This window comes from Macaca fascicularis, chromosome X (genome assembly GCF_037993035.2).
Source record: "Macaca fascicularis isolate 582-1 chromosome X, T2T-MFA8v1.1".
NCBI classification, from domain to species: Eukaryota; Metazoa; Chordata; class Mammalia; order Primates; family Cercopithecidae; genus Macaca; species Macaca fascicularis.
The window spans coordinates 78,371,511-78,433,999 of NC_088395.1; the positions used below are offsets into that span (position 1 = coordinate 78,371,511).

The 62,489-nt window shown below is 47.0% G+C and overlaps 2 protein-coding genes and 1 long non-coding RNA gene across 5 annotated transcripts; 1 reads left to right on the forward strand and 2 right to left on the reverse strand.

The window, feature by feature from the left end:
- Positions 1 to 14,978: 14,978 nt before the first annotated feature.
- On the reverse strand, positions 14,979 to 18,916 carry LOC102125231 (uncharacterized protein CXorf49-like). Its single transcript, XM_005593932.5, has 6 exons — positions 17,538 to 18,916; positions 16,804 to 16,960; positions 16,184 to 16,260; positions 15,855 to 15,900; positions 15,259 to 15,300; positions 14,979 to 15,152 (listed from the first exon to the last, which is right to left on the reverse strand). Exons 1-5 carry the CDS (start codon positions 18,759 to 18,761, stop codon positions 15,260 to 15,262), a joined length of 1,545 nt encoding a protein of 514 aa, XP_005593989.3. The 5' UTR covers positions 18,762 to 18,916; the 3' UTR covers positions 14,979 to 15,152; position 15,259.
- A 629-nt stretch (positions 18,917 to 19,545) lies between these two features.
- Positions 19,546 to 23,547, forward strand: LOC102125617 (uncharacterized protein CXorf49-like). 2 transcript variants are annotated; one of them, XM_005593933.5, is made up of 6 exons: positions 19,546 to 21,034; positions 21,571 to 21,727; positions 22,272 to 22,351; positions 22,629 to 22,674; positions 23,227 to 23,268; positions 23,375 to 23,547. In XM_005593933.5, the coding sequence occupies exons 1-5, from the start codon at positions 19,805 to 19,807 to the stop codon at positions 23,265 to 23,267; spliced, it is 1,554 nt and encodes a 517-aa protein (XP_005593990.3). In that variant the 5' UTR covers positions 19,546 to 19,804; the 3' UTR covers position 23,268; positions 23,375 to 23,547. The 2 variants fall into 2 exon arrangements, with proteins under 2 accessions (XP_005593990.3, XP_045239544.2); XM_045383609.3 differs by lacking the exon at positions 23,227 to 23,268 and having other exon boundaries at positions 19,656 to 21,034.
- Positions 23,548 to 42,464: 18,917 nt separating this feature from the next.
- Positions 42,465 to 50,322, reverse strand: LOC141409408 (uncharacterized). 2 transcript variants are annotated; one of them, XR_012429962.1, is made up of 3 exons: positions 49,960 to 50,322; positions 48,096 to 48,434; positions 42,465 to 45,244 (listed from the first exon to the last, which is right to left on the reverse strand). It is a non-coding gene; the product is annotated as an uncharacterized lncRNA (long non-coding RNA). The 2 variants fall into 2 exon arrangements; XR_012429961.1 differs by lacking the exon at positions 49,960 to 50,322 and having other exon boundaries at positions 48,096 to 48,645.
- Positions 50,323 to 62,489: the final 12,167 nt, after the last annotated feature.

Genomic DNA, 62,489 nt, shown 5'->3' on the forward strand with positions numbered 1-62,489 from the left:
GCTTATGTGGACTAACACATTTTAAAAATGTATGCGCAGAAGAGATAAACAGTTCAGTAAATATAAATGAGATATTTCAATAAAAACAAAATAAAAATTCCAAATTATAAGAAAAAATAATCTAACTATTGACCCAGTTACACTACTCTAGGGAATTTAACCTCAAGAAATTGTTTAAAAGAAGAAAAATTCTCTATGTACAAAGAAATTTGATCACAGCAATATAATTTATAAAAGCAAAAAACCTGGTAACAACTTCAGTATTCAACAATGATAAGAGCTACTAATATTTGTTGAAACTTTAATATATTCCTGGTCCTCTATATACAGTATGTCATTTGATAATCATCATGGCTACCTGAGATAGATAGTGATAGGGTTTGGCTCTGTGTCCCCTCCCAAATCTCATCTTGAATTACAATCCCTATAATCCCCATAAGCCAAGGGCAAAACCTGGTGGGAGGTGATTGGATCATGGGGGCGGTTTCCCCCATGCTGTTCTCATGGTAGTGAGTGAGTTCCCGTGAGATCTGATGGTTTTATGTGTCTGACAGTTCCTCCTTCACACACTTGCTCCACCTGCCGCCATGTAAAACATGCCTGTTCCCCTTTCACCATAATTGTGAGTTTCCTGAGGCTTCCCCAGCCATGCAGAACTGTGAGTCAGCTAAGCATCTTTTCTTTATAAATTATCCAGTCTTGCAGTTCTTTATAGCCATGTTAGAATGGACTAATACAGATACTAATCTTATCCCCATTTTATTTTTATTTTTTTGAGATGAAGTCTCGCTCTGTTGCCCAGGCTGGAGTGCAGTGGCATGATCTCAGCTCACTGCAACCTCTGCCTCCTGAGTTCAAGGGATTCTCGTGCCTCAGCCTCCCGAGTAGCTGGGATTACAGACGTGTGTCACCACACCTGGCTAATTTTTATATTTTCAGTAGAGACAGGGTTCTACCATGTTGGCCAGGCTGGTCTCGAACATCTGACCTCAGCTGATCCTGTCGCCTCAGCCTCCCAAAGTGCTGGGATAACAAGCGTGAACCACTGCACCCAGCTCTTATCCCCATTTTATATACAAGGCACAGATACGTTATAACTTGCTCAAGGTCACAGAGGTAATAAGTAGGTGGTAGAATCAGGACTTAAACTGATATGGGTTTATATAGATCCAGACTTGTGCTATGCAACTGATAGAAAACACAGTATGTTGCAATAATAAATATGCTGCCCAATTCTGAGCAGAATAAAGGGAGAATATATTTGTATATATGCTATAATCACAATTATGTAAAATACGTGTATGAAAGGTTCAAAACTTAAGAAGTCTACAAAATATCTAGAGACACATTGCTGCAGAACATGAATGCCCAAGCTTGGTATCTGGGGATGAGTGGATCTAGTGACTGAACCTTTTCTGGGTTGTGGGACTGGTATTAGTCAGCTCAGGCTGCCATAACAAAATGCCACAGGCTGGGTGGCTCAAACGAAGGAAATCTTTCTCAAATTCTGGAGGCTGGAAGTCCAAGATCAAGGTGCCAGCAATTAAGTGCCTGGTGACAGTCTTCTTTCTGGCTTGCAGACAGTCACCTTCTCACTATGTCCTTAAAGGGGTGGTGGAGAGAGAGACAGAGAGAGAGAGAGAGAGAGAGAGAGAGAGAGAGAGAGAGAGAGACAGAGCACTCTGGTGTCTCTTCTTCTTCTAAGGGCACCAGTCCTATTGGATTAGGCCTCACCCTCATTTAACCCTAGTTACCTCCCTAAGGGCCCTGTCTCCAAATACAGTTGCATCAGAGGTTGATATTTAGACATATGAATTTTGGGGAAACACAGTTCTGCCCATAATAGGAACTCTTTGAGAATGAGATGACAGCTCTATACACTCTCCCTAGGAGACTGTAAGCACCACTTCCCACAACTCTGCACACAATTTCAGAAAGTTCATGGACCTCAGGTTGAGAAGCACTGTTCCAGGCCACCTTTCTGTTTTCACAGATGGAGAAATGGAGGTTCTGTAAGGGGAAGTGCTTTTCAGCAGGTTAGGAGAGAGCCTTTTGATTCCTCGTCTAGCGCTTGTCCTACCTTACTCTACCATCTGTTGTGCCCGTACAGAACTGTACAATACCAAGAGACAACCATCCTGGGTGACCCCAGGTCCTGTGGATGGAGTAAAGGCAACAGCTGCTTCTTCACCCAAGATACTCTCATGGGCTAATCTGGCTCTAGTTGTAACTGACAGCAAATGGGATAGATTGTAGCGCTTAGAACTAGTCAAGAGGTTGGGAAGAAGCTGCACCAACTTCGATATCAATCCACATGAGGCCTGAGTATGAGGAGATAGAGTGGCTTCTGCCCTGCTGAAGGACAAAATGGAGACTGAGGAGGTGCAGCCTTGAACTATCTGGTGGCCTCAACATGGCACTGCCCCTCCAGCTCTTAGATTCCTCACTCGCATACTGACCATGAGTTGGCCTGTTAAATTTCTCCAAGAGTTCTTCTAGTTCCAATATTCTGTACTTCTATGATCTTAGAGCAAGAACTATGGAGAAAAAAAATCAGTTGAGGTGTTTGGGTCCTAGAATTATTTGCAAAATAATTTTCCCCTCAAATTTCTTCTAATGGTATGATAGAATTAGCAATAAAGAAAATGTAGTTTAAAGGGATGAAAAAGACTGGGTGTGCTGCCTCGCAGCTGGAATTCCAGCACTTTGGAAGGCTGAGGCAGGAGGATGGCTTGAGCCCAGGAGTTCGAGACTGGAGTGAGCTATGAGCATGCCACTGCACTCCAGCCTGGGTGAGAGGGTGGGACCCTGTCTCAAAAAAAAAAAAAAAAAAAAAAAAAAAATGTAGTTGGAAAAGATGAAAAATCCCTAATGAGAATCTGAGAAGACTCTTTACTTAAGTAGTAAAGTAAAGTTTCAACGTAAGTGGTTCCTTGATTTCTGCTTCTCACTCAACCTTAAGTAAGTCCTTACAGTTGCTGGACTTGTAAATAATGGAATCAGGGAATGGAGTGGTACTTATCATGGAAATTGCTATTTATCTCTAGGCAGAGGGGTGGCTCCCAGATAACCAGTAATAGTTTTTTCTTTTTTTCTTTTTTTTTTTTTGGAGACAGGGTCTCACTTTGTCATCCAGTCTGGAGCGCAGTGGTGAGTGGTGATTTTGGCTCACTGCCAGGCTCTACCTTCCAGGCTCAAGCGATCCTTCCATCTCAGCCCCACAAGTGGCTGGGACTACAGGCATGTGCCACCACACCTGTCTAATTTTTTGTATTTTTCCTAGAGACAGGGTTTTACCATGTTGAACAGGCTGGTCTTGAACTCCTGAGCTCAAGAGATCTGCCCCCCTTGGCCTCCCAGACAGGCATGAGCCACTGAGCCTGGCTCCAGGGAATAATTTTTATTTCATTTCATGAATTGATGAAATAAATAATCACAGCATTCTTCCTACTTGACCCTATTGATGCCATAAACCAGTGTGGAGCCTTCACTCAAGCCACCCTGGGGGAGTACAAGGCTAGAAACAAAAGCCGGGGAAACTCATCCTGGGATGGAGGTTGACTTTTTAGGAAAGTGCCTCTGGCTTTATTCACAACAAACAATAAGGCCCCAAAGGGCTGTGCGCTCCAGCCTGCTATCTCTCTGTCTGTCAGGGCCCTGTGCTTTGTCTAGCACATCAGTGGTCTTAGTTGGGCCTGAGGAGAAGAAACAGGAAGAAAAGAGTTGCTGGGGAAAGCAGCTGGCAAGGTTGGCGTTAAGATGGAAGTGCCAAACAGGCAAAGGAGCCCATCAGAAGGATTGCCAACGCTGCTTCCACTTTAATTTGGCACAAATGGCCCTTTAAATCCCAGCAGCTAACAGTAGAGAAGAGAAGCTCAAAAGGCATGAAATCACTAGCTGCCTCCACTTGCATCCCAACAAACGGCTTAAAACGGCACTGCCCTCACCTGGTCAAATTGATGTATTACATTGAAGGCACATGTGTTTAGATTTTGTTTTTTTGGTCTTTTGCTCCAGTTCGTGGTCCTCCACCTCTGAGAATAGGTGGATGGGGAGGTGACAAATCTCCCCTGAGAAATTGTACCAAGTGCATGAGATTCCAGCACAAAGTCACAAATTGTGAATGAAAACTTGCCACCCAAATATAAAATATTTACCAAAACATCGAAATTAATATCACAATTATGTAAGCATCATTCCTATGATGTTTAGTGAAATCTATGAGAATTTGAAAATAAAACTCTTATTATCAATAAATGGATATTACTACTCTCAAAGAGATCTGCTATAAATAGAGAAAATAATTTGGTTATCCTTCTGGTTATAAAATACTTAACTGTTTAATGCAATGTTACTTCTCTTAGCACTATTTTTTCTCCGCTTATGGTGGTAGGCAACGCACAGAAAGGAAACATCACGATCTATGTGCATAGTTTAATAAATAATTATCAAGTGCACCCGTATGGGAACTCCACTAGGCAGTCGCCCGGTAGTGACTCTGTGTGGTGGCTCTGACCCTACATTTCCCTTCTGTGCTGCCCTAGCAAAGGTTCTCCGCAAGGACTCCCCTCTGCAGCAAACTTTTGTCTGAACATCCAGATATTTCCATACATCTTCTGAAATCTAGGCAGAGGTTCCCAAACCTCAATTCTTGACTTCTGTGCAGTCACAGGCTCAATACCTCAGGGAAGCTGCCAAGGCTTGGGGCTTCTACCTTCTGAAGCCACAGCCCGAGCTCTACATAGGCCCCTTTCAGCCATGGCTGGAGGGCTGGGCACCAGGTTCCTAGGCTGCACACTGCATGGGGACCCTGGGCTCAGCCCACAAAACCACTTTTTCCTCCTGGGCCTCTGGGCCTGTGATGGGAGAGGCTGCCTTGAAGTTCTCTGACATGGCCTGGAGACATTTTCCCCAGGGTCTTGGGGATCAACATTAGTCTCCTTGCTCTTTATGCAAATTTCTGCAGCTGGCTTGAATTTCTCCTAAAAAAAAAATGGGTTTTTCTTTTCTACCTTATTGTCAGACTGCAAAGCTTCTGAACTTTTATGCTGTTTCCCTTTTATTTATTTATTTATTATTCTTTCTTTCTTTATTTATATTATACTTTAAGTTCTAGGGTACATGTGCACAACATGCAAGTTTGTCACATATGTATACATGTGCCATGTTGGTGTGCTGCATCCATTAACTTGTCATTTACATTAGGTCTATCTCCTAATGCTATCCCTCCCTCCTCCCCCTACCCCATGACAGGCCCTGGTGTGTGATGTTCTCCACCCTGTGTCCAAGTGTTCTCATTGTTCGATTCCCACCTATGAGTGAGAACATGTGGTGTTTGGTTTTCTGTCCTTGTGACAGTTTGCTCAGAATGATGGTTTCCAGCTTCATCCATGTCCCTACAAAGGACATGAACTCATCCTTTGTTACAGCTGCATAGTATTCCATGGTGTATATGTGCCACATTTTCTTAATCCAGTCTATCATTGATGGACATTTGGGTTGGTTCCAAGTATTTGCTATTGTGAATAGTGCCGCAATAAACATATGTGTGCATGTGTCTTTATAGCAGCATGATTTATAATCCTTTGGGTATATACCCAGTAATGGGATGGCTGGGTCAAATGGTATTTCTAGTTCTAGATCCTTGAGGAATCGCCACACTGTCTTCCACAATGGTTGAACTAGTTTACACTCCCACCAACAGTGTAAAATTGTTCCTATTTCTCCACGTCCTCTCCAACACCTGTTGTTTTCTGGCTTTTTAATGATTGCCATTCTAACTGGTGTGAGATGCTATCTCATTGTGGTTTTGATTTGCATTTCTCTGATGGCTAGTGATGATGAGCATTTTTTCATGTGTCTGTTGGCTGCATAAATGTCTTCTTTTGAGAAGTGTCCGTTCATATCCTTTGCCCACTTTTTGATGGGGTTGTTTGATTTTTTCTTGTAAATTTGTTTGAGTTCTTTGTAGGTTCTGGATATTAGCCCTTTGTCAGATGGGTAGATTGTAAAAATTTTCTCCCATTCTGTAGGTTGCCTGTTCACTCTGATGGTAGTTTCTTTTGCTGCGCAGAAGCTCTTTTGTTTAATTAGATCCCATTTGTCAATTTTGGCTTTTGTTGCCATTGCTTTTGGTGTTTTAGACATGAAGTCCTTGCCCATGCCTATGTCCTGAATGGTATTGCCTATGTTTTCTTCTAGGGTTTTTTTGGTTTTAGGTCTAACATTTAAGTCTTTAATCCATCTTGAATTATTTTTGTATAAAGTGTAAGGAAGGGATCCAGTTTCAGCTTTCTACATATGGCTAGCCAGTTTTCCCAGCACCATTTATTAAATAGGGAATCCTTTCCCCATTTCTTGTTTTTGTCAGGTTTGTCAAAGACCAGATGGTTGTAGATGTGTGGTGTTATTTCTGAGGGCTCTGTTCTGTTCCATTGGTCTATATCTCTATTTTGGTACTAGTACCTTGCTGTTTTGGTTACTGTAGCCTTGTAGTATAGTTTGAAGTCAGGTAGCATGATGCCTCCAGCTTTGTTCTTTTGGCTTAGGATTGTCTTGGCAATGCGGGCTCTGTTTTGGTTCCATATGAACTTTAAAGTAGTTTTTTCAAATTCTGTGAAGAAAGTCATTGGTAGCTTGATGGGGATAGCATTGAATCTATAAATTACCTTGGGCAGTATGGCCATTTTCACTATATTGATTCTTCCTATCCATGAGCATGGAATGTTCTTCCATTTGTTTGCATCCTCTTTCATTTTGTTGAGCAGTGGTTTGTAGTTCTCCTTGAAGAGGTCCTTCTCCTTGTAAGTTGGATTCCTAGGTATTTTATTCTCTTTCAAGCAATTGTGAATGGGAGTTCACTCGTGATTTGGCTCTATGTTTGTCTGTTATTGGTGTATAGGAATGCTTGTGATTTTTGCACATTGATTTTGTATCCTGAGACTTTGCTGAAGTTGCTTATCAGCTTATGGAGATTTTGGACTGAGACGATGGGGTTTTCTAAATATACAATCATGTCATCTGCAAACAGGGACAGTTTGACTTCTTCTTTTCCTAATTGAATACCCTTTATTTATTTATCCTGCCTGATTGCCCTGGCCAGAACTTCCAACACTATATTGAATAGGAGTGATGAGAGAGGGCGTCCCTGTCTTGTGCCAGTTTTCAAAGGGAATGCTTCAAGTTGCTGTTTCCCTTTTAAAACTCAATGCTTTTAACAGCACACAAGTCACATGTTGAATGCTTTGCTGCTTAGAAATTTCTTCCACCAGATACCCTAAATCATCTCTCTCAAGTTCAAAGTTCCACAAATCTCTAGGGCAGGGGCAAAATGCCACCAGTCTCTTTGCTGAAACACAACAAGAGTCACCTTTACTCTAGTTCCCAACAAGTTCCTCATCTCCATCTGAGACCACCTCAGCCTGGACCTTATTATCCATATCACTATCAGCATTTTGGGCAAAGCCATTCAACAAGTCTCTAGGAAGTTCCAAATGTTCCCACATTTTCCTGTCTTATTCTGAGGCCTTGAAATTGTTCCACCCTCTGGCTGTTACCCAGTTTCAAAGTTGCTCCGATGTTTTTGGGTATCTTTTCAACAATGCCCCACTCTGCTGGTACCAATTTACTGTATTAGACAGTTTTCACACTGTTGATAAAGACATACCCGAGACTGGGAAGAAAAAGGTTTAATTGGACACAGTTCCACGTGGCTGGGGGGGCCTCAGAATCATGGCAGGAGGCAAAAAGTGCTTCTTATGTGGTGGTGGTAAGAGAAAATTAGGAAGAAGCAAAAGCAGAAACTCCTGATAAACCCATCAGATCTTGTGAAACGTATTCATTATCACGAGAATAGCACTGGAAAGGCTGGCCCCCATGATTCAATTACCTTCCCCTGGGTCCCTCCCACAACACGTAGGAATTCTGAGAGATACAATTCAAGTTGAGATTTGAGTGGGGACACAACCAAACCATATAAAATAGAATAGCAGACAGTTAATGAGAAAAAGTTTGAAAAACAAGAGCAACATAAGACCAAGGAAAGTAGAAGGAAATAAGGTAAAAGCAGAAATCAGTGAAAGGGAAAACAAGCATAAGGATCACAAAACCAGAAGTTGGGTGTTTGGAAGAAGAATGAAATTGTTAAAACTGTTGTGAGACTGGTCAGGAAAACAAGGGAGAAGGGCACCGCTATCAGGAAAGAAAAGGGAGAAATAAGCACAAATGATGTTACATCCATTCTCGTGTTGCTGTAAATAAATACCCAAGACCAAGTCATTTATAAAGAAAAGAGTTCATGGTTCTGTAGGCTGTACAGGAAGTGTAGTGGCTTCTGCTTCTGGGAGGACCCAGGAAGCTTGCAATCGTGGTGGAAGGTGAAACAGGAGCAGGTACATGTTACATGATAAGAGCAGGAGCAAGAGAGAGCAGCAGGAGGTGTCACACACTTTTAAATGACCAGACTCATGAAAACTCACTTGCGACTGCGAGGACGGTACCAAGTGGATGCTGCTAAACCATTCCTGAAAAATCCAGCCCCATGACCCAGTCACCTCCGACCAGGCCCCACCTCCAACATTAGAAGTTACAGTTTGACACAAGACTTGGTGGGGACACAGATCCAAATCATATCATATGCAGACATCCAAAAGACAGAAAGAGGATATTGTGGGGGAACTGCATATTCATACAGTGCCCATGCAGTAACAGCACATAGCTAATTAAATACAAAGAGAAGATGGCACCTTCACAATGGAGTAATCCGGAACAGCACTCTGACCACATGGTCAAGATGAACATTGCCAGTCATAAGAGAAGCCTACATGGAGAATCTGCCGATGTCATGCACCGAGAAGGACAGCACGTCTGCTATGCAATAGTCTTGCCAAAAATGTTAAACTTACCTGAGTTTAATCACAAGGAAGACATTTGACAAACCTAAGTTCAAGGGCTTCCTGACAACAGCTGCAGTGATTTAAAGCACACTTTAAACATTGCTTTAAAGCACACTTTAAAGGCCACTGAAGAGACTTGACAGGCCGGGAACCATGGCTCACGCCTGTAATCTCAACACTTTGGGAGACCTAGGTGGGTGGATGGCTTGAGCTCAGGAGTTCCAAACCAGCCTGGGCAACACGGTGAAACCCCGTCTCTACAAAAAGTATTTTAAAAATTAGCTAAACATGGTGGCGTGTGCCTGTAGTCCAAGCTACTCAGGAGGTCCAAGCTTAAGCTTGGAGGATGGCTTGAGCCTGGAGGTCGAGGCTGCAGTGAGCCGGGTTCGCGGCATTGCCTACCAGCCTGGGCGACAGAGGGAGACCCTGTCTCAAAAGAGACTTGACTCCTTTTTTTTTTTTTTTTTTTTTTTTTTTTTTTTTTTTGAGACGGAGTCTGGCTCTGTCGTCCAGGCTGGAGTGCAGTGGCCGGATCTCAGCTCACTGCAAGCTCCGCCTCCCGGGTTTACGCCATTCTCCTGCCTCAGCCTCCCGAGTAGCTGGGACTGCAGGCGCCCGCCACCTCGCCCGGCTAGTTTTTGTATTTTTTAGTAGAGACAGGGTTTCACCGTGTTAGCCAGGATGGTCTCGATCTCCTGACCTCGTGATTCGCCCGTCTCGGCCTCCCAAAGTGCTGGGATTACAGGCTTGAGCCACCGCGCCCGGCCGAGACTTGACTACTTAATGCAAAGTATGATGTTTGGTTGGAAAGAGAATTTTGTTAGAAAGCAACCATGAGGGACACTATGGGACCATGGGGAAAATCGAAAATGTTTCATGTGATTCTACAGTAGAAAATTGTGTGATTTCAATGTTACATTTCCTGAGTGTCATGATGGCATTAAGGTTTTGTGGGAGACCATGCCTCCTTGTAGGTGATACATGCTGCAGTATTTAGGGATAATGGATCTAACTGATTCAAATGGGTCTCAAACGATTCCACAAAGCATTGAAAAATAGAAGCATGCACACATGCTCAGAGAAAGACGGGAGTGCAGGATGGAGGGAGGGATGAAGCAAATGTGAGAAAATGGTAACAACTGGAGGATCCAGTAGAAGAATACACGTATGGGTGCTCCTTGGGCTTTCTGTGCAACTCTCCCATGGCTCCCTAATTTTAACAAATGCAATCTGGGATGAAGGGGGATATTCTGGACCATTTTATTCCAGTCAGTTTGAAAACAAAGCAAAAGGTAACCAGTCGCTAGGAAACAAAACCCGCCAAGACTGACACAAGAAGGCATAGCCAACCTGAACCGTTCCAGAATCGTTACAGAAAGATAGCAGTAGTCACATGCTTTCCACTAAAAAACTCCAGGATTCCGCACCACATCCTGACAAACATCCTAAGAATACATATCTTCCATTTGACACAAACTCCTGCAGAAAATTGAAAGGGAGGGGCCGGGCGTGGTGGCTCACGCCTGTAATCCGAGCACTTTGGGAGGCTGAGGCGGGTGGATCACGAGGTCGGGTGATCGAGACCATCCTGGCTAACAGGGTGAAATCCCGTCTCTACTAAAAATACAAAAAAAAAAAAAAAAAAAGAAAGAAAAAATTAGCTGGATGTGGTGGCAGGCGCCTGTAGTCACAGCTACTTGGGAGGCTGAGGCAGGAGAATGGCGTGAACCTGGGAGGCAGAGCTTGCAGTGAGCCAAGATCGTGCCACTGCAGCACTCCAGCCTGGGCAACAGAGTGAGACTACGTCTCAAAAAAAAAAAAAAAAAAAAAAAGGAGGAACAATCCTCCACTCACTGTATGAGCTTGGCATAACCTCGATACCAAATCCTGCAAGGACACCTAGAGAAATATTGCAGATCAATCACAGGCTCATGACATAGAAGTAAAAATCGGAACCAGAATCTTAGCACACGGAAGCGTACAGGATATGAAAAGGAAAATACCTAATATGGCATGACTAATATCGGCTTCATCCCAGAAATACAAACTTAATTTCCCTTCAGAAAATACAGTGGTACAATTCTCCACATTAACAGATTCAGGGAGAGAAACATGCTCTTCGTAGTCACAAAAGGTATTGAGTAAATATCATTATCCATTCGAGATGTATTGCTGACATTATTTTTTTCCTAAAAAGTTAGGACTATTGGGCTATAACTTACTTAGAGGTCTATGAGATCTTGCAAATGCATATGGCTGTAAAAACACCAGCACAATATATATAGATACAGAGCATCGGCATCCCCCCCAGGTTCCCTCACGCCCTCTTGTAGTGAACTCCTCGTCTTAACCCTCAGACCCTGGCAACTACCAATCTGTTTTCTGTTCCTAGAATTTTGCCTCTTCCAGAATGTCATATAAGTGGAATCACACAGTATGTAGCATGCGTATTTGGCTTCCTTCAGAGAAAGACACTCAGAGCCCAATTCTCTAAAGGTGCAATGTACAGTTTCATGACCTGGGTAGTAGTTACCTGGCTTGATCACCTTATAACTGTCAAATGGCTGGCTTCTGAGTTATCCCCGTGTGTGTGTGTGCGCGTGCGTGTATGTGTGTGAGAGAGAGAGTGTATGTGTGTGTGTGTATTATGTTTCAAACATATAATTTTACATTTAACTGCCTCTAACTTTTATATGTTGGTGAGGGTTATTAAATGGCAATTATTAATACTTAAAGGAAAGTGAGTGATTATTGGAAAAGTCAGCAGAGTGATTTCCTCTGGGGTGTGCAAAGCGGGGGGGTAGTGATCGGGATGGGGCAAACAGGAGGGTTCCAAAACCCTGCTAACGTTCCGTTCCTTGCTCTGCATGGTAGTGACCTGGACTTCAACACTGCACAACCACATGGGCGCCGTTCACGCTGGATCATGAGAACGGGGCACCCTGGGATCCCACAGATAGAGTTTGCACGGCCACCCTGGCAGCCACAGCCTACGCAGCCGTACCTGGCAAACACTGGTGTTGGCCTCATCCTTTGAGGAAAAGGATAATGACAAAATGTGTGGGGAAAAGGAGGAGTTCTTGGCCTGGAGGCTGAGGACAGATGTGCATGAGGTTGTCCGAGTTCACCCAGGAGTGTGTTCCAGGCGGGCTAAAGTTCATGGCTGTTACTCACCATGACCACTATGATCCTATGACTGCCATCTCACATCCCCGTGTGCGGTGCCCTGGGCCTCCGCCACACCCTGGAAGGCCACCCATGGGCACTGTGGCTGGCGGGCGTGCTAGGAGACTTGCACACCTTCGGCCCTAGCTGGAGTCTGAAGAGGAGACGCTCTTTTCTGCCAACAGAGTAAGAGGTCTCATATGGAAATGTACCTGTGGCAGCTCTGGCACCGGGTGTAGGTGGGATTCTGCTCAGGGCTCCGACACCGTGGCTGCATTAAGGGCAGGCACACGCAGCTCACCAGACCTCCGGAGCCCCTCTGAGCTGAGTGGCAGGACAAGGAGGGAGGGGATCTAAGTCTCTCCAGGCTGGACCCCACAATCCTCTTGGTGGGAAAGGAGGCTTGAGGGAAAAGCAAAAGGGGATCACTGAATGAGTGGAGGTGCTCGACCTCCTCCTCTCCACTGGGGCCCAGATGGATTCCTCTAATCCAAGGAGCCTCATATTCTGCACTTATTTCCCCGAGAAGAGGAAGGCTCCGCCCGACCATGGCCTGGAGTGTACATGTTACAGCTCCATTATTGTGCTGGAAGTGGTCTGACTATGGAACCGAGGTGGTGTGCTGAGAGGCGGGACTGGCAAATCCAGCCACCAGGGGATGGGTTCATGCCTTCCGTGACTCTGTCCACGGGCTTCTCCCCTTCCACACCGTGTCGACCATGGCCCATTCCCCCCGGGGCAGTGACTGGGGCTGGAGTTCTTCCCCCACCAGAACCTGCCTAGATGTCTCCAGTGGCAAAAACCCAAGCTGGAGAGTCCCTGACACATGTCTTCCCCCAGACACCAGTCTACTGTGTTGTCTCTGCAAGAAAAAACCACCTGTGTCAGGGCCAAAGCCTTGGCCTGAGGAATGAAGCCAACTCTCTCAGGCAAGGGGTTCGATGTCAATGGAGTATGTCCCCGCCACTGTGGGTAAACAGAGATGTAAACAGCCCGTGATTGGCCCTTCACGTGAGTGATGGTCTCACCCCGTCCCAGCAGTGAGACACAGTGAGAGTATGTGGGAAGGCGGGTACCGAGCCTGACCAGCTGTCCCAGGGTAGTCCCTCTTTCCGGCTTTCCACCTGCACTGTTCCACCTGCCTGTGTCTCCCTTACCTCAAGTCATGGCACCTTCCCATGGGAGCTCCCTGCTTCCTAGATGAAACATCAACCAGCGACTCTGAGGCATTATCACTGCACCCACACACGGGAGTGCTGATACATCCCATTCATCCCGTGGAGGATCGGGATCCTACTGTGGCACCTCCAGCATTCTGAGAGCCTGACACCCATTGCTGTGTTTGGGGACGTCCCACTTGTCCCACTCTGCACCCTCCTAGGTGTTAGAATTGAACACCACCTCTTGTCAAAGGTAGATCCCAGCCCTGCTTTTACACATTTGATCCTTCATGGATCCTTTATCACTGCCTCCACTCTGTGAATCAGCCCTTTCTTGCTCAAGGGAGAGCACCCCCAATTAATTTGATTCCCAAGCGGGTGCATGCAGGGGCATGCTCATGCAGGCACGCGTGCGCGCGCGTGCACGTGCGCGCGCACACACACACACACACACACACACACACACACAAACCTTGAATGGTATCTGCATTTCGATTGTCTTTGTCTATTCAACACCCAGTCTCTTGGCGATGGGAGCAGGGAGAACCTACACACACCTCCTCACTGGAATCAGAATCTGTGCCCGAATCTGGGGCCCACCCAGTCCAGGATTCGGGCTGAAGGTAGTGGGCGATCCCAACTGTCAGGGAGGATGAAGGCAGAATAGGGAGCTCAAGGAAATCTTGTGTGACCTCGAGAGGCAGTCTGGAAGACTGAGCAGGGACATGGAAATATCACATGAATAAAAACCTGCGAACTTGGGGGTGGTGAAATGATATTTCACGGGGACCATCCAAGAACAGCCAGACCTAGCATCGACACTTGCCCTGGAAAGCAGCGGCCATTTTCAAATCAAGGGTATGGAGCTGACTGGCTGCTGAAGGGACTGTTGGCTGCCTATAGGATGCCAAGGATGTGGAAGCCGCCTTCCGTGTATCTCCCGGCCCGCAGTTACTACCTGGTTGGCCCGCAGGCACCAGAACAGATCCAGTGTCCCCATCTCCAACCAAGAGTCTACCCTGCCCTTTTCTTCCGCACTCCATGTATCTTCTCTTTGGCTCAGCTTCCCACCAGGATGTGGCTTCTGCCTCCACCTGGCTACTAAAACTAAGGAGGAGACCTGACTGGATTTGGTAACTGAGGTTCAAAGGTGAGGGCTAAGAGGAACCGAGGATGCCACGCAGGTTACTGGCCCAGATGACTTGACTGTGTGCGTGGTGGCACCGGAGGGACATAATAGCTCCAGAAAGAGGACTGGGCTCTGTCGTGTTCCTCAACAGCATGGAAATAACCGTGCAGGAAAGGCCATCCACGTGAAGCCACTGGGAGAGCAAGGATGCTCGTGATGGAAAGGATGGTGACAGGGCAGAACCGGGACAGTGAATCGCAAGAGGAAAGGTGAGAGACAGGGGTTCGGGAAGGAGGCTGTCAGTTCCTGCTGAAGGAGAGGGAGAATAGCACTGAAGAAGGGGACCTGCGAGACTCCAAAGTAGGAGGAGAAAAGGAAGGAACATGAGCAGGGTGTGTAGGAGAAAGGCAGGAAATGCTGCTGTGGCTGGGCAGGGCCCCCACAGCACCTAGACCCAGGCACTATGGTGACTGCAGGGCTGCTGCTCAGAGGCCGGCCCAGGCGACCTGCAGGGAGAAGCCCCACCACAGAGCGTCAGTGGAACTGTTCTTCCAGCTCCAGGGAACGGAGCAACACCTGGCACACCCCAACACTCCCAACAATCACAGAGAGGGTAGACCAGAGACCACAGAATATGAGAACGACTTTATTTCAAACTGCTTTCAACTACGTTGGGAAGGGGGCAAACGCAGTGGAAGAGAGGAAGCCCTGGCTGAAGAGGATACGGAGGGAACCCGCTTGGCTGCAACTCTGGAGCTCCAAAGTTGGCAGCTGTTTATCTTGTAGGAATATGCTGGCTCCAACCTGTGAAACAGAGCAGGCTCAGGGACGGGCCCCCAGCCAGGGCCAGCCCACAGCCCTCCTAAGCTACCGGGACTGTGGGAAGGGGCATGGTGTGTGCAACACTCACTTCAAAGGTCCTGGAACTTGTCAGTGAAGGACTTCATGGCCGCTGAAACAGAGAGGCAGAACCGGGCACTCCAGACCCAGGGAAACAGAAACCCACCCCCTGCCCCCGTGGGGAATCACCTAGCCCTGCAACCAGAAACCCCTCCAGCCTTGGTACTGACTCACCCACCCGTCACCTGAATTAAATGTGGAAATGCCTTTTAAGGAGGAAAGTGGTTCTCAGGTGTTGGGCCATCCCAGTACTGTTCAGAACGTGTTCCAAAGACAGATAAGCCAGCCAGCAAGCAAAAACCGTATAAGCCATACCAGGCAGCAGTTAAAGGGAAAACACATGAGGTGTCTCTAACTGTTGTAAGAGAAGGAGAGTTCTGGGACTCGTGGACAAAGTATACACAGAGTTCAGATGACACATTGCTGTCTGTGCACACCCCTAGCTGAAAAGGCACAGAAGGCTCCAGGGCCATGCCTGCTTGGTTCTCTTCCTCAAAGGAAAGTCAGTCCCAGTGATGCCACCTGTACCTGCAGTCCACCCCCATCCCCGGCACCTGCAGAAAGACACCGCTGTCCATCCCTGCCCCAGCCAGGGCTCCATCATACCTAGTTGGTCTCTAAGGTCCTCAACTTCCCTCTGCAGCCGGATGCACTAGCCCAGGAGACACCGGAGAAAGAGAAATGGTTAGTCAATTCTGGCCTTCTCTCTCCCTGTCCTCCCTCTTTCCCCCAGCCCTGACAGCCCCCACAGCCTGCAGCCCAGTGGCGAGGTGGGTTGGCATGAATCCCTCGATGTAAAAGAGGCATCCTCTCTCTGTGGGGTGCAGAAGGTGGTGATGGGGCGGGGCGGGGGGACACAGATATCAGTTTAACCTGGACACGGATCCCACCATCTAGTGTGGACCTGGATTTCTAGGAACCACACAAAGCATTACCCGAGGACAGCCCTGGGCTCCTGGGGGCTGCTGCTGCCTTTCTGGTCTTGGGGGATGGACAAGTGGCTGCTGGTCACCTGAAAGAGAACACAAATTCCAGCTTCCAAGCTTCCCAGTGAGGTGGAAAAGGCCTAGAAGAGTCTAAAGTGAAGCACCATCACCCTCTGCTGGCAACACGTTGTCCCTGCTCTGCCCAGCAACTCCAACCATCCCTCTGGGACTGTCTTCCCTGTTCCCCATTGTGAGCCCATCTGCACCTATGGCCCCCTAGCGTTGTGACTCCAGGTTGGATGCCAGCAGTGGGGCAGCCACAGCCAGGCCCTGGGAGGGCCAGTGTGGCTGAGCAGGACTTAACAGAAAAGGGCTCAATACCGCTGAAAGTCTCCTTCCAGAGTTGGAGTTTGGGGCACTGCTCCAAATCGCCCCCCACCACACAAACCCCACTCATAGAGGAGGATGTGACTTAAAGCCAGCCCCGTCGACACCCCATTTCCCGTGGGGCACCTGCCTGGGTGGGCAGGGAAGAATGGGAACAAGACTTAGCCCCCAGAAGCGACAGAGCCAGAGGTTTCCCTCCCGATCCCTCTCTCCTCCACCCCTATCAAACCCGCAAGACTCACCAGAGGGTGCATGGCGTCTGGGCAGGAGGCCTCCCAGGCTGTAGGCAGAGGGCTCTGAAGTTCCTGGAACTTGGGGAGCTCTGATGTTGGGGTTGCGACTGCTGAGTTCTCCACGATGCTCGGATAGGCGAGGCAGCCCTGGCCTGTGTGTGGGAAGCTAAAACAGAAATTTCTGAGTCGGGCTGGCGGTGGGGGCAGGTGGTGAGTACATGTGGGAAGGGGTTGTGGTAAGGTGGAGACTCTGGAGCCTAATCTCATTAGCACTTTCTCCCTCAGTCAGCCCCATGCCAGGAGGCAGAGCCCAGCCAGGGAAAACACTGGGGATACTGAGATAGCCCGGGCTCCCTTCCAGGTGGCTCGGGCAACAGCTAAGTAAGGAGGAGTCAGGAAGTTGATGAGCCTAGATGCCCCAGGTTTGTGGCCCACACTTTAGGGGATCACCCCAACCTCACCAGCTGCTGGCCCTGCCTTCCATCCCAGCTCCTCTCTGGGGGAGGAGGCAGGACCCCTGCAGAGTGTCCGGAGGTATGTCCGTCACACACCATTAACGTGTGCCCCTACAACAAAGACCCTTATTGGGCATTCTAGTATCCCTGGGCTCCCAATGACAACCCTCGAGCAAGGGATAGAGGGGGCATGGCTAAACAGGTGTGTGCTGGAAGAGAGGAGGTATGGTGGGAGACAGAGGAGGAAGAAGATAAAGAGGGAGAGGAGAGTGAGAAGGGCCTACTCACTTGGGTCCTTGGGACCTCATCTCTATTTGGGTCATTATCTTCTCTGGCCGCAACCTGGGACTCCCTGGTCTTCCTTCCTGCAGGTTTCTTCCCAGGGCTGCTGTGCTTAGGCTTTTGTCGTTTCTTGGAGATCCCCTGGGGCCGCACACCAGACAAGGGCTGGGAGGTGGCCGGCTCCGGGGGAGCGGCTGAGAGTCTCTCTCCACAGGCAGGAAAGGATCTCCCCAGGGCCAGCTGAGAGGCACCCCCTTGGGACTTCTTCTCCTGGGCCATCTTCCTCCTTGAAGGGCCCCGGGGCACGGCCCCTGCAGTGGCAGCTCCTGAGCAGCTGGGCCTGGCCTCCACCTTTCCCCAGGCCCTGCTCTGCATTTTCTTTCCGGGAGAGTCCTCCAGCTCTCCCACAGCCGGCCTCTCCATGACTGGAGTGAGTCCGCGGGGAGCAGAGGTCAGGAAACGGCCTGGCACGGGCAGGTAACTCTCCTTGCAGTGGAAGCTTGAGTGTCTGGATGTGTCTGCTGCCTTCTTGCGGCTGCCGGACTTGGCTTGGCTTCCTTCTTTGTGGCGAATGCCCACCCTCATCAGTGGTAAGTCACTGGTCTCATCGGAGGAATCAGAGTCGTGGGTAGACATCCTGGCGGGGCCTTTTGCAGAAGGCTGCTGGGGATCCACTTGGACGCTCAATCTGCTCTTCGAGCCCCTTTCTGGGTTCTTCCAGGCCCGGCCTGACCCAGGACCACAGAGGTGGAGACGACCGGCAGAGGCCTGCTGCCATTCTCCAGGGCTGGGGCCCAGCGCGCCACTCCCACTGGGATCGACCTCCGGGTCCACCCGGTTTTCAGCGGACCCTTCAGTAGCGGCGCCTTCAGGGAACGGGTGTCTCTGGACGCTGGGCGGCGGCATGATGGTGGCTGGCTCATCAGCCAGGTAGAAAGAGTAGTCCACACCATCCCCTTGGTCATCGACGGGGGTGCCAGGCCGGCCTTCCCGGCCCCAGAGCACCACCCTTCCCTGCTCTATCAATTCGCTCTCAGGCTCGAAGCTGAAGCCCTCAGGATCTGTGAACCTGCTCTGGCCCTTGCCGCTGCGCGGTGCCCCCAAATCGAGGCCTCGGCCACGGCCGTGGCCCTGTGGGGCTCCGGGGCTGACCGTGCGGGTGCCAGCCTGCTCGCCACCCTCCAGGTCAAAACCAGCCCCCCAAACGGACACTTCGTCGGGAGAGCTCATGGCGCCAGTTCAGGCAGCCTGGCCTATGGGGAGACGGTCGTGCTGGTAATGGCGGGAGAGGAGAGCCAAGCCCAGCCAAGCGGGCCACGGGACAGGAACAGCGACGCCTTCGGGACCCTGCTGCCCTCACAGCAGGCGGAAGTACTAAGTGTCCCAGACAGCGCGTGGCTTCCGCGCGCCTTCGACCCAGGTGTCGAGCCTTCTCATTGGTCCCCCCTCCACCAACCAGCGCACCCTTTGTTGGGCGAAGCCTCTGGGCTTTAACCAATCGGGACACAGGCTCTTTGTTTGCCCCGACACCCGTCTTTCGCGTGGATGCGCTGTGGTCGGGTCTTGGGGCCGGGGTGCACTGGAGCTCTCAATCCATCTCTTTCTTGCTGTTTTGCTCCCTCCCTACTTTTTAATGATTGCTCCTCTGTGTGCCTGGTGCTTCTCGTGCATCAGGACATTTATTCTCCCAAGCTTATGAGCTGGGGGCAGCTCTCCCCTTCACCTCCGCCTTACAATGGAACACTGGGGCTCAGAGATGTGACTGTCATTGGAAAGTAGGTGCCTGGCCAGAGGCAGCAGGACAGGAAGAAAGAGGTGGATCGAGAGCTCCAGTGGGCCCTGGCCCCAAGACCCGACCCAAGTACACCCACCCAGTCAAATGACGGGCGTTGGGGCAATCCAAGAGTCTGCTTCCTGATTGGGTAAAGCCCGGAAGCCTCGTCCAACAAGGGGCGCGCTGGTTGGTGATGGGCAGACCAATGAGAAGGCGTGGAACAATGAGAAGGCAGGACGCAGGCCTTGAGGGAGCCCGTAAGCCTCGCGCTGTCAGTGACGTCTCGTGAGCCGACTGTGGTGAGGGTGGCGGTGTCCCAAAGGCCTCACTGTTCCTGTGGCCCCAGAACACCACCCTTTGCTGCTCTTTCAGTTCGCTCTCAGGCTCAAAGCTGAGAGTGTCCCCCTCGGCTGGGCTTGGCTGGGCTCAGCTCTCCTCTCCCACTGTTACCAGGACAACCGTCTCCCCACAGCCTGGGCTGTCTGGACTGGCGGACGCCATGAGCTCCACAGATGAAGTGTCCGTTTGCGGGGCTGGTTTCGGCCCGGAGGGTGGCAAGCAGGCCGGGGCCCACGCCGCCAGCCCCGGAGCCCCACAGGGCCACGGCCACGGCCGAGGCCTCGATTTGAGGGGGCAGCGCAGTGGTGAGGGCAAGGGGGAGAGCGGGTTCACAGATCCTGAGGGCTTCAGTTTCGAGCCTGAGAGCGAATTGATAGAGCAGGGAAGGGTGGTGCTCTGGGGCCGAGAAGGCCGGCCTGGCACCCCGGTCGACGACCAAGGGGACGGTGTGGACTACTCTTTCTACCTGGCTGATGAGTCAGCCACCATCATGCCGCCGTCCAGCGTCCAGGGACACCCGTCCCTAGAAGGCGCCGCTGCCAAAGGGTCCACTGACATCTGGGCGGACCTGGAGGTTGGTCCCAGTGGGAGAGGCGCGCTGAACCCCTGCCCTGGAGAATGGCAGCAGTCCTCCGGTGGCCCTCTCCACCTCAGTGTTCCTGGGCCAGGACCGGCCTGGGAGAACCCAGAAAGGGGCTTGAAGAGCAGATTGAGCGTCCAAGTGGATCCCCAGCAGCCCTCTGCGGAAGGCCCCGCCGGGCTGAATAGTGACGACTCTGATTCCACAGATGAGAGCAGCGACTTACCGGTGATTAGGGTGATCATTAGCACCAAAGAAGGAAGCCAGGCCAAGCCCGGAAGCCCCAAGAAGCCAGCAGACACTTGCAGACGCCCCAGTTTCCACCGCAGGGAGAGTTACCTTCAGGTTCAGGGACCTCTCCTGACCTCTCCTCCCCGCAGACTCACCCCAGTAGTAGAGAGGCCGGCCGTGGGAGAGCTGGATGCGCCTTCCTTGAAGAAAATGCAGAGCATGGTGTGGGGAAAGGTGGGGGTCAGGCCCAGCTGCTCAGGAGCTGCCGTTAGAGGGCCCCTACCCCGGGGCCCTCTGGGAAGGAAGGTGACCCAGGAGAAGAAATCCCTAGAGGGTGCGCCAAAACCGGCCCTGCGGGGAGCCTTTCCTGCCTGGGGGCAGAGACTTTCAGTAGTTCCACCTGATCCAGCCAGCTTCCCGCCAGTCTCTGGTGTGGGGCTCCTGGGGAAGTCCACGAGACCCAAGGAGCCCAAGCACAGCAGCCCTGGGAAGAAACCTGCAGGAAGGAAAACCAGGGAGTCCCAGGCTGCGGCCAGAGAAGATAATGACCAAAATAGAGATGACGTCCCAAGGGCCCAAGTGAGTAGGTTCTCTTCGCTGCACTCCTCTTTCTTCTCCTCTCTCTCCTCCTCTTTCTCTTCTGTCTCCCCCCACCCACCTCTCTTCCAGCACACACCTGTTTACCCATTCCCCCTCTATCCCTTGCTCGAGGGTTGTCATCGGGAGCCCAGGGACACTAGGATGCCCGATTGGAGTCCACCTCATAGGGGCACACATTAAAGGGAGCACTTTGTTTGTGCCAGGCCTGGCTCTGGACACTCTGCAGTTGTTCTGCCTCCTCTCCGAGAGAGGAGCTGGGATGGAAGGCAGGGCTGGCAGCTGGTTTGGATTGCGGGACTCCTTAATGTGTGGGGCGCAAAGCTTGGGCGTGTAGACTCATCAACTTCCCAATTCCTCCTTCCCTAGCTGTTAAGCAAGCCTTCCTGTCTTGGGGCTGACTGAGGGAGAAAGTGCTAATGAGATTACTCTGGAGTCTCCACCTTAACACAGCCCCTCCCCATGTGTACTCACCATCCACCCCCACTGCCAGCCCGACTCAGAAATTTCTGTTTTAGCTTCCCACACAGAAGCCAGAGCTGATTTCCCTGTCCGTGCGTCGTGGAGAATACAGCAGTGGTGACCCCAACGTCAGAGCTCCCCAAGTACTAGGAACCTCACAGCCCTCGGCCTTTACCTTGAGACGCATGGTGCCCAGATGCCATGCACCCTCCGGTGAGTCTTGCGGGTTTGATAGGGGTGGAGGGGAGAGGGGTCGGGAGAGAAACCTCTGTCTCTGTCGCTTATGGGGGCTTAGCCGTGCTCCCAGGCTTCCCTACCCACCCAGGCAGGTGTCCCACGGGAAATGGGGTGTTGATGGGGCTGGCTTTAGGTCACATCGTCCTCTCTGAGTGGGGTTTGTGTGGTGGGGGGCGATTTGGAGCAGTGCCCCAAACTCCAACTCTGGAAGAAGACTTTTGGTGGTACGGAGCCCTTTTCTGTTAAGTCCTGCTCAGCCACACTGGCCCGCCCAGGGCCTGACTGTGGCTGCCCCGCTGCTGGCGTCCAACCTGGGAGTCACAACGCTAGGGGGCCAAGGGTGCACATGGGCTCATACAGGAGAACAGGGAAGACAGTCCCAGAGGGATGGTTGGAGTTGCTGGGCAGAGCAGGGGCAATGTGTTGCCAGCAGAGGGTGATGGTGCTTCACTTTAGACCCTGCTAGGTCTCTTCCACCTCCCTAGGAGGCTTGGAAGCTGGATTTTGTGTTTTCTTTCAGGTGACCAGCAGCCACTTGTCCATCCCCCAAGACCAGAAAGGCAGCAGCAGCAGCCCCCGGGAGCCCAGGGCTGTCCTCGGGTAATGCTGTGTGTGACTCTTAGAAATCAAGGTCCATGCTAGATGGTGGGATACATGTCCAGGTTAAACTGATTTAGGTGTCCCCCCAGTCCCCTCTGCCTACCATAACCCATGCAGAGTGGGTGCCTCTTTTCCATTGAGGGTTTTGTGCCAATACACCTCACCACTGGGCTGCAGGCTATGGGGGCTGTAAGGACTGGGGGAGAGATGGAGAACAGGGAGAGAGGAGGCCAGAATTGACTAACCATTTATCTTCCACCGGTGTCTCCTGGGCTAGTGCATCCTGCTGCAGATGGAAATTGATGACCTTAGAGACCAACTAGGTATGATGGAGCCCTGGCTGGGGCAGGGATGGACAGCAGTGTCTTTCTGCAGGTGCCGGGGATGGGGGTGGACTGCAGGTACAGGTGGTGTCACTGGGACTGACTTTCCTCTGGGGAAGAGAATCAAGCAGGCCTGGCCCTGGAGCCTTCTGTGCCTTTCCAGCTAGGGATGTGCACAGACGGCAGTGTGTCATCTGAACTCCGTGTACATTTTGAAAAACGAGTCCCAGAGATCTTCTCTTAGGACGGTTAGAGATACCTCATGTATTTTCCTTTAACTGCTGCCTGTTACGGCTTATACGGTTTTTGCTTGCTGGCTGGCTTATCTGTCTTTGAAAAACGTTTCTGAACGGTTCTGGGATGGCCCAACACCTGAGAACCACTTTCCCGCTTAGAAGGCATTTCCACATTTAATTCAGGTGATGGGTGGGTGAGTCAGTACCAGGGCTGGAGGGGCTTCTGGTTGCAGGGCTAGGTGGTTCTCCACGGGGGCAGGGGGTGGGTTTCTGTTTCCCTGGGTCTGGAGTGCCTGGTTCTGCCTCTCTGTTTCAGCGGCCATGCAGTTCCTCACTGACAAGTTCCAGGACCTTTGAAGTGAGTGTTGCACACACCATGCCCCTTCCCACAGTTCCGGTAGCTTAGGAGGGCTGTGGGCTGGCCCTGGCTGGGGGCCCGTCCCTGAGCCTGCTCTGTTTCACAGGTTGGAGCCAGCATCTTCCTACAAGATGAACAACTGCTACCTTTGGAGCTCCAGAGCTGCAGCCAAGCGGGTTCCCTCCATATCCTCTTCAGCCAGGGCTTCTGCTCTTCCGCTGCATTTGCCCCCTCCCAACGCAGTTCAAAGCAGTTTGAAATAAAGTCGTTCTCATATTCTGTGGTCTGTGGTCTACCCTCTCTGCAATTGTTGGGAGTGTTGGGGGGTGTGGGGTGTTGGTCCGTTCTCTGGCGCTTGAAGAACAGTTCCCCTGGCTCTCTGTGGTGGGGCCTCTCCCTGCAGGGCGCCTGGGCCGGCCTCTGAGCAGCAGCCCTGCAGTCACCATAGTGCCTGGGTCTAGGTGCTGTAGGGGCCCTGCCCCGCCACAGGAACATTTTCTGCCTTTTCCCAACACACCCTGCTCATGTTCCCTCCTCGTCTCCTCCTACTTTGGGGTCTCACATTTCCCATTGTTCAGCGCTACTCTCCCTCACCCTCAGGAGGAACTGAATGCCTCCTTTCAGAACCGCAGTCTCTCTTGCCTTTCTTCCTGCGGTTCACTGTCACGGTTCTGCCATGTTACTGTCCTTTCCGTCATGAGCATCCTTGCTCTCCCTGTGGCTTGATGCTGGTCACCTCTCCTGCATGGTTATTTCCATGCTGTTGAGGAGCACGACGGAGCTCATCCTCCCACTCAGGGGACCAGTCCTCTTTCTGGAGCCATTAGGTCCCTCCAGTGCCACCATGCACACGGTCAGTTCATCTGGGCCAGAAACCCGTGTGACATCCTCAGTTCCTCTATTAGCCCTCATCTTTGAACCTGTGTTTCCAAATCCCATTAGGTCTCCCTCCTTGGTTTCAGTAGCCAGATGGAAACAGACGCCACATCCCAGTGGGTGGCCGAGCAAAAGGGAAGGCACAGGGAGCGCTGAAGAAAAGGGCAAGGTAGTCTCTTGGTTAGAGGTGGGGGCATTGAGTCTGTTCTGGTGCCAGCAGGCCATCCTGGTGAAAACTGCCTGCTGGGCGCCTGTAGTCCCAGGTACTCCGGAGGCTGAAGCAGGAGAATCACTTGAACACGGCAGGCGGAGGTTGCAGTGAGCTGAGATTGTGCCACTGCACTCCAGCCTGGTGACAGAGCGATACTCCATCTAAAAACAAACAAAAAACCAAAACCCAAACCAAAAAAACTTCCTGCTGGCAGTTACATGGAAGGCGGCATCCACAGCCTTGGTGTCCTGTAAGCGACCTGTTGACTCCATACCCTTGATTTGAAATGGCCAGTTGCCTTCCAGGGCAAGTGTGGATGCTAGGCCTGTCTCTTCTTGGATGGTCCCCGTCAAATACCGTTCCACAATCCCCAAGGCTGCAGGTTTTTGTAGACGTGATACTTCTGTGTGCCTGTTAAGTCTTTCAGACTGCCTCTTGAGGTCACATGAGATTTCCTTGAGCTTCCTGTTCTGCCTTCACCCTCCCTGACAGTTGGGATTGCCTCCTTCCTTCAGCCGGAATCCTGGGCTGGATGGGCGTGAGACACAGACACAGATTCTGGTGCCAGTGAGGAGGTGTGTGTAGGTTCTGCCAGCTCTGAACGCCAAGAGCCTGAGTGTTGAACAGACAAAGACAGGAGAAATGCAGATACCATTCAAGATTAGCGTATGTGTGGAGACATCTGTGTGTGTGGTTTTTTTTTTTTTTTTTGATTTGCCCGTTTTTTTTTGAGATGGAGTCTCACTCTGTTGCCCAGGCTGGAGTGCAATGGCACGATCTTGGCTCACTGCAACCTCTGCCTCCTGGGTTCAAGCGATTCTCCTGTCTCAGACTTCCAAGTTGCTGGAGTTACAGGCCTGCGCCACCACTCCTGGTTAATGTTTGTATTTTTAGTAGAGATGGGGTTTCACCATGTTGACCAGGCTGGTCTTGAAACCCTGACCTCAGGTGATCCACCAGTCTCAACCTCCCAAAGTGCTAGGATTACAGGCGTGAGCAACTGTGCTGGCCGAATCATGGTTTCTACCCCGGAAGAAGTGATATTGAGGTGAACAGTCAGCTTCCGCACCATCTTGGGTTTCGTGGCAGGAGACCTGTTCCTGATTCAACCCACAGGAAGCATTGTGAGTGCCTGAGGGGAGAAATGTCCCTGAGGACAGCCAGAGACAAAAAGGGGAGGCAGAACTATCATCTTCAGCCCTGGAACCTCTGCTCTGTAACTCAGCCAGAGGCGATGCCAAATCAGAGTAGTTGTTTAACAGTGCCACACTGTTAGTGGGATGTTCCATGAGCCCTCTGGGCACAGATCCTTAGCCAGCTAGCTCTTCCATACTGCCAAGATACCACCTTTGGGACCTCCCCCATTCTGGATGGGCAGCACTCTGATCATTTGCTTGAGACAAGGCAAACTTGGGCTTAAGGCACCATCTAATGCTGTAAAGGAGGCAGTGGCCTAGCAGAAAAAAATGACATTCAACAGGTAAATTACACAAAATCTCTAAGCAAACATAAACATCCAAACAAGCCAGACAGAGAACTGGAATAAATAACGAATCCTTTAGGTATTTTATTTTATTTCTGGCTGTTGTGAATGAGATTACTTTATCGATTTTTTTTTTTCAGAGTGTTCACTGTTGGCATGTAGAAATGCTAGATTTATGTGTGTTGATTTTCTATCCTGCAACTTGCCTGAATTTGTTCATCAGTTCGAAGAGTTTATTGGTGGAGTCTTTAGGTTTTTGCAAATACAAGATCATGTCATCTGCAAACAAGCAGAAGGATAATTACCAGAGTCTGGAAAGGGTAGTGAGGGGTGAGGGAGAGGTGAGAATAATTAATGGGTCCAAAAAAGATATTTAAATAGAACGCACTGTCTGCTTCCCTGTTTTGAGGCTTTCAGACTTAGACAGTCACTCCAAGCTTCTCCCTTTCCCTAGCTTTCAGTTCTTCCCCATTCAGTATGATACTAGCTGTGGGTCTGTATGTTCCTTCTATACCCAGTTTTGTGAGGGCTTTCGCCATGAAGGAATTCTGAATTTTATCAAATGAGGTTTTCAGCATTAATTGAAATGATCATATGGTTGTTATCCTTCATTCTGTTGATATGGTGTATCACAATGATTTGCATATGTTGAACTGTCCTCAGATCCCTGGGATATATCGCACTTGGTCATGATGATGACTGAATGTCTTTCCTCTAAGATTTGGAACACAACAAGGTGCCCACGTTCACCACTTTTGTTCACCATGGTACTGGAAGTCCTAGCTAGAACAATCAGACAAGAGAAAGAAATAAAAGGCCTCCAAATTAGAAAGAAAGAAGTCAAATTATCAATGTATTGTTAAATTTGGTTTGCTAGTATTTGCTGAAGGGTTTTGCATCAATATTCATCAGGGAAATTGGCCTGTAGCTTCCCTTTTTTTTTTTTTTTTAAAATTTTTTTTTTTATTGTGTCTTTGGTTTTTGGTATCAGGCTTATACTGGCCTGGTAGAATGAGTTTGGAAGTATTCCCTCCTCCTCTGTTTTTCAGAATAGTTTGAGTAGAATTAGTATTAGCTCTTCTTGATTTTTTTTTGTTCTTTTTTGATGTGGGTACTTTTAGATATACACTTCTCTCTTTGTACTGCTTTGGCTGTATCCCATAGGTCTGGGTATGTTTTGTTTCTATCATCATTTGTTTCAAGACATTTTAAACTTTCCTTCTTAATTTCTCCCCTGACCCACTGGCCATCCAGGAGCACACTGTTTAATTTCCATTTATTTGTATAGTTTCTAAAATGTCTGTAGTTATTGATCTCTAGTTTTATTCCATTGTGGTCAGAGAAGATGTCTAACATTATTGCAATTTTTTGAATGTTTTAAAACTTGTGATCTCACATGGTCTGTCCTTAAGAATGATCTGTGTGCTGAGGAAAAGAATGTGTATTCTGCAGCCATTGGATGAAATGTTCAGTAAATATCTATTAGATCCATTTGCTCTATAGTGCAGATTAAGTCTGATGTTTCTATGTTGATTTCACGTCTGGACAATCTGTCTAATGCTGAAAGTGAAATGTTGAAGTCTCCAGCTATTATTGTATTGGGGTCTCTCCCTCTCTTTAGCTCTAGTAATATTTGCTTTCTATATGTGGGTGCTCCAGTGATGGGTGCACATATATTTACAATTGTTATATCCTCTTGCTCAATTGACCACTTTATCACTATATAATGACCTCCTTGATCTCTTCTTATACTCTCTGTCTTGAAATCTCTCTTGTCTGACAGAAGCCTAGATACTGGTTTTCTTTTTTGGTTTCCATTGGCATGGAATATTTATTTCCTTCTTCTTTTATTCTGTCTCTGTTTGTCTTTATAGGTGATGTGTGTTTCTTACAGGAAACAGATCATTGGGTCTTTTAAAAATATTTATTCAGCTACTTTATGTCATTTGATTGGAGAATTTAGTTCATTTACATTCAATGTTACTATCGATAAGTAAGGACTTGCTCCTTCTAATTTGTTATTTCCTTTCTGGTTGTTTTGTAATCTTCTTTTCCTTCTTCTTTTCCTCCTGTTTTCCTTTTACAGAAGATGATCTTCTCTGGTGGTAAAATTTAATTTCTTGCTTTTTATTTTTTATGTATTCATTTTATATTTTTCCACTTGAGGTTACCATGAGGCTTCCAGATACTACTTTATAACCCATTATTTTAAACTGATGACAACTTAGCACCGATTGTATACACAAACAAACAAGGGAAAAGATAACTTATGAAAATTCAACACTTTAACTTCATCTGCCCACTTTTAAACTTTTGTTGTTTCTCTTTGTGTCTTATTGTACAAAGTCTTGAAAAGTTCTCATAGTTATTAATTTTTTACACAGTGTTTTTCTGTGTGTAGTTCGTTGTTAAAATTTGGTGTTCCTGCAGGAGGAGCAATCAATGGAGGTTTCCATTCCAACTTCTTGCTCCACCCTCCCAACTGCATTCCTCAACTTCACAATTTCAGCTTGATTCCTTTTAAATACTTCAATATCATTGTTAAATTTATCTGATAGATTTCTGAATTCCCTCTGTGTGTTATTTTGAATTTCTTTCACTTGCCTCAAAACTGCTATTTTGAATTACTTGTCTCAAAGGTCACATATCTTTATTCTCCAGGCCTGGACCCTGGTGCCTTCTTTAGCTCATTTGGTGAGGTCATGTTTATCTGGATGGTCTTGATGCTTGTGGATGTTCATCGGCGCCTGGGCATTGAAGAGTTCGGTATTCATTGTAGTCTTTGCAGTCTGGGCTTGTTTGTACCCATCTTTCTTCGGAAGGCTTTCCAGCTATTCAAAGGGAGCTGGGTGTTGTAATCTAAGTTGTATCTGCATTAGGGGTACCCCAAGCCCAGTAACACTGTGGCTCTTGCAGACTTGTAGAGGTACTGCCTTGGTGGTCTTGGATAAGATCCAGAAGAATTCTCTGAATTACCAGACAGAGACTCTTGTTTTCTTCCCTTATTTCTCCCAAACAAACACTCAATCTCTCTCTCTCTTTCTCTCTCTCTCTCTCTCTCTCTGTCTCCACCCCTCGCCCCTGGCATTTCTTGCTATCGCTCTTGCTCTCATTCTATCTTGCTCTCTCTTGCTCTTGCTCTCTCTCTGTGCTGAGACACCTGGACCTGCAGATGGACAACATAATCCCCTCTGTGGCCACCACCACTGGGGCCTTGCTGGGTCAGACCTGAACCCAGGTCTTGCCCATTACCTGGCTGTAACCAATACCCAACTATTGCCTATGTTTACTCAAGGCTGGAGGACTCTACAATCAGCAGGTGGCAAAGCCAGCCAGGCCTGAGTCCTCTTCCGGTTGGCGAGTTCCCCCAGATCCCAGGTGGGTCCAGAGATGCCCTCCAGGAGCCAGGGACTGGAGTCAAAAACCTTAGAAATCTACCTTGTGCTCTACACTATTGCAGCTAAGCTGCCACTCAAACCACAAGACAAAGTCCTTCCCACTCTTCCCTACCCTTTCCACGGGCAGAGAAGCCTCTCGCTGTGGCCACCTCCACTGCAGGCCCACAGCAAGTATTGCCAGGCTACTGCCTGTGTTCACTTCAGACTGAAGTGTTCCTCAGTCATCTGTGGTGAATACTGCTAGGCCTGGGACTCACCCTTCAGGGCAGTGGGCTCTCCTCTGGCCCACGGGAGGTCCAAAAGTCCCATGCAAGAACCAGGACCTGAACTCAGGGACCCCAAGTGCTCACTTGCTGCTCTGCCCCACTGTGGTCAATCAAGCTGGCACCTAAGGTGCAAGACAAAGTCCCCTTTACTCTTCCCTCTGCTATTCTCCCGGAGAAACTGTCTCTGCCCATAGCCACCGCAGCTGGGAATGTGCTGGGTCTCCCCTGAAGCCAGCATGTCTCAGAGTCTCACTCAGGGCCCGTGGTAAACTACCTGAGTATCATTGCAGGTTGCTCAGGGCCCAAGGGCTCTTTAGTCAGCAGGTGATGGATCCTGTCAGGGCTGAGTCCTTCCCTTCAAGGCAGCAGACTCCCTTCTGGCCCAGGGTGTGTCTAGAAATGTCATCCGTGAGCTAGACCCTGAAATGGGGGCCTCAGGACTCTGCCCAGTGCTGTATCCTACTGTGACTGAGTTGGTGTCCAAGAGGCAACACAAAGTCTTCTTTATGCTTCCCTCTCCTTTCCTCAAGTGAAGGAAGGAGTCTCTCCTGGAACTCTGAGCTGTGCTGCTGGGGTTGAGGGAGCCGTGGTGCATGCATTCCCTCAGCCATCTTGGCTGGTGTCTCACTAGCTGGTGGGTTCCCTATGTTCTCTGACTCTGAGCCGAGCACAGCACTAGGAGTTGCAGTCCTTGTGGCCTAGACCACCTCTCAAGTTTATTTAGAATCCCAGATCCCGCAGTGGCGAGGCTTCCCAAAACCCAACTTCCGACCTCTGTAATGTGTAAATCCCCTCTGGCTAGGGCTGGTCTAAATGCTCCCTCTGTGGGCAGGCATCAGCCGACTTCACACCAGTTTTGCTTTCTGCTGTGACAGGGCAGCACTGAGTTCAATGCAAGTCCCATAGGCACTGGGTCATGCTGAACAATCCTTTAATTAAGCAGCAGAAAAACATGCAAAAAATTAATGTGCTAGGAAATTTGATTTGCTAGTACTTTGTTGAGGATTTTTGCTTCTATGTTCCTCAGGCATATGGGCCTATAATTTTCTTGTAGTGTCCTCATCTGGCTTTAGTATTAGGGTAGTGCTGGCCTTATAAAATGAGTTTGGAAGTATTCCTTCTTCTTCAGATTATTGGATGAGTTTGAGAAGAACTGATCTTACTTCTCTAAATGTTTGGTAGAATTCAACAGAAAGCCATCAGTTCCTGGGCTTTCCTTCGATGGGTGACTTTCCACTACTGATTCAATCTCCTCATCCACTTTTTGTCTGTTCAAATTTTTTATTTCTTTATAATTCAGTCTTGGTATGTTGTATGGATAAAATATATCTATTCATTTCTTCTGGGTTATCCTATTTGTTGGCATACAATTGTTCATAATAGTCTCTTATAATCCTTTTAATTTCTATAGCATTGGTTGTAATGTCTCTGCTTTCATTTCTGCTTTTAGTCAATCTTTCCTTTTTTCCCCTTAATCTAGCTAAGCATTTGTCAATTTTGTTGATCTTTTCAAAAAACCATCCCAAATTTGTGGCTATTTTCTATTGTTTTCCAAGTCCTCATTTTATTTATTCATGTTCTGATGTTTATTATTATCTTCCTTCTACTATCTTTGGGCATAAACTCTCTTCTTTTTCTAGTTCCTTGAGGTGTAACATTTGGTTGTTATTTGAAATCTTTCTTGTTTTTTGATATAAGCAATTATTGCTATAAACTTCCCCTTAAAGCTGTGTTTTTCCTGCATTTCTCATGTCTTGGTATGCTGTGAGTTCATTTTCATTTGTCTCAAGATAGTTTTTAATTTCCCTTTTAAGTTGTTCTTTGAACAATTTGTTGTTCGGGAACATGTTGTTTCATTTATGTGTATTTGAGAATTTTCTGAAATTCCTCCTGTTATTGATTTCTAAGTTCATAGCATTGTGATCAGAAAAGATATTTGATATGATTTCAATCTCCTTAAATGTGTTGACTTGTTTTGTGGCCTAACATATAATCTGTCCTGAAGAATGTTCAGTGTGCACTTGAGAAGAATGTGTCTTCTGCTGCTGTTAGGTGGAACATTCTGTATACATCTGTTATGTCCATTTGCTTTATAGTGTTCATACCCACCGTTTCATTATCAATTTTCTCTCTGAATTTCCATTGTTGACAGTGGGATAGTGAAGTCTCCTGCTACTGTTGTATTGCAGTGTATTTCTCTCTCCAGATGTATAATTATTTGCTTTAAATATTTAGGTGCTGTAATGTTGCATGTATTTGTGTTTATAATTATTATAGCCTCTTGATGAATTGACTCTTTTATCATTATATAATGACCTTGTTTGCTTCTTTTTGTAGTTTTTTTTTTTTTTTTTTGAGACGGAGTCTCGCTCTGTCGCCCAGGCTGCAGTGCAGTGGCCGGATCTCAGCTCACTGCAAGCTCCGCCCCCCGGGTTTACGCCATTCTCCTGCCTCAGCCTCCCGAGTAGCTGGGACTACAGGTGCCCGCCACCTCGCCCGGCTAGTTTTTTGTATTTTTTAGTAGAGACGGGGTTTCACTGTGTTAACCAGGATGGTCTCGATCTCCTGACCTCGTGATCCGCCTGTCTCGGCCTCCCAAAGTGCTGGGATTACAGGCTTGAGCCACTGCGCCCGGCCACTTTTTGTAGTTTTTGACTTAAAGTCTGTTTTGTCACATACAAATATGTCGACTCTGGCTCTCCTTTGTTTCCTATTTGCATGACATGTGTTTTTCCATCCCTTCACTTTCAGTCTATGTGTGTCCTAAAGGTGCAGTGGGTCTCTCACAGGCATCATATGCTTTGGTCTTATTTTTTGTTTGTTTGTTTGTTTTTGTTCTTGTTTTCCCCATTCAGCCTCACTATGTCTTTGACTGGAGAATTTTAATCCATTAACATTCAAGTTAATTCTTGATAGGTAAGGACTTACCGTTGCCACTTTGCTTTTTGTTTCTGGTTGTTTTGTGGATTCTTTCTTCCTTTCCTCTTTTGCTGTCTGCCTTCATGATCAAGTGGTTTTCAATAGTGATATGCTGTGATTCTTCACTTTTTATCTTTTATGTATCTACTATGGATTTCTGTTTTATGATTACCATGAGGCTTACATAAAATATCTTATGGTTTTAAGAGGCTATTCTGAGCTGATAACAACTTAATTTTGATTACACACAAAAACTACAATTATGCTCCCTAACTCCCCTTATATTTTATGATTTTGATGTCACTATTTACATCTTTTTTATATTCCGTATCCCTTAACACATTTTTGTAGCTATACTTTTACAAATAGCTTTGTCTTTTCACCTTCATACTAAAGATACAAGTGATTTACACATCACCATTATGATAAGAGCATTCTGGGTTTGAACATGTACTTATTTTACCCATGAATTTTCTTTTTTCATATTTTCTTATTACCAATTAACATCCTTTTCTTGGCCGGGTGCAATGGCTCACGCCTGTAGTCCCAGCACTTGGGGAGGCTGAGGCAGGCTGATCACTTGAGCTGAGGAGTTTGAGATCAGCCTGGGCAACATAGTGAAACACTGTCTCCACAAAAATACAAAGAAAAACAAAATTAGTTGGGCGTGGCAGTGCAGGTTTGCAATCCCAGTTTTTTGGGAGGCTCATGTAGGAGGTTTGCTTGAGCCTGGGAAGTCAAGGTTGCAGTGAGCCATGATCACACCACTGCACTCCAGCCCAGGCGATAGAGTGAGACCCTGTCTCAAAACAAACAAAGAAACAAACAAAAAAAACAAAACCCAAAGAACAAACAAACTCAAAAACCAGATCGTTTTCTCTCAGCTTGAAGAATTCCCTCTAGCATTCCTTGTAATGCAGTGAACTACTTCAGGAAGATTATTTTTAATTCCTTCTTAGAAAGTTTCTAAATCTCTGCTTCTTTAGGTTTAGTCAGTGAAGCATTACTTTGTTCCTTTGGTAGTGTCATGCTTCCCTGATTGATCGTGACCTTTGTGGCTGTGCATTGGCGTCTGTGCATTTAAAGAAGCAGGGACTTGGGCCGGGCTCGGTGGTTCATGCCTGTAATCCCAGCACTTTGGGAGGCAGAGGTGGGCAGATCACTTGAGGTGAGGAGTTTGAGACCAGCCTGGCCAACATGGTGAAACCCCGTCTCTACTAAAAATACAAAAAGTTAGCTGGACGTGGTGGTGGGCACCTGTAATCCCAGCTACTCAGGAGTCTGAAGCAGGAGAATCACTTGAACCCGGGAGGCGGAGATTACAGTGAGCTGAGATTGTGCCATTGCACTCCAGCTGGAGCAACAATAGCGAAAGTCCGTCAAAAAAAAAAAAAAAAAAAAAAAAGAAAAACAAAAAAGAAGTAGGGACTTACTCCAGTGTTTAATGACTGCTTCTGGCTGGAAAAGCCCTTCACGGTTCGGTCCATCCAGAGATTCTGGGAAGACCATCTGGCATGGTGCTTGGATGGGTTTGCTGCTGGATTTCTTGGGAAAGCTGGCTTGGTGAGCAGGTAGGGTGGACCTGGAAACTGAGTTCATGGATTTGGGCCTGGGTCCTGGTGCCATGGGGACCAATCTGGCTATGGGGGCCAGTCTTGCCCTGGGGTGGGCCTGAAGCCCGAGGCCATGTGGGTCAGACTTGCTCTTGGGCTGTCTGGCGCCTGGGGTGGGCCTGGAGCCTGAATCTGAGAGGGCCAGCCTGGGGTCTGAGGCCAAAGGTGTTAGTGTAGCACTGGACAAGTGTGGAGACTTTAATTCTTGGGGGCTGGCCTGGAAGCTGGCTTTGTAGGTGCTGGCCTGGTGCTTGAGGTCACAGGGGTCAGCCTGGAGCTGGAATGGATACAGAGGCTAGGTCTATGCGTGCCAGCCTGAAGTCTGAAACTATAGAAGCCAGCCTATCATTGAAGCAGACCAGGTCCAGGGTCAGTAGGGATTGTGCTGACACTGGGGAAGATCCGGAAGCTGGGTCCACAAGTCCAGGCCTGAAATCTGGGGCTGTAGAGACCGGTCTGCAGGTGATATCTGCATGTGCCAGCCTGGAGTCTGGGGCTCTGGAGGCTGGCCTGGAGTCTGAGGCTGCAGGGCCAGCCTGGCCCCATGGCAGGCCTGGCGGCTCATTCCATGGGTGCCAGCCCAGAGCCTAGGGCTATGAGGCTAGCTTTGCCCCAATGCAGGCCTGGAGGCTTGGTTCATGGGTGCACCCAGAGTCTAGGGCTGAGGGAGCGGCCCGGCCATGGGGCCAGTCTGGAGCCTGGGACAACCAGGGCCTGCCTGGTGATGAGGTGGACCTGGAGCCTGAGTCTATGGGGACTGGACCAGCACTGAGGTGGAGCTGAAGGCAGTGTGCACCGGTGACCTGGAGCCTGGGACTGGAAGGGCAAGCCTGGAGCCTGAGTCTGTGGGGGTCAGCCTATGCTAAATTGATTTACAACAAAAGCGCCAAGGCCATGCATGGGGAAAGAATCGTTTCTTAAAGAAATGGTGTTAGGATAACTGGTTATCCACATGCCAAAGAATGAAGTTGGACCCCTACTTCATACCATATACCATATACAAAAATTAACTCAAAATGAATCAAATACATAAATGTAAGAGTTAAAATTAATACTTTTAGAATAAAACACAGGGGTAAATCATGTCTTTGTATTTGGCATTGGATTCTTAGAATATGACACCCAAAGCACAGGCAACAAAACTAAAAATGATAAATGGGACTTCACTGAAATTGAAAACTTTTGTGGATCAGTGGACATTATCAAGAAAGTGAAAAGGTAACAGAATGGAAGGAAAACCTTTGCCAATTATATATCCGATCATGTAACATCTGGAATGTATTAAAACTTACAAAAAAACCATCAAGAAAAGGTAAACCTATTTTTGAAATAAGCAAAGGATTTGAATAGACATGCCTCCAATGAAGATATGCAAATAGTCAAGAAATGCATGTAAAGATACTCAACATGATTAGCTCTTAGGAACATGCAAATCAAAACAATAAGGTACTGTTTCACATCTACTAGAACGGCCATACTTTTTTCAAGATGGAAAACAGGAATTGTTGAATAGGATGTGGAGAAATTAGAACCTTCATACATGGCTGATGGGAATGTAAAATAATTTGGCCACTGTGAAAAAATTTTGGTGATTCCTAAAAATTTAAACATATGATTAACATGTGACTTGAGCATTACACTCCTGGGTATATAGTCAAAAGAACTGAAATCAGGTGCTCAAAGACATACTTGCACATGCATGTTCATAGCAGCATTATTTCAAAAGTCAAAAGTTGAGAATAATCCAAATACCCATCAACCGATGAATGGATAAACCATCTGTGGTCTATGCGTACACTAAAATGTTATTCAGCCATAAAAAGGAATGAAATACTAATAGATGCTACAATGTGGATGGGCCTTGAAAACATCATGCTAAGGAAAGAAGCCAAGGCCGGGCGCAGTGGCTCACGCCTGTAATCCTAGCACTTTGGGAGGACAAGATGGGTGGATCACTTGAGGCCAAGAGTTCGAGACCAGCTGGGCAACCTGGTGAAATCCTGTCTCTACAATAAATACAAAAAATTAGCCAGACATGGTGGTGCATGCCTGTAGTCCCAGCTACTCGGGAGGCTGAGGTGGGAGGATCCTGTGAGCCCAGGAGGTCGAGGCTGCAGTGAGCCTAGTTTCCACCACTGCACTCCAGCCTGAGTGACAGAGGGAGACCGTGTCTCAAGGAAAAAAAGAAAAAGAGTGAGAGAAACACGAAGGTCACATATTGTGTGATTTTATTCATATGAAATCTCCAGAATAGGTAAACCCATAAAGACAGAAACTAACTTAGTGGGTGCCTGAGTCCAGGAAGAAGAGGATGGGAAGTAGTTTCTTAATGAGTATGCAAATTTCTATGGAAGTGATGAAAATGTTCCAAACTAGATAGAGGCAGTACTTGCACAACATTATGAAAATACTGAATGCTGCTGGACTGTTCATTCTGAAGGTTAATGTTATGAAAACTCCTCAAAAAATAAATTTAAAAATTTATTGGCAATACCTCTAAGGTCTATTTCTGGAATCTCTATCTTTTCTGCTGACTTATATCTACCCCATTGCTAATAACACCCTTGTTGTATTTAGTGTAGTATTCTCCTGAGTCTTAGAAGTCAGGTTTGGGAGGCCAAAGCAGGAGGACCACTTGAGCTCAGGAGTTCAAGACCAGCCTGGGCAACTTAGTGAGACCTGGGAAACATAGTGAGACTCCATCTCTACAAAAAAATAGATATATTAGTCAGGTGTGGTGGTGCACACCTGAAGTCCCAGCTACTCAGCAGGTTGAGGCGAGAAGATCATTTAGGTCCGGGAGTTAAAGGCTGCAGTGAGCCATGATTGTGTCACTGCACTCCAACCTGGGAACAGAATGAGACTCTGTCTAAAAAAAAAAAGGTAAGTAAACTGATTCCTTCAACTTTATGCTTTTTAACTTTTTTTTTTTTTTTGAGGTGGAGTCTTGCTCTGTCATCCAGGCTGGAGTGCAGTGGCACGATCTCAGCTCACTGCAACCTCCACCTCCCGGGTTCAAGCAATTCTCCTGCCTCAGTCTCCCGAGTAGCTGGGACTACAGATACGCACCATCACACCCAGCTAATTTTTGTATTTTTAGTAGATACAGGGTTTCACCATGTTGGCCAGGATGGTCTTGATCTCTTGACCTCATGATCAACCCGCCTCGACCTCCCAAAGTGCTGGGATTAGAGGTGTGAGCCACTGCACACTGCCCAAAATTGTTTTAATGATTGTAGTTCTTTTGATTTTTAGTATAATTTTAGAATCATGTTGTGTATGTCTACAAAAAAATCCTACTATCATTTTAATTGTATTGCGTTAAATATATAGATCAATTCACGGAGAACTCTTATATTTGTTGAGTGTTTCCGTTTATAAACACAGTACACTCATGTGTATTCCATTCATTTAGGCCTTCCTGGATTTCTTTCATTAGCATTGTGTAATTTTCAGAACATAGAATTTCTTTGATTCATGCCTAGGTATTTCATTTTTGCAGTTATTGTAAATGTCACTGGTTTTTAAATGTTTTGTTTCTATTTCTATACTTACTTTATATAGAAATACAATTTATTTTTGTGTATTGAGCTAATACGCTTTACCTTTAGTAAACTCGCTTATGAGTTCTAGGAATATTTTTTGTAGATTTCATGGAATTCTAGGCATAGATAATAATGTCATATGTGAATACCAGGCAGTTTGATTTCTTCTTTTCCTATCTGAAAGTCTTTTAATTCTATTTCTTGAATTATTAAAATAGGAAGGACTTCTAAGTATGATGTTGAATAGAAGTGGCAAGAGTAGATATCCTTGTATTGTTCATGAACTTAGGAGGAAAACGTTCAGGTGTTCACTATTAACTATGATATTAGCTGTGGGTTTTCTTGATAATGATTACCTTTATCAAGCTGAGGAAGGTCTTTTCTGTTCTTAGTTTGCTGAGAGTTTATGTCTTGAATGGATGTTGAATTTTGCCAAAGGCTTTTTCTACATCAATTCATATGATCATGTATTTCTTTCTTTTATTGACCATTAATATAATGGAATAAATTTATTGTTTGTTTTTAACATTCAACAAGCCCTGCATTCCTGGGATAAGCTTCACATGGTTGAACTATATACATACATATTTTAGACATTGCTGGATTCAATTTGCTAATATTTTGTGACGATTTTTGCATTTATGTTCATAAGAGTTGGTGGTCTGTTGTTTCTTGCTTGCTTGCTTCTTTTATACAGTCTTTGACTGGTTTTGGTATCAGGGTAATTCTGGGCTCATAAAATGTGTTGACAAGTAGTCTTTACTGCTCTATTTTTGGGAAGAGATATTAATAGAATTGGCATAAATTCTTCTTTGAATGTTTGGTGGAATTTGCCAGTGAAACCATCTGGGTTGGAATATCTTCTTTGGAAGGTATTTTACTATGAATTCCATTTCTTTTTATATATACATTTTTTGTAGAACTAGGGTCTCACTTTGTTGCCCAGGCTGGTCTCGGTCTTCTGGGCTCAGGCGATTCTCCCAGTTTGACCTCCCAAAGTTCAATGTCTTTATAGGACTATTCAACTTATTTCATATTGGGTGAGTCTTGATAATTTGTGTCTTTAAAACATTTAGTCCATTTCATGTAAGTTCTTAAATTGAGTTGTTTGTGGTATTGGGTTGCTGCAGAAGTTTTTGCTATTAAAAGTAACAACAAAAACCGCAATGACTTTTGCACCAACATTACACCATCTCTCCCTCTTTTGGGCCATTGTTAGTATGTGTCTTAGTCTGTTTTGTGTTGCTGTAACAGAATACCTAGACTTGGTAATTTAAAAATAAAAGAGGTTGATTTAGCTCATGATTCAGCAAGCTGGGAAGTAGGAGGAGCATGGCACTAGTAACTGCTCAGCTTCTGGTGACAGTCATCTCCTAGGCCAAAACATAGTGGAAAAGGCCAAAGGGGAAGCAGACACAGGCAAAGAAAGAAAACCCGAGGGGCATGCTGGCTTTATAACAAACTCACCGTTATGGGCACTAATCCGGTCTCACCAGAGCCAGTACTCACTCACTACGTCTAGAACGGCAGCAGCTGTTGATGAGGGATCTGTCTCCATGACCTAAACACCTCCCACAAGGCCCCACCTCCCAACATCATCATGCTGGGGATCCAATTTCCACATGAGTTTTGGCGGGGACAGACCAATCATATCCAAACCAATCATATCCAAACCATAGCAGTGTATTTCTGTATTCCCAGGATCTGGAAAGATCCCAATAAGACAAAATTTTTTAAATAATGTTCATTTTTCTGTGCCCTTCATGTGTAATAAAGAATTTGCCTGGACTTTGTCCCTGAGTCCTGGGAGATAACCTCTAATCCCTTGCAATTTCCTGAGTGATAGTGTCATTCCTGATGAGTCCCATGGACCACACTTCATGGTTTATGCTAATGAGGTGAATCATGGGAGGCCCCTAGATAGTTCATGTAATGAGATGACTCAGACTGGAGGCTGGCCATACCAGAAAGTCCAACCATATGGCTAGAGGGTTGGGGCATTGAATTATGTGATATCAGCCCAGTCACCAGAGAGAGGGAGGGAGGCTGTAGATCGAGTTAAACCAGATGACCAACTAACAGATGGCCAACACAGAGGGTTTATCTGAGGTTATCTCATCTGCCATTACCAGGAGAAGACATTGGGTTTATTCCCATCTCAGTGACCACTCCTTTACTGGTTCTTCATCTTCTCTCAAAATTCTCTTTTCGGGGATGCAGAGATGTTGAAAATGTTCTATATTTTGATCTGGATGGTGGTTACATGGGGGTATAACTGTGATAAAATTGTACACTTACGTTTCTGTGATTTACTGTATGTATGTAATGCCTCAATTTTAAAAGATGTCATATAAAAGTGGAAATATATGGTATAAGCTGGAAGAAGATATTTATCCTATATACAATTGACAAAAGATTGGTATCAAGAATATATTTTTAGAACTTGTAGAAATCAATAAGAAAGACAAACAGCCCAGTAAGAAAATAGGCAAAAATCATGAATAGGAATTCCATAGAAGAAGGAACCTATGCGGCCAATAAACACATGAAGATACGCTCAGCTCATCAGTAGTCAGGGAAATGCTAAACATGACCTCAAGATAAATATTGTACCCATTTGATTGGCAAAGAATGAGAAACCTAGCAACATCAAAGGTTAGAGATAACGCAGAGCAGTGGGATCTCATACAGCTTGAAACATGTTGGGAATATAAATGAACACAACAAGTTTGGAAAACAATGTGGCATCAATATATAAAGTAGATCATTGACAACTCAGCAATTCCTATCAATGTCCTCTGGACAAGAATTTCACAGCAGCATTGGCCACAGTAGCAATAACCTGGGACCAATGCAAATGCTCATGAACAAGAGAATGCCTAAACTGTGGTATATGCACACCATGATATACTATGTAGCAAGGCAAATGGGTGAACTGCAGTTCTATACTCAACAATAGATAATGTTAGTATAAGTATGAAAATAGTAATTCCCACAGGACTACATACCGTGTGACACCCTTGTCATAAAGTTCAAAATCAAGCAAAACTGAAGAGTATAATGGCCGAGCGCAGTGGCTCATGCCTGTAATCCCAGCACATTGGGAGGCAGAGGTGGGTGGAGTGCTTGAGTCCAGGAGTTTGAGACCAGCCTGTGCAACATGGCTAAACCTCGTGTCTCCAAAAAATTAGCCAGATGTCACGGTGCGCGCTTGTACTCCCAGGTACTCGCGAGGCTGAGGTGGGAGGATCACCTGAGCCAGGGAGGTCGAACCTGCAGTGAGCCAAAATCATGCTGCTGTACTCCAGACTGAACGATCAGAGTGAGACCCTGTCTCAAAAACAAACAAACAAAAAGAGTATATTGTTTCATATATATACTTATTGATTCAGGAGGTTACGGTGAGGGGAGCTCAGAGGTAGATATACAGGTTTCTACTAATAGTCTAGTTCTTGGATTGGGTAATAGGTAAATGGGGGCACATTGCATTTTAAAATAAACAAATAGGGCCTCATATCAATCACGGGTAGCATGTTATGAAATAAGGATTATGATTAACTCAATTCTATATTACCAAAGTCTCCTCTCAAAAATCAAATGCTGCATTGACCTACTTAGACCCAGGCCTGAAATATTTGTTCTTCTCTCCTTCCAGGCTTCACACATGCTCCCCCAGCTCTTTGATCAGGCCAGAAAGCATTTGAGTTCGACATCTCTCTTTGTATCTATTTGAGCAGGAGGCACTAGAGCAGGGCTGCATGTCTTGCATCTGACACTGTTTAACCCCAAAGTGAGCTGGGACAGAAAGAATCCCCCAAAACCCTGGAATAAATGGGGTCCCGATGATTAATATGAGTTCTACTCAGCAAATGCAGATTACAGCAAACCGAAGAAAGAATGTCCAGACTTCTAAATGAAATGTTTCCCTACGAAGCAGTTTAGAATGAAGGTCTTCCAGAGGCCTTTTGCACAATTTCCTACTTAACTAGGAAATATTCCTCCTGTAAGTGCACAAAATCATGTTAGCGTATGGTGTTGGGTTTTATCACTGATTCATAAACCTGTTACCCATTTATTATGAAGAACATGACAAAGGATACAGACAAAGGACAGCCAGATGAAAGAGATGCATAGGGCACAGTATGTGGGAAGGGGTATGGAGCTTCCATGACCTCTCCGGGTGCACTTCCCTCCAGGAACTTCCACGTGTTCAGCTATCTGGAAGCTCCCTTCCCCCCAAATTCTTAAAAATATAGAGCCCCGGGGCTCAATTTTTGGTCTGATTCTTTTCTTTAACTACATTCTTGCCACAGCTGATAGAAGACGCTGGTTTCAGTACTACCTATATCAGGAACAAGACAAAGATGTCCCCTTTCACCACTGCTATGCAACGTAGTACTGCAACGTTTAGTCAAAAATCTTAGGCAAGAGAAAAAAATGAAAGGCACACAAAACAGAAAGTAACAAGTTTGCTGGGCTCATGGCTTGTAATCTTAACACTTTGGGAGACCAAGGCAGGTGGATCACACGAGGCCAGGAGTTTGAGACCAGCCTGGGCAACATGGCGAAACCCTGTCTCTACCAAAAATACAAAAGCTAGCCGGGCCTGGTGGCACCCAACTACATCTGGGCCTGAGGCACGAGAATCGCTCGAACCCAGGAAGTCGAGGCTGCAGTGAGCTGAGATCGCACCACTGCACTCTAGCCTGGGTGACAAAAGGAGACCCTATCTCAAAAAAGAAAAGAAAAAAAAAGAAATTAAATTACTTCTCTCTGCAGATAACATGATCGTACATATATGAAGTCTTAAAATAGTTTACAAAAAACAAAATTGTAAAGGTAAACTGAGGCTGGAGCCGAACTGGGAATGAAGACACAAGGCAAATGGCAGTGAGAATAACCTTTTATTAGGGCTTGCGGGCGAGGTTCCTCGGTCCAAAGGTGTGGGCCGAGGAAGTCGCGCTGAGGGAGGAGGGTAGGGGCTTCTTATAGCCTGAGAGATAGGGAAGCTGGTTGTGCAAACAGGGCCTGGGTGGTCTTGAAACTACTAGGGCAGGAGCTGAGTAAGGGTCATGAGGAAGGGGTCTTTGGAAACTGTCAACCGAAACTGCTGTTTACGAACTTGTGGAATGCAGGTGAGCTGCAGATCATGGGGGAGTGTGACTGTCCAGCTGGGACCTCTGATGTATGTAAGTCTGAGGGTGTGTTCAAAGAGGGAGGGAACTCTCGAAACAAAGGGCCTGCTACACTGAGTGGCGCCACCATGTCGGGTCCGAGTTCCTGCCTAACATTCCGACCTCTTTCTAATAGGAAAAAGGGGCGACGTGTTCATCTGGCTGCTTCCTGCTGTTATGGGTCATCGTGGGGTTTTTCGGAGGTCGGAATGGGTATAGGGATGGAGCAGCATCTGATTGAAAGTGATCCGGAAGACTTCTTTTATGCGGTTCTGGATGAAGCGGATGATACAGGGAGCTATGAGCAGTAAGAAGCCAATGATTAGTAAGGGGCTTAGGAAGGGTAGGACCCAGCCAGCCATGGACGACTGCCACCACCCGAATGGAGACTCTAATCCTGAGGGTTTTTTGTGGAGTCCTTCTCGGACTTTTTCTAGAGTGAGGAGGTTGGTTTCTACTAGTCCTGACTCCTTGATGTAGTAGCAGCATTCTTCATTAAGGAACATACAGGTCCCGCCTTTGTCAGCCGTAAGGAGGTTCAGTGCTCTGCGATTCTGGGCTGCCACCTGGGCTACTGAGGTGATCTGTCCTTGGAGGGAAGCCAGGGATTCTGCCAAAGCTTCGATTGCTACCTGTAATCGGGCTGAAAGATCTTGAGAGGATCGGACAGAACGAGTTAAGGCTCCAGTTCCAAGGCCAGAGGCCACGAGGGATGTGGCTAAGGAGACTCCAATCATTAGCGGAAGGAATACTGCTCTTGCCTGGCGGGGGCGGGCTAGGGACAGAAGACAGAATAGCTCGGCTTCCCTGTACAGGGTGAGGCTGGGAACTAGGGAGATGGGAACGCATAGAGTAGTGTCGGAAGCCTTGAGAGTTTTTGACAGGGTGAAGTTGCACCAAAAATACCCGCCTGGGGGGGGCAGTGAGATTTGGAGGCGCAAATCCTGTCCAGTTGCACAGGAAGCATTAGGGATGGAGTAGCAAAAGGGGAGTTGTTGTTTAAGTGGGTCTTGGAACAAAGGAACTTCCCCTAGGGCTTGGTTGGGAAGGGGAAAGGAGGGGGTTAGGTTGGAAGAGTTAAAGGTGCTAGGTAAAGGTATCGCAACCAGTGGGGACTTATTTAATGCTGCACACAAGAAACAACGGGAGATGTTGTGCACTCCGACCATTTGTACTACCTGGGCCCCTCCTCTGACTAGGGTTAGCCAAGAAAAAGGGTTACCGCTGCCCTGAGGCTTGTTGTCTGAGTTGGCTGTATTGTCTGGGTTGGCTAGAGCTGAGATGACTTTTTCTTGTTGTTTGATGTCGGAGGCCAGGCTGAGGAGGCTGCTTGTGACGCTGACGTAGGCTCTATAAATCTTGAGTCAGGCTACGGGATAAGATTTGAAGCCGTGCCGGTAAAGGCGAGCCTCTATACCTGATGCCCACCGAGGGTCCCATGGGTCAGGAATGGTAAGGAAGAATGTAGGCACTTCTCGTCCGTATGATCTGACTAACTGAACTGTTGATGCCGGTTGCTGCCACCTGGTGTATGACATGTCGAGAAGTAAAATGCATGTTACAATAATGATATGGACACCCGCCATTGGTTTCTACCCAGTAATTGAGACAGTTATATTCTACTTGATCATAGAGAAAGCATATGACTGGGTTCCACCAGTCGGGGCAACTGTTAAAGGTGGAGAAGTTAAAGGTAACCTTACTCTGGCACCTTTGGGGCCCACAGTCAACTGTGGCTAAGATGAGGGAACTTATGTGATTGTTTTGGGTCCAGGTTTCTGACAGATAGAATCTCCAGCGGAATGGGTTGACGGGGGGAGTTTGGGTAGGAGTCTTACCTAGGCTCAGGAGTACCGGATAGCTGAGGAAGGTTAGGCAGAGGGTCGTTACCGGCACGCGTAAGTCGTAGTTTAGTAGGCGCAACAGCCTGAGCCGTCCACCTGGAATCATGCTGGGTGGGTGCTTTTTTCAGCTGGGACAGATGATACCAGGAGGGAAGGTGGAGGAGTTTGGCAGCAGTGGGCGTGGTAAGGATTACGGTATATGGTCCTTCCCACCGGGGAGATAAGGCTCGGGGCTGCAGCTGCTTGAGTAGTACTAGGTCTCCTGGTGCTACAACGGCGGGATTTTTAGGGTTTGGGGAAGCTGGTGTGGGGAGACACCGGTCCACGTGTTTTCTTAGAAGCTCGCGTAGGAGGGTTAAGTAAGGGAGGTAGGAGCCTAAGGGAGAGGAGAGGGCTGGCAGCTCCTGGAAGAGGAACGGGCGTCCGTACAGTAGCTCAAAAGGGCTGAGCCCTGTGGGGGCCTGAGGAGCTGCCCTGAGACGAGTAAGAGGCAGAGGAAGGAGAGTTATCCAGGAGAGGCGGGTTTCTAGAGTGAGCTGGGTTAGATGCAGTTTAAGGAGGCCGTTTGCGCGTTCTACCTTACCAGAGGACTGCGGATGGTAGGGAACGTGGAGCTTCCAGGTAATCTGGAGTGCGGCTGCCACCTGCTGGGTGAGTTTGGAAATGAAAGCCGGACCATTGTCTGATTGGATGGTTCGGGGGAGACCGAACCTGGGGACGACGTGCTCTAGGAGAATAGTTGCTGCGACTTCTGCAGTCTCTGGAGTGGTGGGGAAAGCCTCAATCCATCCTGAGAAGGTGTCAACTAAGGTCAGCAGGTAGCGAAATTTTTTATGTCGGGCATGTGAGTAAAATCAAGTTGCCAATCTTCTCCTGGCTGGTGGCCTCTTAGCTGATGAGTAGGCCCTGGGTGTCTGAGCCTACCTTGGGGGTTAGTGGCTGAACAGGTGGCACATTGTTGACGTACTTTTTAAATTTGGGCCTGTAGTGAGGGAAGGTGAAAGATGGGTTCTAGGAAGTTATACATAGCCTTGGGTCCTATGTGGAGAGAGCGGTGTATGTCGATTAGTATATGTACTGCCTGAGTCTGAGGGAGCGCTATTCGGCTGCCAATGAACACCCGCCCATCCTTGTTCCAGGTAACACTGGGGTGGGCCATCAGGGTTTGAAGTTCTTGAGAAGAGTAGTCGGGGGAATACGCGGGGGAAAGAAAGAGTAAAGGCGCTCGGGGAGAGGGGGAAGTGAGGGCAGTGGCCCGTGCTGTGGAGTCAGCTAGGCTGTTACCTTGCGACACAGGGTCCTTAGAATGCTAGTGGCTTTTCCAGTGGATGATGGCTACTTCTTTGGGGGCCTGGAGAGCATCAAGCAACCTCTTTATATGTGGTCCGTTGACTACTGGCATCCCTTTGGTGGTAAGAAACCCACACTCTTGCCAGAGAATAGAGTGAGTATGTGCAATAAGGTAAGCATATTTCGAGTCTGTATAGATATTAACCCTCTGCCCTTTGGAGAGAAGTAAGGCACGAGTAAGGGCGGTGAGTTCAGCCTTCTGGGAGGTGGTGCCTAGAGGCAAGGGCCTGGTTTCAACCGTTTGGGTTGCTGTTACGACAGCGTATGCCGCCTGTCTGCGGCCATCGGGGGTTAAGACAGAGCTCCCATCTACGAACAGGGTATGGTCTGGGTGTTTTAACAGCTGTTTGGAAAGACCGAGGCGGGCGGGTGGCAAGGTGGTGAGAACTTCTGGGCAGGAATGTGCGGGGGCAGAATCGTGTCCTGGAGTGGGCAAGAGGGTAGCAGGATTTAGAGGGGGTGAGGTGGTGAGAGTGATGTGAGGGTTTTCAATGAATAGCAGGTGGAACTGTTGAAGCTGGGACGGGGTGAGATGGCTGAGACACTTGTGTGTGATGAGATCTGACAGTTGGTGAGAAGAGTAGACTGTGAGAAGATGTCCTAGGGTAAGCTTGAGGTCTTCTTGGGTAAGTTCTGTGGCAGCCGCCAGGGCTTGCAGACAAGGTTGCCAGCCTTGGACTGTGGGATCTAACTGCTTGGAGAGATAGGCCACAGCCTGGTATGTGGATCCAACTGGCTGGGCTAGGAGGCCAGTGGCTACCTTCTGGCGCTCCTCGGTGAATAGATGAAAGGGCCAAAGGGGGTTGGGGAGAGAGAGAGCAGGGGCAGAAAGGAGACAGTCCTGAAGCTTCTTGAAAGAGTTGGCAACCAAGGAGGGGTCGGACAGTGGTCCAGTGGGTGTCTCCCTGGCAGCCTGGTAGAGGGGCTTGGCTAGGACCCCGAAGTTGGGAATCCAATGCCTGAAATAGCCTACTAGTCCTAGGAAGGACAAGATCTCTTCCACATCCTGAGGAGGCTGGAGAGTTTCAATGAGGCTTACTCTATCTGCCGTAAGGCTTTTTGTAGCGGGTGTGAGTAGTATGCCTAGGTAGGTGACAGAAGGGGTGCAAAGTTGAGCCTTAGCCGGGGTAACCCGATAACCTTGGTCGCCTAGAAAATTTAGAAGTGTAGCAGTGTCTGCAAGGGAGCACTCCCAGGAAGGACTATATAGTAATAGATCATCTATGTATTGTAGAAGGGTGCTATGGGTTAGGGGGCAGAGAAGAATGTCCTGTGCCAGTGCCTGTCTGAAAAAATGGGGGCTATCTCGGAACACTTGAGGCAAGACAGTCCAGGTCAACTGGGAAGAAACATGAGTGTCTGGGTCCTCCCATGTGAAGGCGAACAGAAAGTGGCAGTCTGGGTGTAGAGGGATGGTAAAGAAGGCATCTTTCAGGTCAAGGACAGTGAAATGAGTGGTGTCTGGAGGAATGCGTGAGAGGAGTGTATATGGATTAGGAACAACTGGAAAGGTAGGGACTACTGCCTCATTGATGAGGCATAGGTCCTGTACGAGACGATAGGCCCCAGAGCTTTTCTGTACAGGCAGGATAGGAGTATTGCATGGTGAGTTGGCTGGAACTAGAATGTGCTGTTGGAGCAGGCATGTAATGATAGGTTTTAATCCCTGTTGATGTTCAAGGGAGATAGGGAACTGGGTTCTAGAAGGGAACTTGGAAGGGTCTTTTAGCCGGATGTGGACCGGAGTGTGGTGCTGGGCAATGATCGGGGTGGAGGTGTCCCACACTTTAGGGTTAATGGGGACTGGAAATGGGAGTGGGGGGTCAGCCTGGCGAGGTTTGTCAGGTGACAGGAGGGGGAAGAGGAATGCGAGGTGTGGGGAGGGGTTGGGTCAGAAATGAACTGAGGCCCCTAGCTTGGAGAGAAGGTCTCATCCTAACAAGGGGACTGGGCACAAAGGAATGATAAGAAATGAGTGCGAGAAGAGGGAGCCATCCAGGCGGCAAGACAGAGGAGGAGTCTGGTGGTAGGTGGAGGGAGTGCCATCAATTCCCATGACTGCGAAAGTGGAGGGGTGGCTGGGGCCACTGAAGGAAGGCAAAACAGAGTAGGTAGCCCCCGTATCCATAAGGAAGGATATGGACTTACCTGGAGCATGACCCTGGGCTCGGCGAGAGTGAGAGGGGTCCCTGAGTCTGGGCCTCTTCAATCTTCGTCAGTGTCGAGGAGCTGGAAGGCACCTCCAATACCTGGAGGAGGGTCATCACGTGGAGGCGCAGTGACCGTCCTTAGGTTGGGGCAGTCTGACTTCCAGTGGCCCATCTGCCGACAGTTTGGACAGGGGTGGGTTGGCTCCTTTGGGTTGGGGCACTGCTTGGCCCAGTGGCCGTCGTTGCCGCACTTGAAGCAGGCACCAGGTGGTGCTCGGGTAGTACATCTTTTCTGGAAGCTCCTGGAGCTGGCTGGTCTCAGGGCTGCTACCAAGGCCTGGGTTTGGAGTTGTACCTTCTGTTTTAGCCTGGCCTGTCGATGGGCCTCAGCTGCTTCCTCCCCGGAGTTGTAGACCTTGAAGGCCAGTTTGACTAAACCCTGGATGGGAGTTTGAGGGCCGTCCTCCACCTTTTAAAACTTTTTTTGGATACTGGGGGCTGACTGAGAAATGAAATATGAGGCCAAGACAGTCCCTCCTGCGGGGGAGGCAGGGTCAAGGTGGGTGTACTGAATAAGTGCCTCAGTCAGCTGGTTAAGAAAAACAGCCGGATTTTCACCTGCACCTTGGACTATCTCCTTTAGTTTGTTAAAGTTGACTGATTTGTTAGAGGCTGCCTGCATGCCGGCAAGAAGGCACTGAACCATCAGGTCTCGGTGACGGCGGCCTTCCTGCCCTACCTGGTAGTCCCAGTTGGGCTCAGCCGAGGGCACTGCCTCGGTGCCGACTGGCATGGCAGGGTCAGTTAAATGAACCTGATTAGCATGCTGCCTGGCTGCCACTAGGATGTGTTCCTGCTCCTCAGGAGACGGGGTTAAGGTCATAACGACATGAAGGTCATGCCAGGTGAGATCATATGCCTGGCATAGATACCTAAACTCTTTGATATAAAGACTAGGATTGGCCGAAAAGGAGCCTGCACGCTCCTCAACCTCAGACAAGTCTGCCAATGAAAACGGCACATGGACCTGGACTACTCCTTCGGCGCCTGCCATCTCTCATAAGGGACACAGGAGGTCGGTCCTGGACCAAGTATGGGCTGAGACAGGCAAGGAAGGGGAGGAAGTGGAGGTAGGGGAGACAGAATCTGTCGGGTTTGACAAGGGCACAGGACGCGGGGGAAGGGTGGGGAGACGTTGATGAGGATGGGGATAACGGTGGGTCAGGGTGAGGAGGAGGTTGGGCAGGAGACCGGAGGGGTGGCCGGGATAGGGTGTCAGGAGGCTCAGAAAAAGAGGAGGAATCATCCCTCTCCTCGCTTGAGGGAAGAGACTTTGCGAACAGAACTTGAGCTAACGAGCATTGGGCACAGAGATCTGGGCGAGAATGCAAGTCCCAAAAGGTCTGAACATAGGTTATCTCGGACCATTTGCCTAGTCTCTTGCAGAAGTTGGTCAGATCTGTGAGAATGTTAAAGTCTAGAGTGCCTTCTGCAGGCCACTGAGACTGATTATCCAATTTATATTGCGGCCATGCTATTGTGCAGAAGAAAATGAGCCGCTTTCATTTTATGTCTTGGCTGAGACTTAAAGTCTGGAGATTTGCTAAGAGGCACCCCAGAGGAGATTTTTGGTTTGGTTTGGACTAGGTAGTTCCCATGGTCTCAAGGCAGGCAGTCTGGAGGCAATGGGAGCGTCCTCCCACTGCCACGCAGAGTGCGGGGTATGGTGGCTCCCGGGGAGGTTGGACTTCTCCTAGTCCCCAGTGCCGAGGTCACAGCTGACTGGAGAGAACCTCTGATGTGGCCACGCATTTTGGACAGGGACTCCCGGAGGGAGCCTTCAGGACGAGGGGGAGACTTACCCAGCAGTGATTAAATTGAGTCTTGGATTTGGTGAAACGGCTCCCGGCTCAGAAAGGAGGTCCTGGCTCAGGGAGAGGAGAGCCTGCCCGACCTGGCAGGGGTCCGGGGAGGAGGTCTCCTCCCGGATTTTGGCACCAATGTAAAGGTAAACTGAGGCTGGAGCCAAACTGGGAACGAAGACACAAGGCAAATGGCAGTGAGAATAGCCTTTTATTAGGGCTTGTGGGCGAGGTTCCTCGGTCCAAAGGTGTGGGCCGAGGAAGTCGCACTGAGGGAGGAGGGTAGGGGCTTCTTATAGCCTGAGAGGTAGGGAAGCTGGTTGTGCAAACAAGGCCTGGGCGGTCTTGAAACTACTAGGGCAGGAGCTGAGTAAGGGTCATGAGGAAGGGGTCTTTGGAAACTGTCAACCGAAACTGCTGTTTAGGAACTTGTGGAATGCAGGTGAGCTGCAGGTCATGGGGGAGTGTGACTGTCCAGCTGGAACCTCTGATGTATGTAAGTCTGAGGGTGTGTTCAAGAGGGAGGGAACTCTCGAAACAAAGGGCCTGCTACGCTGAGTGGTGCCGCCATGTCGGGTCCGGGTCCCTGCCTAACAAAAATCAACATATACAGTAGCATTTCTATACATTAATAACAAAGTATCTGAAAATAAATCAAGAAAACAATCCCATTTAAAAGAGTTCTCAAAAATAACATAAAATACTTGGGAATAAATTCAATCAAGGAGGTAAAAGATGTGTACACTGAAAACTATAAAACATTGATGAAAGCAATTGAGGAAGCTGCAAATAAATGGAAAGCTAACCCATGATCAGGGATTGGAAGAATCAATGCTGTTAAAATGTCCGTACTCCTCAAAGCAATTAATAGATTCAATGCGATCCCTATCAAAATTCCAACGCTAGTTTTACATATATAGAAAAAGCAATCCTAAAATTTGCAGCAAACCACGAGAGACTCCAGTTACCCAAAGCAATCTTGAGCAAAACGAACAAAGCTGAAGGAATCACAACCTGATCTCAAAACATAAAAAAAGCTAGAGTAATCAAAACAGCATAGTACTGGCATACAAATAGACATGTGGACCAATATAATAGACTAGAAAGAATTCTTGCATTTATTGTCAAGTGATTTTCAACAAAGATGCCAAGAACACACAATGTGGAAAGGACTGTCTCTTCAATAAATGGTCTTGGGAAAACGGAAATATCCACATGCAGAAGAATGAAATGGGACCCTTGTCTCAGACCATACACAAAAATCAAGGCAAATTGGACTCCGGATTTAAATATAAGACCTGAAACTGTAAAACTACCAGAAGAAAACATAGGGAGAAACATCCATGGCATTGACCTTGGCAATCACTTTTGCGCTATGACCCCAAAAGCATGAGCAACCAAAGAAAAAATAGAGAAATGGGATTATGTCAAACTGAAAGGCTTCTGCACAACAAAGGGAATGATCAACAGAGTGAAGAGGCAACCTACAGAACGGGAGAAAATATTCACAAACTATACATCTGATAAGGAGTTAGTATCCAAAATATATAAAGAACTCAACTCACTAACAAGAATACAAATCACCTGGTTTTAAAATGTGCAAAGGATCTAAATAGATACTTCTCCGAAGAAGACATACAAATGGCCAACAGTTGTATGACAATGCTCAACATCGGGGCCGGGCGCGGTGGCTCACACCTGTAATCCCAGCACTTTGGGAGGCCGAGACGGGTGGATCACGAGGTCAGGAAGTCGAGACCATCCTGGTTAACACGGTGAAACCCCATCTCTACTAAAAATACAAAAAAAATTAGCCGGGCGAGGTGGCGGGAGCCTGTAGTCCCAGCTACATGGGGGGCTGAGGCAGGAGAATGGCGTGAACCCAGGAGGCAGAGCTTGCAGTGAGTGGAGATCGCGCCACTGCACTCCAGCCTGGGTGACAGAGTGAGACTCCGTCTCAAAAAAAAAAAAAAAAAAAAAAAAAGGAAATGCTCAACATCACTTATCATCAGGGAAATGTCACAATGAGCTATGACTTCACACCTGGTAAAATGGCTATTATCAGAAAGATAAAAGAGAACAAGTGTTGGCGAGGATGTGAAGAAAAGAGAACTCTTATACACTGTTGGTGGCAATGGAAATTAGTACAGCCACCGTGCAAAACAGTATGGAGACTTTTCAAAACACTAAAAATAGAAGTATCCAGCAATCCCACTACTGGGCATTTATCCAAAAGAAAGGAAATCGGTATATCAAAGAGATACCTACACCCCCATACTTATTGCAGCACTCATCACAATAGCCAAGATATGGAATCAACCTAAGTGTCCATCAGTGGATGAATGGATAAAGAAAATGTGGCATGTATACACAGGGAATATGATTCAGCCACAAAAAGAATGAAATCCTTTCATTTGCAGCAACCTGGATGGAACTGGAGGTCATTTTGTTAGGTGAAATAAGCCAGACACAGATAGACAAATACCTTATGTTCTCACTCATATGTGGGAGGTAAAAATGTTGGTCTCACAGAGGCAGAGAAGAGAGTGATAGATATGAGAAGCTGGGAAATGTGTGTGGATTGGGGGAAGGGGCGTTGGGAAGAAGAGAAGTTGGTTAATAGGTATAAACATACAGTTAAAAAGGAATAAGTTCTAGGCTGGGCATGGTGGCTAACACCTGTAATCCCAACAGTTCAACAGTTTGGGATGCCGAGGCTGGCAGATCGCATGAGCTCAGGAGTTCCAGACCAGCCTGGACAGTACAGCGAAACCCTGTCTTTAGGAAAAAAAAAAAAAAATTAGCCCTGCATGGTGGCATGTGCCTGGCAACCTCCCAGCTACTCTGGAGGCTGAGGTGGGAGGATCACTTAAGCCCAGGAGGCTGAGGCTGCAGTGAGCTGTGATCACGCCACTGCACTCCAGTCTGGGGCCTGTCTCAAAAAAAAAAAAAAAAAAAAAAAAAAAAAGGAATAATCTCTAATGTTCAACAGCAGAGTCGGATGACTACAGTTAACAGCAATGTATTGTATATTTCAAAATAGCCAGAAGAGAGGACTGGAAATATCTCCAATACTAGGAATGAAAAATATTCCAGGTGATGGTTACCCCACATATCCTGACTTGATCTTTACACATCCTATGCACGTGACACAATATCACATGCACAGCATAAATATGTGCAGATATTATGTATCCATTAAAGTTAAAATTAAAAAGATTATCCATAGCACTGTCATTTGATTTAGTAATCCCACTACTGGATATACGGCCAAAGAAAATGAAATGAGTATGTCAAAAATATCTGCACTCGCATATTCACTGCAGCACTGTTCACAAGAGCCAAGACGTGAAGTCAACCTAAGAGCCCATCAGATGGTTGAATGGATAAAGCACATGTGTATATGTACACACAGTAGAATGGTATTGAGCGTTTTTTTTTTTTTTAAAAAAAAGGATATCCTGTCATTTGTGACAACATGAGTGAATCTGGAATACATGATGTCGAGTGAAATAAGCCAGGCACAGCAAGACAAATACTGCATAATCTCACTGGGATGCGGAATCTTAAAAAATCAAACTTTTTAGAAACAGAGAATAGAATGGTGGTTACCAGGGTCAGGGGCTGGGAGGGATTGGGGAGATATTGGTCAAAGGATACAAAACTTCATTTAGACAAGAAGTCTAAGTTCAAGAGATCTATTGTAAACATGGTGACTATAGTTAATAATAATGTATACTTGAAAAATTGTTAAGAGGGTAGATTTTAAGTGTTCTCAGCACAAAAGATGAAAGGTATGTGAGTTCATCCATATTGTAGTTAGCCTAATTTAGCCATTGCACAACGTATAACTATTTCAAAACATCATGTTTTACACTATAAATGTATACGATTGTGTCATTAAAAATAAACAGAGGCCGGGCGCGGTGGCTCAAGCCTGTAATCCCAGCACTTTGGGAGACCGAGATGGGTGGATCACGAGGTCAGGAGATCGAGATCATCCTGTCTAACACGGTGAAACCCCGTCTCTACTAAAAAGTACAAAACACTAGCTGGGCGAGGTGGCGGGTGCCTATAGTCCCAGCTACTCGGGAGGCTGAGGCAGGAGAATGGCGTGAACCTGGGAGGCGGAGCTTGCAGTGAGCTGAGATCCGGCCACGGCACTCCAGCCTGGGCGACAGAGCGAGACTCCGTCTCAAAAAAAATAAAAAATAAAAAAATAAAAATAAAAATAAACAGAAATAAAATACAAAGAAATGAAATAAATTCCATTTGTCCAATAAAACTGATGTGATCCTGGTGAAGATGTGCAGAAACTGGAACCTTTGTGCACTGTTGGTGGGAATGTAAAATGGCACAGCTGCTGTGGAAAACCGTGTGGCGGTTACTCAGAAAACTAAAAATGGAGTTACCCGGACCTTATGCTATGAAATGAGACAGTCACAAAAGGACAAATACTACATGATTCCACCTATATACGGGATCTAAAATATTCAAACTCAGAAACGGAAGGTAGAGTGGTGGTTTCCAGGGGCTCGGGGGCAGGGGAAAATGAGGAGTTGTTTACCGGGTATACATTTCAGTTTTGCACTTGAAGACATGCTGGAGATTGGCTGCACAGCAATGCGAATATACTTAACACTACTGAGCTGAAAACTGAAAAACGCTTAAGATGGTAAATTTTGTGTTCCGTGTATTTTAACATAACTCAATAGAAAAGTGGTGTAATTTCTGTCTCTGGAGTGGGTGTGGGGGGTGCACGACAACATATTCCAGCTTATGTACAAGGCGTTTGAGGTCAGGGCATGGAAACATACTGAGGCATTGTATGTATGTTATTTGTGCATGAGAATGAAACTCCTTGACCCTGAAAACAGGACGGGCAGTGGAGTGTGTGGTGTGATAAGGAACGCTGAAAACAGCCTCCCGAGAATGCGGTTTGAGTGCTTTTACAAGGCCACAGGTGTCTCACGACCAGACCTCAAAAAAGCCATCTAGTGGATGTTTGTGGTTTAACAAACCCTTTCAATAAATACTTGGCGGACAGATGCTGGGCGGACTCTCTGAGAAGAGCTGCCCCTGGCCCCGCTCAGCTGGAATTGTCTGAGAACTCATTCTTGGCGTTCACTGCAAGCTATAAGCTCTGCAGTGGGCCCTGAAAAAAAATATTGATACTACGGTGACTCCCATATGTATTTCTTCAGCCCAGATCCAGACCTTTGTCTGCTCAACTTCTCCACGTGGATACCTAATAGACATCTCAAATTTAAATATCCAAAACCAAACTCCTGACATTAAACACAAGAAGCAAGAAATATGAACATATTTTCTGATTCCACTAATACAAAAGTACGTAACAGTCAAGATCAAATCATATTATTATTTCTTGAATTTAACTTTTAAGTTCAGGGGTACATGTACAGGTTTGTCACATAGGTAAACTTGTGTCGTGTGGGTTCTTGTAGAAATTATTTCATCACCCAGTGATTAAGCCCAGTACCCGTTCGTTATTTTTCCTGCTCCTCTCCATCTTCCCACCCTCCACCGTCCGATAGGCCCCAGTGCGTGCCGTTCCCCTCTTTGTGTCCCTGTGTTCTCATCATTTAGCTCCCACTTATAAGTGGGAATATGCAGTTTTTGGTTTTCTGTTCCTGCATTAGTCTGCTGAGGATAATGACCTCCAGATCCAACCATGTTCCTGCAAAGGACCTTATCTCATTTTTTTTTATGGCTGCATAGTATCCCATGGTGTATATGTACCACATTTCCTTTATCCAGTCTACCATTGCTGGGCATTTAGACTGATTCCATGTCTTTGCTCTTGTGAATAGTGCTGCAATGAATATACACATGCACATGTCTTGATAATAGAATGATTTATTATATTCCTTTCGGTATATGCTCAGTGATGAGATTGCTGCACCGAATGGTATTTCTGTCTGTAGGTCTTTGAGGAATCACCACACTGTCTTCCACAATGGTTAAACTAATTTACACTCTCACCAACAGTGTATAAGTGTTCCTTTTTCTCTGCAACCTCGCCAGTATCTATCATTATTTTACTTTGAAATAATAACCATTCCGACTGGCGTGAGATGGTATCCGGTTGTGGTTTTGATTTGCATTTCTCTAATGGTCAGTGACGTTGAGTGTTCCTTCACAAGATTGTTGGCTGCATGTATGTCTTCTTTTGAAAAGTGACTGTTCATGTCCTTTGCCCACTTTCTTTCTTTTTTTTTTTTTTTTGAGATGGAGTCTCACTCTGTTGCCCAGGCTGGAGTGCAGTGGTGCGATCTCCACTCACTGCAAGCTCTGCCTCCCGGGTTCACACCATTCTCCTGCCTCAGCCTCCTGAGTAGCTGGAACTACAGGTGCCCACCACCACACCTGGCTAATTTTTTTGTATGGTTTTAGTAGAGACGGGGTTTCACTGTGTTAGCCAGGATGGTCTCGATCTCCTGATCTCGTGATCCACCCGTCTCGGCCTCCCAAAGTGTTGGGATTACAGGCGTGAGCCACAGCACCTGGACTGCCCACTTTTTAATGGGGTTGTTTGGTTTTGTTCTTGCACACTTGTTTAAGTTCCTTATGGATGCTGGATATTAGACCTTTGTCAGATCCATAGTCTGCTAACGTTTTCTCTTATTCTGTAGGTTGTCTGTTCACTCTGTTGATAGTTTCCTTCAATGTGCAGAGCTCTTCAGTTTAATTAGATCCCATTAGTCAATTTTTGCTTTTGTTGTAATTGCTCTTGGTGTCTTCATCATGAAATCTTTGCCCATTCCTATGTCCAGAAAATGATTGCCTAGGTTGCCTTGCAGGGTTTTTATAGTTTTGGGTTTTACATTTAAGTCTTTAATCCATGTTGAGTTAATTTTTGTATATAGTGTGATATAGTTTGGCTGTATCCCTACCCAAATCTCATCTTGAATTGTAGCTCCCATAATCCCCACGTGTTGTGGGAGGGATCTGGTGGGAGGTAATTGAATCATAGGGGCGGATCTTTCCTGTGCTGTTCTTGTGATAGCAAATAAGTCTCCTGAGATCTCATGGTTTTATAAAGGGCAGTTCCCCTGCACATGCTGTCTTCCCTGCCGCCATGTAAGACACAGCTTTGCTCCTCCTTCGCCTTCTGCCGTGATTGTGAGGCCTCCTAAGGCATGTGGAACTGTGAGTCCATTGAACTTCTTTTCTTTATAAATTACCCAGTCTCAGGTATGTCTTTATTAGCAGCAAGAGAACTGACTAGTACCTGGTGTAAGAAAGGGGTCCAGTTGCAATCTTCCGTGTATGGCTAGCCAGTTATCACAGCACCATTTCCTGAATAGGGAATCCTTTCCCCATTCCTCGCTTTCATTAGGTTTGTCAAAGACCAGATAGTTGTAGGTGTGGGGCCTCATTTCTGGATCCTCTGTTGTTTTCCATTGGTCTCCATGTCTGTTTTTGTACCAGTACCATGCTGTTTTGGTTACTGCGGGCCTGCGGTGTAGTTTGAAGTCGCATACCGTGATGCCTCCATCTTTGTTCTTTTACGCTTAGGATTGCCTTGGCCACTCAGGCTCTTTTTCAGTTCCATATGAATTTTAAAATAGGTTTTCTTGTACTGTGAAGAATACCAAAGGTAACCTAACAGGAATCGAATTGAATCTGCAAATTGCTTTGGGCAGTATGGCCACTTTAATGATATTGATTCTTCCTATTCATGAGCAGAAATGTTTTTAAATTTGTTTGTGACATCTCTGATTTCCTTGAGCACTGTTTTGTAGTTCTTCTTGTAGAGATCTTTCACCTCCCTGGTGCGGCGTATTCCTGGGTATCTTGTGTGTGTGTAGCAATTATGAATGGGACTCTGTTCCTGATCTGGCTCTCTGCTTGACTGTTGTTGGCGTATAGGAATGTTAGCAATTTTTCACATTGATTTGGTATCCTGAGACTTTGCTGAAGTTGTTGATCAGCTTGAGGAGCTTTGGGGCTGAGACCGTGTGGTTTTCTATATTTAGGAACATGTCCTCTGCAGGCAAACTGTACTATTAAAAGAATGTAATGTAGGACATAGGACAGAAAAACATAGAGAAAACAGAGGAAAGGATGATCACAAAAGTAAATGTGTCGGTTTCCTCTTGAAGGAGGAATGAGGCTGAGATGAGGCAGAGACACCCCAGGAGCTTTGGGGAATGCTGGCGGTGTTCTCCTCGGTGACATGGGGGTGTTTCCGTAGGGGTGCCTTTGATGATCACTTATTAAACAATACACACATATTGTGAAGTTCTCTCTATGTATGTTACATTTCAAAATAAAGAGGGGCAAAATTGCATAACAAATAACACACATTTGTAGTTAAACACTTCTCACAACCCACTGACCTGGAAATGACTGATTACTTTTCTGTATGTGTAGTTTTCCACTTTTAAGGATGTTCTACAAATGGAATCATACATTATACAGCATTTCGTATTTGGTGTCTTCAGCACAATGAAATACATATAAGACCTGCAGAACTACAGTGTACTGTTTCTAGATCTCAGTACTCAATACGTGCTTTCATCACTTCACAACAGTTCATTCGCAGTAGATTGGTTTTCTAAACTTGTATATATGTATAGTATGCTTTATAAATATCATATGATATTTAACTTCATGTAATTAGTTATATCTTGGTAATGGACTTTTCTTAAAAATGGATAGTATCCCTAAGAATACCCCATACATTTCCACTGCAAAAAAAAAAAAAATGGGAATTCCATCGTATGAATATAGCACAATTAACTGACAAAAACTACGAAGGTGAAAATTTGCATTGTTTTCCCTTACTGTTGTTGCCTTAATTTCTTTATCTCAGGTCCTAGGTCCTCCACCCCTGAGAATAAGTGGATGGGGAAGTGACAAATCTCCCGTGAGAAAAATGTAGCAAGTGCATGGGGTTCCAGCACAAAATCACAAATTCTGAATGAAAACTTACCACCCAAATATAAAATATTTACCAAAACATCAAAATTAATATCACCATTATGTAAGCATCATTCCTATGATGTTCGGTGAAGTCTATGAGAAATTGAAATCAAGCTATCACTATCAATAAACTGATACTAGTACTCGCAAGGAGATCTGCTATAAATAGGGAAAATAAAATGTTGGTTATCCTTCTGGTTATAAAATACTTACCTGTTTAATGCAAGGTTACTTCCGTTAGCACTGGTTTTTCTCGGCTTATGGTGGTAAGCACCACACAGAAAGAAAACATCACAATCGATGTGCACAGTTTAATAAATGATTATCAAGTGCACCTGTACGGAAACGTTCCCCTAGGTCCCAGAGGAGAACACCGCCAGCGTCTCCCAAAGCCTCCTGGGGTGGCCCTGCCTGAGCTCAGCCCCACTCCTACCGCAAGGGGTAACCAACATCCTGACTTTTCTGATTGTCCTTTCCTTGTTCTTCTCTATGGTTTTATACCCTAAGTACGCATTCTTCAACAAGGTAGGTTAGTGTTGCCTGTCATTTGAAGTTATAGGAATGGAATCCTTAAACGTGCCCGTGTTGTCCCTTGCTTCCTTCACTCGATATTATCTTCGTAAGATTCGCGCCTATTATTCCATGGAAGAGTACTCTGTACTTTTCCATTGCTGAAATACTATTCCGTTGTATTAACATACCGTGATATATTCATTCCGTCCCATGAAAGTTGCGATTTTCACGGTTTCCCGTGTTTGGAACTGGATGATCACAAAAATACTACTCCTAAACCCTTGTCGGCACAAGTAAAGGAGTCCTGAGAGGGACGTGTAGGCTGCTAAAAGCATATGTTTAAAAGAGGATCACAGACAATTAATGAGAAAATGTTCAAAAAAGAAGCCCAACATAAGACCAAGGAAAGTAGAAGGAAGTCATCAAGGTAAAAGCAAAAATCAGTGAAAGCGGAAAGAAGCGTAAGAATCACAAAACCAGAAGTTGGGTGTTTGGAAGAGGAATGAAATTGGTACAACTCTTGTGAGACTGGTCAAGAAAACAAGGGAGAAGGGCACCGCTATCAGGAAAGAAAAGGGAGAGATAACCACAGACGATGTTACGTCTGTTCTCATGTTGCTGTATCGCAATACCCAAGACCCAGTCATTTACAAAGACAAGAGCTCATGGTTCTGCAGGCTGTATGGGGAGCATAGAGGCTTCTGCTTCTGGGAGGACTCAAGAAACTTGCAATCATGGCGGAAGACAAAACAGGAGCAGGTACATGTTACATGATAGGAGCAGGAGCAAGAGAGAGAGAACAGGGGGAGGTGTCAACACTTTTAAATGAGCAGACTTACGACAACTCACTCACGACCACGAGGACAGTACCAAGTGGATGCTGCTAAACCACTCCGGAGAAATCTAGCCCCGTGATCCAGTCACCTCCCACCAGGTCCCACCTCCAACATTAGAAGTTACAGGTTGACACGAAACTTGGTGGGGACACGGTTCCAAGCCATATCATATGCAGACATCCAAAATATAGAAAAAGGATATTGTGGGGGAACTGGATATTCACACAGAGTGCCCATGCAGTAACAGCACATGGCTAATTCAATACAAAGAGAAGATGGCACTTTCACAGTGGAGTAATCTGGAACAGCGCCCTGACCACATGGTCAAGATGAACATCACCAGTCATGAGACAAACCGACATGGAAAATCTGCTGATGTTATGCCCTGAGAAGGACAGCACGTCTGCTATGCAGTAGTCCTGCCAAAAATGTTAAACCTACCTGAGTCTAATTACAAGGAAGCCATTTGACAAACCTACGTTCAAGGGCTTCCTGACAACGACTGCACTGGTTTAAAGCACACTTTAAAGCAGGTGGATCACGAGGCCAGGAGATTGAGACCATCCTGGTTAACACAGTGAAACCCCGTCTCTATTAAAAAATACAAAAAATTAGCTGGGTGTGCTGGTGGGCGCCTGTTGTCCCCAGCTACTTGGGAGGTTGAGGCAGGAGAATAGTGTGAACCCAGGAGGCAGAGCTTGCAGTGGGCTGAAATCGCACCACTGTGCTCCAGCCTGGGCAACAGAGTGAGACTCCATCTCAAAAAAAAAAAAAAAAAAAAGTACTCCTTAAAGGACACTGAAGAGACCTGGTGGGCCGAGAACCATGGCTCACGCTCGTAATCGCATCACTTTGGGAGACCTAGGCGAGTGGATGGGGCTTGCCTGTAGTCCAAGCTACTCAGGAGGCTGAGGTGGGAGGATGCCTTGAGCCTGGAGGCCAAGGTTGCAGTAAACCGGGTTTCCGACACTACATGCCAGCATGGGCGACAGAGGGAGACCCTGTCTCAAAAGAGACTTCACAACTAAATGCAAAGCACGGTGTTTGGTTGGAAAGAGAATTTTGTTAGAAAGCAGCTATGAGGGATACTATGGGACCATGGGGAAAATCGAAAATGTTTCATGTGATCATACAGTAAAAAACTGTGTGGTCTCAATGTTACATTTCCTGAGTGTCATGATGTCATTAAGGTTTTGTGGGAGACCATGCTTTCTCGTAGGCGATACATGCTGCAGTATTTATGGATGATGGATCTAAATGATTCAAATGGATCTCAAATGATTCCACAAAACAATTTCAAAAAAAAGTACACGCATGTGGCCGGCGCGGTGGCTCAAGCCTGTAATCCCAGCACTTTGGGAGGCCGAGACGGGCGGATCACGAGGTCAGGAGATCGAGACCATCCTGGCTAACATGGTGAAACCCCGTCTCTACTAAAAAATACAAAAAACTAGCCGGGCGAGGTGGCAGGCGCCTGTAGTCCCAGCTACTCGGGAGGCTGAGGCAGGAGAATGGCGTGAACCCGGGAGGCGGAGCTTGCGGTGAGCTGAGATCTGGCCACTGCACTCCAGCCTGGGCGACAGAGCGAGACTCCGTCTCAAAAAAAAAAAAAAAAAAAAAATACAAGCATGCACACAGGCTCAGAGAAAGATGGGGGCACGGGATGGAGGGAGGGATGAAGCAAATGTGAGAAAGTGGTAACAACTGGAGGGTGCAGTTGAAGAATATACGTAGGGGTGCTCCTTGTGCTTTCCCTGCAACTCTCCTGTGGTTCCAAAATAAAAACCAATGCAATCTGGGATGAAGGGGGTATTATGGACCATTTTATTCCAGTCAGTTTGAAAACAATGCAAAAGGTCACCAATCGGTAGGAAACCAAACCCACCAAAACGAACGCAAGAAGGCACGGCCAACGTAAACTGTTCCAGAATCATTACAGAAAGATATCAGTAGTTAAAGGCTTTCCACGAATAAACTCCAGGATTCCCCACCACATTCTGACAAACATCCTAGGAACATATATCTTCCATTTGACACAAACTTGTTCAGAAAATTGAAAGGGAGGGGCAGGGCGTGGTGGCTCACGCCTGTAATCCCAGCACTTTGGGAGGCCGAGGTGGGTGGATCATGAGATCAGGAGATCGAGACCGTCCTGGCTAACACGGTGAAATCCCGTCTCTACTAAAAATGCACACACACACACACACACACACACACACACATACAAATTAG

Coding starts and splice junctions, on each gene's coding strand:
- LOC102125231 (XM_005593932.5), bottom strand. CDS start 18,761: ATGAGCTCTCCCGACGAAGTGTCCGTTTGGGGGGCTGGTTTTGACCTG. Junction 15,901..16,183: donor GAGCCCAGGGCTGTCCTCGG/GTAATGCTTTGT, acceptor CTCCTGGGCTAG/TGCATCCGGCTGCAGAGGGA. Junction 15,301..15,854: donor GGACCTTAGAGACCAACTAG/GTATGATGGAGC, acceptor TCTCTGTTTCAG/CGGCCATGAAGTCCTTCACT.
- LOC102125617 (XM_005593933.5), top strand. CDS start 19,805: ATGAGCTCCACAGATGAAGTGTCCGTTTGCGGGGCTGGTTTCGGCCCG. Junction 21,035..21,570: donor ATGACGTCCCAAGGGCCCAA/GTGAGTAGGTTC, acceptor TTTCTGTTTTAG/CTTCCCACACAGAAGCCAGA. Junction 22,675..23,226: donor TGACCTTAGAGACCAACTAG/GTATGATGGAGC, acceptor TCTCTGTTTCAG/CGGCCATGCAGTTCCTCACT.